The sequence below is a fragment of the Lolium perenne genome, chromosome 5 (assembly GCF_019359855.2).
Source record: "Lolium perenne isolate Kyuss_39 chromosome 5, Kyuss_2.0, whole genome shotgun sequence".
NCBI classification, from domain to species: Eukaryota; Viridiplantae; Streptophyta; class Magnoliopsida; order Poales; family Poaceae; genus Lolium; species Lolium perenne.
This window is the reverse complement of record NC_067248.2, coordinates 150,204,062-150,275,980: the sequence shown is the minus strand read 5'-3', so window position 1 is coordinate 150,275,980 and position 71,919 is coordinate 150,204,062. Positions and strand designations below refer to the sequence as shown.

At 42.9% G+C, this 71,919-nt stretch overlaps 4 protein-coding genes across 7 annotated transcripts; 3 read left to right on the top strand and 1 right to left on the bottom strand.

Moving 5' to 3' along the window:
* Positions 1-24,321: 24,321 nt before the first annotated feature.
* LOC127300243 (uncharacterized) lies at positions 24,322-30,087 on the bottom strand. The gene is made up of 6 exons (XM_051330337.2): positions 29,632-30,087; positions 29,405-29,526; positions 29,175-29,265; positions 28,689-28,818; positions 28,525-28,604; positions 24,322-24,952 (listed from the first exon to the last, which is right to left on the bottom strand). The coding sequence occupies exons 1-6, from the start codon at positions 29,919-29,921 to the stop codon at positions 24,490-24,492; spliced, it is 1,176 nt and encodes a 391-aa protein (XP_051186297.1). The 5' UTR covers positions 29,922-30,087; the 3' UTR covers positions 24,322-24,489.
* Positions 30,088-43,854: 13,767 nt separating this feature from the next.
* Positions 43,855-45,225, top strand: LOC127300241 (uncharacterized). The gene has a single exon (XM_051330333.2). It carries the CDS (start codon positions 43,941-43,943, stop codon positions 45,003-45,005), a length of 1,065 nt encoding a protein of 354 aa, XP_051186293.1. The 5' UTR covers positions 43,855-43,940; the 3' UTR covers positions 45,006-45,225.
* Positions 45,226-45,318: 93 nt separating this feature from the next.
* Positions 45,319-57,638, top strand: LOC127300242 (uncharacterized). Its single transcript, XM_071820934.1, has 8 exons — positions 45,319-45,874; positions 51,086-52,276; positions 52,380-52,729; positions 53,611-53,744; positions 55,235-55,336; positions 55,638-55,726; positions 56,358-57,107; positions 57,251-57,638. Exons 2-8 carry the CDS (start codon positions 51,480-51,482, stop codon positions 57,576-57,578), a joined length of 2,550 nt encoding a protein of 849 aa, XP_071677035.1. The 5' UTR covers positions 45,319-45,874; positions 51,086-51,479; the 3' UTR covers positions 57,579-57,638.
* An 8,921-nt stretch (positions 57,639-66,559) lies between these two features.
* LOC127300239 (peptidyl-prolyl cis-trans isomerase FKBP43) lies at positions 66,560-71,464 on the top strand. 4 transcript variants are annotated; one of them, XM_051330327.2, is made up of 12 exons: positions 66,560-66,736; positions 66,848-66,921; positions 67,368-67,603; positions 67,694-67,872; positions 68,275-68,454; positions 68,901-69,101; positions 69,727-70,054; positions 70,143-70,344; positions 70,598-70,682; positions 70,770-70,811; positions 70,905-70,953; positions 71,043-71,464. In XM_051330327.2, exons 1-12 carry the CDS (start codon positions 66,724-66,726, stop codon positions 71,122-71,124), a joined length of 1,671 nt encoding a protein of 556 aa, XP_051186287.1. In that variant the 5' UTR covers positions 66,560-66,723; the 3' UTR covers positions 71,125-71,464. The 4 variants fall into 4 exon arrangements, with proteins under 4 accessions (XP_051186287.1, XP_051186288.1, XP_051186289.1 ...); XM_051330328.2 differs by lacking the exon at positions 68,275-68,454; XM_051330329.2 differs by lacking the exon at positions 68,901-69,101.
* The last annotated feature ends 455 nt before the right edge of the window (positions 71,465-71,919 follow it).

Sequence of the window (71,919 nt, the reverse complement as noted above, 5' to 3'; positions counted from 1 at the left end):
GAATAAGAAGCCCTTCGGCAAGCTGAACTGTACCAGTCTGGAGGAGGTGGTCAATTCTGACCAGGCGGTGATAGGTACGCTCCAGATACTCACTCATCCTGGCAAAGTACTTTTTGATACTGGTGCAACTACATCATTCATTTCTCAACAATTCATCATCAAACATGGGATTAGTTGCACTAAGTTAGATACACCCATAACTATACTTTCTGCGGGGGGAACGATAGTAGTAACCCATGTCAAACAAAAACAAGTTATTATGATCAATAAGTGCGCGTTTGACGCGGACCTGTTCATTTTACCGATGAAGGACATTGATGTCATTCTTGGTATGAACTGGTTAGAAGCTAATGGAGCATTGATCGACTGTGTGAACAAAACGGTGTCTTTGAAGAGCCCCGATGGAAGCAGAATGATCTACCAAGGCGACAAACACACACAGATTGAAGTTGAGCTACAGCTGAATAGCATGAAGGAGGTGAAGTTAGAAGATATACCTGTAGTAAATGAATTCCAGGATGTGTTTCCAAGGAATTACAGTATGCCACCAGATAGGGAGATAGAATTCACTATCGACCTAATTCCAGGAACAGCTCCGATTGCCAAGGCACCATATAAAATGGGGCCTAAGGAGTTGAAAGAACTTAAGGAGCAACTGGATGACTTGGAACAAAAGGGATTCATTCAAGAGAGTGTTTCACCCTGGGGATCACCTGTGATCTTCGTGGATAAAAGAGATGGAGGAAGAAGGATGTGCGGAGACTACAGGAATCTGAACAACGTCACAATCAAGAACAAGTATCCACTTCCAAGAATACAAGATCTATTTGATCAAGTGAGAGGAGCGGGAGTCTTTTCCAAAATTGATCTAAGATCGGGTTATCACCAGATAAAGATCAAGAAGGAGGACGTTCCGAAAACTGCCTTTGTATCAAGGTATGGACACCATGAATACCTTGTAGTACCTTTTGGATTAACCAATGCCCCAGCAATATTCATGAATCTCATGAATAAGATCTTCATGCCATATCTAGACAAGTTTGTCATCGTATTTATTGATGATATCTTGATTTATTCCAAGAACAAGGCAGAACATGCCGAACATTTGAGGTTAGTGTTGCAAACACTAAGGGAACACCAACTTTACGCCAAATTCAGCAAGTGTGAATTTTGGCTGGATCAAGTGGAATTTCTTGGTCATGTCATTAGCAAAGATGGAATCGCTGTCAACCCGAGCAAGGTAGCAGCAGTTCTAGAATGGGAAGCACCCAAGACTGTCAAGGAAATCCGAGGATTCCTAGGAATGGCAGGATACTATCGGAGATTCATTGAAGGATTCTCTAAGATAGCAGGACCAATGACAAAGTTGCTAAGGAAGAACACACCATTCGTGTGGTCAGAGGAGTGTGAGAAGAGTTTTCAAACTCTGAAGGAGAAACTCACCACGGCACCGGTGTTAGCAGTTCCGGAAGTTGGCAAGGATTACACCGTGTACTGTGACGCATCCAAACATGGATTGGGTTGCGTACTCATGCAAGATCGGAAAGTTATATCATATGGATCGAGGCAACTCAGACCTCATGAAGTGAACTATCCAACACATGATTTGGAATTAGCAGCGGTCGTTTTTGCACTCAAAACTTGGAGACATTTTCTCTATGGAGCTAAGTGTGAGCTCTATACAGATCATAAAAGCCTCAAATATTTCTTCACTCAGAAGGAACTCAACATGAGGCAGAAAAGATGGCTAGAATTGATCAAGGATTATGATCTGACAATCAATTACACACCAGGGAAGGCTAATGTAGTAGCAGACGCCCTGAGTAGGAAGAGTACCGGAGGAGTGGAACAAGAAATATCACCGGAGTTGAGGAAGGAAATAAGCCAAGCCCAAATACAACTTTGGGAAAAAGAAGCCCATGAAGGATTATCGGCGTTGCAAGTAGCCGATGAGCTGAATGTCAACTTGAAGAATGAGATAATGATGGGTCAGTTAGACGATCCATTCATCATGGAGGAGATGAGGAGAATAGATGAGGGAAGACCATCAGAATTTCACCGTGGAGAATCTGGATCTTTGTGGTTCCAGAAGAGGATTTGCGTTCCGGATATTGCTGAAATCAAGGAAGTAATACTCCGGGAAGCTCATCAAACACCATATTCCATACATCCGGGATGTACAAAGATGTACATGGATCTAAAGGAACTATTCTGGTGGAATAACATGAAGAGGGAGATAGCACAATATGTGGCAGAATGCCATACCTGCCAGCGAGTGAAGGCTGAACATCAGAGTCCGGCAGGGAAGTTACAACCTCTACCTATTCCAGAGTGGAAATGGGAGGAAATAGGGATGGATTTCATCACCGGACTACCCATGACTAATAAAAAGAAGGACATGATATGGGTAATCGTGGACCGGTTGACGAAAAGTGCACACTTTTTAGCGGTAAACCAGCAGGATAAAGGAGAGAAACTTATCGATCTTTACATCAAAGAGATCGTGAGTAAGCATGGAGTGCCTAAGAAGATAGTATCGGATCGAGGATCCGTGTTCACATCAGCATTCTGGAAGCAGCTTCACGAAGCTTTAGGATCCAAGTTGGATTATAGTACCGCTTGTCATCCCCAAACCGGTGGACAAACCGAGAGAACTAATCAGATCTTAGAAGATATGCTTAGGGCTTGTGCCCTAGACTTCGGAGGATCATGGGAAGAACACCTACCACTAGCAGAGTTTTCATATAACAATAGTTATCAAAGCAGCATCAAGATGGCACCATTTGAAGCTCTGTATGGAAGGAAGTGTAGATCACCAATATGTTGGTATGAAGCCGGAGCAAGCAAAGAGTTCAACCCTGATTATGTCAAGGAAAAACAACAAATCATTGACATTATCAGAGACAGGCTCAAGATAGCTCAGAGTCGGCAAAAGAGTTATGCCGATCAGAAGAGAAGGACATGGGAACCACAAGTTGGAGACATGGTTTATCTTAAGGTAAGCCCGATGAAAGGACTCCAGAGGTTTGGAGTAAAAGGGAAACTCAGTCCTAGATATATAGGACCTTTCAAGATACTGAGTCAGAATCGAGGTTTAGCCTTTGAATTGGATCTACCGGGAAGGCTAGCTCAAGTTCACAATGTATTCCATGTTTCACAACTTCGGAAATGTTTGAAGACCCCAGATGAACCAATATCACATGACGAGCTCGAGTTACAACCAGACTTAACTTATATCGAGAAGCCAGCCAAGATTCTCGAGGAGAGCTGGAAACAACTCAGAAACAAGGCGATCAAGTATTGCAAGATACAATGGAAGCATCATCCCGAGAGGGAAGCCACCTGGGAAAAAGAGGAAGACCTAAGGAAAACATACCCCGAGCTGTTCAGGTATTACAACCACAACTTCGGGACGAAGTTTTCTTTAAGGGGGAAAGGCTGTAATGTCCCAGGTTTAGAGACGATCGAGGGGTAGATTTTAGAAAGGGATGTGCATTGCATAGTAAATTCTGGGGAAATTTCGCGCTTTTAAACAAAAACTGCATCGAAGGGGGACAAGTTTCTCTCTCGACACCTTACAGGGTTAGGGTTTCGAGAGTGCGACAAACTTGCATCTCACTTCACTAGTTTAGGGTTTTGAGAAGAGAGGGGAGAGTTTACTTGATTGAATTCTAAATGATATGACATGGTTGAATTCAAACCAAGGTTGAATTTGAATTTCAAATTCAAACATTAAATAATTACCTTAAATAATTCAATTGAGGAAATTCATTAAGTATATAATCAATAATAAACAAGATGAACAATTATAATAAAGTGGAGCTCATTAGGGAAAACCTTGAGCTTTATTGAATAACACACAAGATACATTGTCTTTACATTATTCATAATGGAAATAAATGAATTACAACACATTACATAAATGGGCAGAATAGAAGAAAGAAAAATAAAGAAAAATTACAAGTTAATGATCCTAGTCTAAATTCTACAAGATCATCTTCATTTGATCTTGAACTTGATGAATTCCAAGTCCATTTTGAGCCATTGTTGATCCCTGCACAAAAACACAACAAAGAGAAGTTAGGCCAAGTGGCAAAGCCACTTGGCAAGTTAGAAATCAAATGGAAAGGTGAAATGAGCAGATAAGCTCAATGTGGCCGAGCTGATCCAGGCCAAAGCCAAGTTCCGTGTTCAGGTGCACAAGACTTGACAGCACACACACACAGCCTGCTCACAGGGCTGTGTGCATGCTGCACACACACACAGTGAGTCACTAAGGTGACAAGCAGGAGCTGTCGACCAGGGATGCAAGAGAGCACCATATATAACCTTTTCAGAGCCAAACCCTAGCCATTTGTTCATCCATCGACAGCAGCAGTGGTAAGTTCATCAAGAACACCAAGAACACATAGAACAGGAAAAACCACAAGCCATCAGAAACCATCCAGGGACAGTTTCACCAAGAACTGTCAACTGTGAGCAAGTACCAGATGGAGTAAAGCACCACAAGCTTGTAAGGAGGAGAAGGGCAAGCAAACCAAGCATCACAGAAGCAATCCTCTACAACAACACTTACTTCTAGGAGCTGGAGTGAGGTATACCACACAAGAGCCTGAGCAAGATCATATCTTGCTCATAATTAAGCATGCTTGCATCACAGGAGCACAGAAGGGTAGAAAACCCTAGGTGTATCATCATTTGGTTACTAAACCAATTGGTGCCAGCAAGTACAACCAAGGCTAAAAGGAAAATAAACCAGGGAACACTGGTTATGACAACACAGTGTCAAAACCAGAGAAATCCAGCATGGATTTACTCCTTGCAGCCAATCAGAATCACAAAGCACCTATTGACCTAGCTAAACCATCAGACTTAGACAGAATACTGTCTGTTTGTTTTCAACATCAAGAGTTACTGGCAATCCAATAAATGGATCACCAGACAACATTTGGTAAGCAACAGCAAGCCAACAGATAGGGGAGCCATCCCAGGGCAGCACTTGTATACTGCCAGGATCACCTCAACCCTTAACCAATTCCAACAAAGAAACTATGCACAGATATCATCACCCAGTAGGGTTCAAAAGGAGGGTTAGGGTACACAACCAGGTGTTGGCATCCATCTAACCCTACCAAATTCATTGAGATGATCATCACTGAATCTCAGTTCACATCATTTATCCATCTAATCAAGCCAGGATAAACAGATAAATGAAACAGACAAGCAATTGATGCACCAGGGTCTTGCCAATGATCAAATGAATCATGACAGGCATCAATTGATACTTAAGCAAGCAACAGCACACATCAGGCCAGGCCTGTGTGATACACATGTGAGCAACAGTGAGGCACAGACACCAAGGAGCAGCTACTACAAGCAACTGGTGATCATATGATCACCAGAAGCTTGTTATAGCATGCTACTGCATGCTAGAACTCATTCTAAGCAATTAACACATGAACAGATAATTAAATAACTGTACAATTGCATCACAGATAAGGGCATCAGGCTTTATAATTGTATCCAGAAGCACATCCAAGGCTTGATGAACCAAAGGATCATAATACACAAGAAAAGCACATATCAATTCATCACTGGATCACACTGCTAAGCCAACAGTAATGCTCAATTGAGCAGAATCATGAATCTGAACTAAATGAACTAGCCCAGAGGCACTGGCACTTGCAAGTATGCAAGGATTAACCACCACAATCAAGCCAGGGACAAGATTAAGCACACACAGTATGCCCAAGTGACAGTAAAAAGAATAGGAGCATGCCAGTAGGCCATGAGCATCACTGGATGCTCATGAGCAATCACAGGAGGACCACAGCCAGAGATTACAATGAACAGAATAGCTAGGAAGCACAGTGAGCAATTGAGCAAGAACAGCACAGCACAGTAAGCTAGGATCTATGGCGACAGCAGTAAGCCAAGCACAGCAGAGCATCAACAAACAGCAGGCCAGCACCTCCACAAGGAGGGAAGCCATGGCCAGGGATACTAGAGGAGGAAGAAGAGAGGCACAGGAGAAAGAGGGTGGCGGAACATTTACCTGGAGCGAGCAGACGGCAGGCGTAGCCGTGGCGGCCACGGCGGCGCGCGCCGAAGACACGGCGGCACCTGGCCAGGCCATGCCAGGCCCGGCGAGCGCCGCAGCGCTCCGCATCTTGGCGGCGACAGCCGGCGGCGTCATCACACCTGAGGTGCCGGTGAGCACCGCACCACCGTGCGGGCAAACGAGAAGGGGATCGGCGTCGGGGCGGCTTAGAACCAGATCTATGCCGTGGATCTGGTGCGCCGTCGCGTGGCGGTGCAGATGCACCCCATGGCGAGGGCCATGGCGGCCGGTGATCGCCGGAATCGACCGGCGACGATGCGGGCGACGCGAGTCGCCAGAGCACGGGAGAGGATTAGGGTTAGGAGGAGCGGCGCGAGGTGCGGGAGTGAGCGACCGACCGCTCGGGTCGGTTGGACCCGAGCCGGTTTAGCCCAAACCGCTGGGCCACCCTGACAGGTGGGCCCAGGGGCATTTTGGGTATTTCCCAAATTCCAAATAAGGCAGAAACTTTGAAAATACATAACAAATTATTAACAACTCTAAAAAAATAATGAAAAATATGAAAACCACTCAGGATAAAATTCTCTATCATAATAAAATATGAAATGGAATCTTTGGAGATAAACTAGAATAAGTTCAAATTTGATGATTTAAAAAATGATTTAAATCACACATATTATTTTCAATAATGAAAATAAGTCCATTAATGCATTTGGACTTCAAAAACACCTTGACAACATTTCAAGGTAGTAATTTTACTCTTAAACAAGTATTCCCAAATTATTCTTAGTATTAACCTCTTACATGAAATAATAACGATATCGGAAGGGGGGAACAAACCCTAAAAATGGAATCATGCATAATTGCTCCTTTAACCATTGCCCTTATTGGACAATGATGTTATTTTTCAGAACAAGAGGACAAGGGTCAGTCCATACCTTCCAACTGCAGAACTTTGCAGTGTTCAGGCAAGTTCATCACTTGCTCATGTCATTTGAAGTATTTTTATCAAATTACTTGCAAAGTATTATGGTTATCACTATTGCACAAAAAATCAAAACCACTACTTTCATAACTATGAATATGACTATGTGGTGGGCAATGGAACCATGGATTGTGTTGATATGGTGGAGGTTCCATTGCACGGGTTTATATCCATCTAGGATTAAACAACAAATGTCGCCAGTGATTCTTGTGCCGTAATACCCGTGTTAACCATAAGATCCGAGTGGGACGGAGTAGTCAAAAGTGTTTCCACCTCTCGTTCATCAACGGATGCGCTTTACCGTAGACACTTGTATCTGTCAGGGCAAGCGGTTGGCTGGGGAAGCCTTAAGTCCCCACGGCATAGTCCGTAGACACTTGTCGCTTGAAGTGCAAGCGGTTGGTGGGAAGCCTTAAGTCCCCACGGTATTGCGGTCTATGAGGGATTGTAAGGTGTCCGGAACGGTCTATCCATGATGATAGGGGAAGGCATATGAATGCCCGGAACGGTCTCATCATGGATATAGGGGAGGACAATCTTACAAAAGGGTGGGTGTTCGAGGTAGCGGAGGAACATGATTGGCTAGACCTTATACCGGGCCTCACACCTAAGGAAGTGTGAACGGGAGAGCTGCCCGGTTGGCACCAAGGTTAAGATCTCTTATGGGTAAAGCAACACACCTCTGCAGAGTGTAAGAACTGTGACCTGTCACTCCCTGTTCCGGGATTGAGGAACTGCGAACGCGGCCGGAAAGGAGCTCCATGAAGTTCTAGTAAACCGGTGAAGGCTGACGGACATAGCTCTTTGAAATAAAAGCAATCTCTTGAAGAAACGTTTATTAAAACTTGCATTGGTGTTAGACTTTCTGGTCTAATATCGTAGCTAGTGCATTAAACACCTCTTATCTATAATGAACTTGTTGAGTACGCTCGTACTCATACCACTCTTAAATCCCATGCTTAGATTGTCTGAACCGTCTGGAGGAGGACTACGACAACAATGAAGGAGCCGAGGTTATCGGCTATGATGCACCTGACCTCTCAGGAGGAGTTGAAGGCGTAGACTACATCATCGTCTACGGATCAGGGGAGGCTTCCGGAGAAGAACAAGCCTAGAGATATCTGAGGAGCAGTAGTAACCGAGCAGCACAAACTCTTACCATGTAGCTGCTTGATTAAATAAATGTTTAGTTTAATGAGACAATGGTATTGTAAGTTAAGTTGGGTTCGCCTCGAACCCAGGAGTTATCCTCTTAGGACCCAAGAGGAGCTCCGAGACGACTTGTGTATGATGATTGTAATAATATGTGAATGAGTTATGGACCCTGCTATGTTCTGTTGTACTACTCTGAGGGATGTAATATTTGCGGAATGGTACTTCGCGAATGTTATATCACCGACTGGCATACTACAACATGCAGTGGTATGCAGGGTCACCACAAATCGGCGCTTTGTCGGTAATTTTGTCGATCCATTCTATTTTTCTTAGACTTGCATTCCTTTACTTACTGTCGACCAACATATATTTTCTGCGACAGGTAAAACAAACCAAGAATTTGAGCTTGAAGATCCCGACAACGATCCTCTTCTTGACGCGCTCTCTGTCCTTGAGTTTCATGGAACCGAAGCTCGCGAAGGCATTGAACAGGCTGACGCGGGATTGTCACGGCTGTTCCCCTACTTCTTCCCGAAGAAAGCGGAACCCAAAACTTTCCTTGCTCTTGCCAAGGACTTCAATCCACCAGAGGATCTTGGACTGAAGATGCGCCAAGAAAACATGAAGATTGCTGTCGAAAGCACTGTTGCCTTGGTCGCTGACGGCCAACAAACTATCGACTGGATGAAGGTTGGCGACACCGAACAGATGGAGACCACGAAGTGGCGGGCACTGATCAGGGCGGCAAAGCCCAATACTAAGAAAATTCTTGCCTATCTTGGAATCAAGCCAACTTCGACTCCTAGCTCATCGAAGCCGAAGGTCTAGTTGAATGCCCCTTCTTTTTCTTTCTTTGTTTTTTCGGTTTCTTTTGCTATTGTCCCATACTAGCTTTGGCGACAGTTACCTTAGCAGTCCCTTTGAAGAACTCCTTCTGTAATATCCATGTAAATTTCCTGAAGATCAATGGAATTCTGTCTTGTGCACTCATTTGATATTGAAATTTTCTTTTCCAGTTGATATTTGATAACTACTCTGCCAATCCTCATCCTGCCGATACTTCTCCTGCTTCCTCCTTCTCGAAGAAAACACTGGTCGATGATAACCTCATCGAAGGTTCTTCAAGCAAACATTTGTCGCAAGATTTGCAAGAACTTCAACAACAACTTCAATCCATGAAAAAACAAACTCTAGCAATGATGGAACAATATCGAAAAGCATCCGAGAGAGAGAACATTGCTCTCCAACAAGCCAAAGAGGCCATAGCTGCCAAGGATGCTGCTGTGTCGGAAGCTGAGAAAGCCACTACTCGAGAAAATAGCATGCTCGAGCTAATGTCTGAAGCTAGCGCGGATATGCTAGGTATGTTTTTCCAACCTCACACTGCTTCTTTTTTGTTTTGCTGTGCCTCCCCTTAGATTTCTTGTTTTGTCGCTTAATAGGCTCGGTTCTCGACGCTGCCGCTGAAGATGAAAGAGTGAATGTCAGAACGAATCTCCTCGTCAATCTTTCTCTTAACCATGGTTGTCTGTTCTGGGCCACCCCTGAGCGAACCCAGCAAATTGTCAGGTTCCAAGATCGCGCTTGTCAGGTGCGCGAATTTCTCAATTTCTGCACGAGAACCTTAACCCTTGTTTACAAGACTTTATTTCCTCGAGATGAGGCTCCCGAAACTCTTCTTGGACTGATGGAGAAATTTAGAGATGCCCCTCGCATTCATAACTTTGTGCGAGCTCAATTGACTGCTGGAGCAAGGTTCGCCATGATTATGATACACATTTGCCATCCCAAGTTGGACCTGATGAAGATTGTTGCTGATTGCTTGGCCAAGAAATCGCGGCGAAAAAATGATCTTGACACAATCAATGACATGGTGACCCCTGTGGCCGAGTCGATGATGGATGAACTTCTTCGTATGGATTCAGAATTCTTCGTCAAGGGGACCTATGCTGAACACAAAACAACCAGAGGTTTATCCATAGATAGTATTTTAGGCCTTAACTGAGCTGTACTATATTGCGAGAAATTGTGTCTATATCTTGTCGATCTCTTTTTGTTCCGAAGAACTTGTTTATATTGTAAAGTGGCATATATTGTTGGAGCCCCCGAGCCTCTGGCTGGAGTTTATACTGTTTTGCTCTCTCGAAGATTTTTCTCTTGTTGCAAGAAGATATATTTATTTTTCTGTCGATGGGTTACAAACCCCCGAGTGTCTTGGTGGCGAAGTTCTATATTTTTCTTGCGAGGTTTTCAGACCAAAGCAATAGGATTTTGACGAGTGTACTATATTTATAGTTGTTAGCTCCCGATGTTCTATTTAGCGAGGTATTCTTGTACCAAGGCGAAATATTTCGGTAAGTCTAGTTTATCTATATTGTGTATATTTTGTAACTTGAAGGCATTGAGCCCCCGAGCGTGTCGAAGAATAAGAAGTATATCTCCACTATCTTTATTATATTGCAGCACCGCGAGCCCGCCCCATTAAAAACCTTTCCGGCCCCACTCGGTGCCCCGAAAAGGAAAAGAGTGCGTCTGAAAACTCGCGGGTGTTTCAGTACATTGTATTTTTACAGAGGAGGACTATATTTCGACTCTATGCGTAGAACCGCCTGAGCTGCGCCACGTTCCAGGGGTTTTTCTCGGGAACCTCTGTCTTCTTGTCCTTGATCCTGTATGCTCCTCCGTCGATGACTTCCGTGACGACGTAAGGTCCCAACCATGGTGACTCGAGCTTTTTAGTACTTTGCTGGTTAAGCCGTAGGACCAAATCGCCGACCTGGAAAGATCTGGGCCGCAATCGTCGACTGTGGTAGTTTTTCAGGTCCTGCTGGTACTTGGTAACTCGTGATAGTACTTCATCTCGAGCTTCATCGAGTGCATCCATATCGTCCTCCCGAGCTTTTCGTGATATTTCCTCGTCATACTCTGTTACTCTTGGAGAATCATGCTCTATTTCGATTGGTAGTACTGCTTCGGCTCCGTGGACGAGAAAAAACGGAGTTTCCTGTGTCGCCGTATTTGGTGTTGTTCGGATGCTCCACAAAACACTTGGCAATTCTTCTGGCCAGGTATGTCGAGCCTTTTCGAGCGGTCCTAGCAGACGGTTTTTAATGCCATTGCAGATGATACCATTGGCTTTTTCGACTTGGCCATTGGTTTGTGGGTGTCCTACTGACGCAAAGTGCAATTTAATGCCTACTTCTACGCAGTATGCCTTGAACTCCTTAGGTGTAAAGTTAGTACCGTTGTCTGTGACGATGCTATGAGGCACTCCGAACCGAAAAACGAGGCCTTTTACAAACGTTATTGCCGACGCTGCATCTGGTGAGTTTATTGGCTTCGCTTCTACCCACTTGGTGAATTTGTCGACAGCAACCAGCAGGTACTCATATCCTCCTAGCGAAGGTTTGTGCAACTTGCCCACCATATCAAGTCCCCATTGGGCAAAGGGCCATGACAGTGGTATTGGCATCAGCTCTGCCGCCGGAGAGTGAGGTTTTGCGGCGAACCTTTGGCACGCGTCGCAGGTTCGTACTATCTCTTTTGCATCCTCGATTGCTGTCAACCAGTAAAATTCTGCCCGAAAAACCTTGGCTGCAATAGCTCGACTGCTCGCGTGGTGACCACATATTCCTTCGTGCACATCCTTTAGGATTATCCTTCCTTCTTCGGGTGTGACGCACCTTTGCAGGATGCCTGAAATATTTCGCTTGTATAACTCCCCTTTGACCACTGTGAAAGCTTTGGATCGTCGAATAATTCGCCTTGCCACAACTGGATCGTCAGGTATTTCTTTTCTAAGGATATACGATATGTACGCTTGCATCGAAGGAACTTCTACCATCATCACAAGCTCTTGGTCCTCTTCGTCCTCCACGGCTTCTTTGAGGGGCGTCGAAGTTTTTTCTTCCTTTGCTTTTTTCTGCGCCTTCTTCGGCTTTGTGGATCTCTCCGCTATCTCTTCCCAAAATACGCCTGGCGGGATTGGAAGGCACTGAGACCCGATGTTTGCGAGAACGTCGGCTTCATCATTGCTCAACCTACTGATGTGATTTACCTCGCATCCATCAAATAGATTCTCAAGCTCATTGTACACCTCCTTATATGCTATCATGCTATCATTGACTGCATCACATTGGTTCATAACTTGCTGAGCCACCAATTGTGAGTCGCCAAAGATTTTTAATCGAGTTGCGCCGCAAGCTTTCGCCATCTTCATCCCGTGTATGAGGGCTTCGTATTCTGCTTCATTGTTGGATGCGTTTGGGAACGTCATCCGTAGGACATACTTTAACTTGTCGCCTTCGGGTGATATAAGTATTACTCCTGCGCCAGCTCCTTCTACTCTCTTGGATCCATCAAAGTTCATAGTCCAAGTTCTCGACAAATCTGGGGGTCCCGTGTTTTGCAGCTCCATCCACTCTGCAATGAAATCTGGCAAAACTTGCGACTTGATTGCTTTTCTTTTTTCATACGTGATGTCCCGAGGGGAAAGTTCTATTCCCCAAAGGGAGACACGCCCTGTAGCTTCTGGATTGTTCAGTATATTTGAGAGAGGTGCTTCATTGACTACTATTATCGGGTGTGCCGAAAAATAGTGGCGCAACTTTCTTGCCGTTGTAATCACTCCATATGCTAGTTTCTGGTACTGCGGGTACCGCTGTTTGGAAGGCGATAAAACTTCACTGATGAAATATACCGGCCTTTGCACTCCATGGAGTTTTCCTTCTTCTTATCTTTCGACAACTAGCACCGTGCTAACCACCTGGGGTGTGGCTGCAATGTACAGCAGGAGAGGTTCCTTTTCCTTCGGCGCCACCAAGATTGGTGGTGTCGAGATTGTGCGTTTCAGGTCTTCGAAAGCTCTATCGGCTTCTTCGTTCCACTGGAATTTCTCCCCTTGCTTTATTAAAGCGTAGAATGGTAACGCTTTTTCTCCCAGCCTGGCGACGAATCTGCTTAAAGCTGCGACTCGCCCAGTTAATTGATGTATTTCTTTCAACTTTGTTGGCTTCCTCATTGTTACGATAGCTTGTATTTTGTCGGGATTTGCTTCAATCCCTCTTGCTGAAACTAAAAACCCAAGAAGTTCTCCTGCTGGGACGCCGAAGGAGCACTTCGTCGGGTTCAGCTTGAGGCAGAATTTGTCGAGGTTGTCAAAGGTTTCCTTGAGATCCTCGATCAGCGTCGCCCCCTTTTTTGACGTTATGACGACATCGTCGATGTACACTTGCACATTTTTTCCAATCTGTGTCGCCAAACACTTCTGCATCATCCTCTGATATGTTGCTCCCGCGTTTTTCAGACCAAAGGGCATTGTTCTGTAGCAAAACACGCTGTAAGGTGTGATGAACGTTGTTTTGACTTCATCTTCTTCCTTCAATCTAATCTGGTTATAACCAGAATATGCGTCCAGGAAGGAAAGACGTTCACATCCTGCCGTGGAGTCGATAATTTGGTCGATCCTTGGGAGGGGAAAGTGATCCTTTGGACAATGTTTATTGAGACACGTAAAGTCGACGCACATGCGAAGGACTTTAGTGTTTTTCTTTGGCACCAACACTGGATTTGCTACCCATGTGGCCTCTGTATGCAGCTCCTTGATAAAACCAGCTTCTCTCAGTCGATCAATTTCTGACAGCATAGCCTTGCGGTTTGGTTCCGAAAAACGTCGCAAAGGTTGTTTGATTGGTCTCGCTAATGGATCCAAGTTTAGGTGGTGCTCGGCAAGTTCCCTGGGTACTCCTGGCATGTCCGCTGGACACCATGCGAAGATTTTCCAGTTCTCATGGAGGAACTCGACGAGCACGCTTTCCTATGCGAGGTCCATGTCGTTTGCGATGGATGTCGTCTTTTTTGGATGCGTTGGGTGAATCTGCACCTCCTTAGAATTTTTCTCAGTATTGAAAGTTGATTCTGGCCTTCCAACGTATGGCAGCACGTCGTAGTCAGTCATGAGCCTTGACGCCAAATACTCAGCTTGCATCCCGAAAGTTTCTGATATTCGATGAAAATCCTTATCACATTTATCGGCTAGGGCGAAGCTTCCTTTGACTGTGATTGGTCCCTTAGGTCCAGGCATCCTCCACAACAGGTACGTGTAATGTGGCACCGCCATAAATCTAGCATATGCTGGTCGTCCCAACAGAGTGTGGTACTGTGACGGAAAATCTACGACTTCAAACTCCAAGTTCTCGATTCTGTAGTTTTCTCGAGTCCCAAACTGAACGTCGAGATTAATCTTCCCCAGCGGATAACTTGTCTTCTCCGGTGTGATACCGTGGAATCTCGTGTCTGTTGGCTTCAGGTTTGCTAGGGATATGTTCATCTTTCTTAGTGTATCTGCATACATAAGGTTTAAGCTGCTGCCGCCATCTATGAACACGCGAGAGACGTCGAACCCTGCGATGATTGCTGGTAGGATAAGTGCTGACTGCCCTGGTCGAGGAACTTGCTGTGGATGATCCGCTATGGTGAAGCCAATGTCTTGCCCTGACCAATTAAGATACTCGACTGTTGGTGGAGGCATTTTTTCTGCCATGAACACCTGTCGCGAGATTACTTTCTGAGCTCTGTTGGATGGCCTTCCCTTCTGAATCATCGAGACCGCTCCGTTAGAGTTAGGATCAACATAAGGCGGTGGTGCAGGTGCTGCCGCTATTCTGAGCTGATGTCGATTGTCGTCCGTAATCACGGGAGGCGGTGGCAAGTGAATCTCACTCCTGGGTTCTCGAGGATTTCTCTGTGCCGCCTGAGCATTAGCATGCCCTGCATACCTTAGCATTGCCTGGAAATTTCTACAATCCTTCTGCAGATGTCCTGACTGTCTTTTTCCGTTGCTGTCGAGGAAAAAATGCATCTGACACGGCCCGTTCATCATCTCTTCGGGAGACACGAAAGGTCTCTGAAACCTTGGCCCGCTATTTTGCCTATTGTTTCGAGAGTCATCTCTATTGTCGCCTCGTTGCTCATTGCTTCTCTGGTAATCATCTCTGTTGTTTCCTCCGGCGCTTGCCCGGAAGCCAGCCGAGATTTGACCTGGAGCGTCATAGCTCGAGTACTGCCGAGGAAATCGTCGCCTTGGTTGATAATTTCGACCGCGGTCTTCCTCTGGCGACCTATGCCGTTTGTTGTGAACAGCATCTTCTCCATCTGCCCATCTGTTTGCTATTTCCATTAACGCGGATACTGTCTTTGGATTGGTCCTCCCCAAATCCTCGACAAAATCTCCACGCCTGATCCCTGCGACAAACGCATCTATTGCTCTCTCGTCAGATATATTTTCTGCCGAGTTTTTGATGATATTCCACCTTTGGATATATTTTCTCATTGGCTCGTCTGGCTTTTGTCGGCACGCTCTCAGCTCCTCTAATGATGCAGGTTTTTTACATGTGGACCGGAAGTTCTTGACGAACACGTCCTCAAAGCTATCCCAGCTGTCGATAGATCCTGGAGGAAGTTTCTTTATCCAAGATCGTGCGGCTCCACTCAAATGCACCTGGATGCTTTGCATAGCTGTTGCTCTGGTTCCTCCTGTGAGCTTCACTGTCTCGAGATAATCAACTAGCCAATCCTCTGGATCTTGAAGGCCGTTGAATTTCTTGAAGTTATCAGGTAACTTGAATCCCGAAGGGACTCGAGTTTTTCGAACTCTCCTTGTGAAGCATGGCAAACCACACATATCCTCGTCGTTTAGCTCTGGGGACTGCCGATGTTCCCTTCTGCTTTGTCGCGCCCTGTCAACCCTTGCTTGTGCTGCCGTGTCCCTTGGTCCACTTGGTCCTTCGGGAACTGCTGCTGTTGCTGCCGCAGGTCGTGGACTATTTTGCCTTGCTGTTCCTTCGAGAGGTGTTGATACAAACGCCGTCCCCATGGCTCCAACTCCTGCCATTGCCATGGTATACAATGCCTCCCTTGGATCTCCTGGGGGTGGTCTGGATGCAAGGATGAAAGCTTGTGTCGCCATATACCCAGCTTCTGGTGGCTTGGGGATGATGTTTCCTCTCGTGTCTATCGACATAAAAGACATGTCGAGGTTTTGAACCAAGTGCTCTCTTTCTCCTTCAGGTACGTTTTGTAACCTTGATCTTGCTCTGTTCCGAGCTTCCCTGTGGCTATCACCCGAAGTTCTAGATTGTCGACTCAGCTCTGCCCTGCGCCTACTTGATGCAGAGGCTGCCTCCTTTCTTCTGTTTAATTCAGCTGTCTGTTTTTCCAATTCCCTTGCAGCTCGTGCGAGCCTATATTGATATGCTTGTAATTCTTCTGGCGTGGCTGTGGTGGCCATTGGTTCTGAGCCATCCATAGCCCTTGCGGCTCTATCCCATACTGCTTGCGGAAGTTGGACTCTGTCTCGCGGCTGTGGCCCGATATATTTATTGCCTAGGCCTCGTCGCAAATCAGAGGGATCGACGTATGGATTTCCCAAATCATCGAAAGCCTCAGATGTTTCCTCCTGATCACGACTTGGTTCTCCGATGACATAAATCTGATGATACTTTGTATTCAGATCTATGTTGGGTTTGGTGACACCATCATGAAGATTGGCGAAGACCTTGCCCACTGTAGTAGATTTGTCGATGAAGTCGTAGCTGTCGACACTGCTTGAGCCATCGCTTATATAGGAGTCCGCAGATGACTCAAACGACATGTCGCTGAAGATCTTGGCAAGTTTTTCTCTTGCCCTGGTGCTGATGAAGCGTGACGACGAAGTTTCTTCCTCTCCTGATTCGGTTGACGATGTATAGCTTGAAAAATCGGAATCGACCGCCGACGATCCCGACGAAATCGGAATTTCGACACGATACGATCCCTCTTTCTCGACGCGAAAGTGAAATCTTCCGAACGTCATCTCCATAGGCTCCTCCAGATACGCATATGCATCCAAACGGGAGGGTGGGTGAGGAACAAAATCGACAAGACCAGTTGCGATCTGTTTACCTCGATCCATCGCGTTGCTTGCGGTTGATGAAGTTGACGATCTTGAACGTGCCATCGAGATCGGATCCTTGACGCCTCTAGTTCCCACAGACGGCGCCAATTGACAATGTATTAACTTGTCAATGCCTACGGGTTGTAGATTAGGGTTTAGTTGGAAGTAGAGGGCAAGTAGATCTCGAAGGTTTCAGCCGAAAAGTACTCGACGATTATGAAACTAGGGTTTGAGAAACAATGATTCGATGCTTTCTTTGTCCCTCGACTCCCCCTTATATAGGAGACGGAGCCGAGGGATTCGTATTGTACAAGTTACAGAGTCCGGGAAGGTTTCTAACTCATCCCGCAAGATTACAAATAATGCTTCCTATTACAACTCTAGCTTTCCTTAACAATATCTTGGGCTTCCGAATCTTCTTATTCCTCGGGTAGTGGGCCTTCAATAAATCCCGGGTACTATCTTCGGCAGGCCCATTGGGGATGCCTATGTCACCGCGTCACTTCGGTTATTCCTATACCCGAGCTCTTTGATTATGCACTTTACTTTGTGATAGCCTTCGTGCTTGAAGTTATATATCTTGCTATCACATAGTTGCTTGAATTGTTTAGCATAAGTCGTTGGTGCACATAGGTGAACCCTAGTTATATAGGTTTTGTGCTTGACAAATTAAACGCTAGTTTTATTCCGCATTTGTTAAGCCATATTCGTAAAAGTTTTAAACCGCCTATTCACCTCCCCCCCCCCCTCTAGGCGGCATCCGTGTCCTTTCAGGCGCCTCACCTAAATCTCCGGTGACCCTCGTCACAAAGGCCTAGGTCACGGTTCCACTAAGGGATTTCCTTCGAGGTGGGAACCGGGCCTTACACAAAGATTGGGGCACACATCCACGACTTAATTGGAGGCTCCCAACAAACCGCCACAAAGGACTAGAATCCGTCTAGGGTTCCAAGAAACCAAGAGTAACAACCTTCTTGCTTTCACCACCACGAATCACCGTGCAGAACTCAAACCTATGCACCAAATGCAATGGCAAGAACACCACAAAGATGCTCAAATCCTTCTCTATCAAATTCCAACAAAGCTACAAAAGCTATTGGGGGAATAAAAGAGGAAGAACAAAGAGGAGAACACAAAATCCTCCAAGATCAACATCTAGTGGGTTCCCCTCACAAAGAGAGGGATTTGATTGGTGAAGATGTAGATCTAGATCTTATCTCTCTTTTTCCTCAAGAATATGCAAGAATCATGGGAGGAATCAAGAACTAGGGCTAGCTTTGAAGGACAACAATGGAGGGGAGAGAGAGAGAGAGAGAGAGTGAACCAACCAGCCCAAGGAGGAAGAAGGGGTGCTTAAATACCCCTCCCATCGAAATATGACCGTTTGGGTATGCTCAGGCCGGATTTTCCGGGCCGGATATTTGCAAAATATCCGGCCCCCGAAAAACGGCTAAGGACTTGAGAAAACTGCTCGCAGTAAGGGGGCCGGATATTTTGAATCCGGGCCGGAATATCCGCCCCCCGAAAACTGCAGAAACACCAAAACGAGAATGATCATAACTTGAGCATCCGGACTCCGATTTTGATGATCTTGGGCTTGTTTCAAAGCTAGTAACAAGCTCTACAAGATCATGTAGGGAACCATCATAGGCCAGCAAGGGAGGATAGAAACAAATGACGAAAGGTTTGACCTATCTAAAAAAGACATACCCGTAAAACCTTCAACCTTGAAAATGCAACAAGTTGCCCGTGCAAAAACCATTCTTGATGAACTAGAGCTTGTCATGATAATAAGTACAAGCTCTAAAACATCACATGGATAAGACCCAAATAATAACCAAGAAAGGTGATGCACCAAACTCGAAAACGCAACAAGTGATTTATGCGAAATCTGTTTTCGATGAACTAGAGCTTGTCATGTGAATAAGCACAAGCTCTAAAATATCACATGGATAAGATCCAAATAACCACCAAGAAAGATGATGCAAGGATGCAAAGGTTTGAGCTCTCTCCGGATGATACGTTCGAGTTACTCACTTGAGAGCCCTCTTGATAGTTCGGCAACAAAACTATAAACCGGTCTCCAACTATTCTATGATACCGGTGAGAAAGAAACCCTATCAAGAGCAAATCTTATACTTGCGCATTCCACTCGCTGATGACGATCTTGACTGCAACAAGATGGAACGCCTTTCTTGCTTGTGCTTGCTTGACGAAGTCTTGTGGATTGCTCCCCCATAATCCACCATGGGAGAGCTTCTTCTTTGGCGCATCTTCACATATCCATGAACACTATAAGCACAAGCTCTTAACCTTGCGCATTCCACTTGAGCTTGATGATGACGGTCTTGACCGCAACAAGATGGAACGTCTTTCTTGATTGTGCTTGCTTGACGAAGTCTTGTGGATTGCTCCCCCATAATCCACCATGGGAGAGCTTCTTCTTCGGGGCATCTTCACATATCCATGATCACCATATGGATGGCAAGAGTCAATCAAAGGATCTCTTCGAGATGGCTCATCTTGAACTAGCGCTTCATTTCTCCATGGCAAGCTTCAAGCTTATGAACTCTTCGAGTTGGCTCATCTTGAACTTGCACTTCATTTCTTCATTCTTCATCATGTTGATGTCTTGAAGTAACTTGAGGGCTCACTTCATCTTCATCTTCATCTTCAAGACATACTTGACACTCGATATCCTTCATCAATTTCTTCTTATTGCAACCTAATACAAACATGTTGATGTCTTGAAGTAACTTGAGGGCTCACTTCATCTTCATCTTCAAGACATACTTGACACTTGATATCCTTCATCAAATTCTTCTTATTGCAACCTTGAAGCCAACATATGGTTCAAGAATTGCCTATGGATAACTCCTACAAATATAACTCAATGCAAACATTAGTCCATAGGGATTGTCATTAATTACCAAAACCACACATGGGGGCTCCATGCACTTTCAGCCATCCACATAACTTTTCTCGTCAACGCACCAACCACTCTTTATGCCTAAAATGAAGTGGCAAGCGAATGGCTTAAACCCCTTCAATTCTTCTGACAAGTGTTTACATAGACGGACTCGGGAAACATAACAGAACCCTCAGGGATGCCTTAAACCGCAACATCTGAGCAGTCAATCGAACTGGGGAACTCAAAGAGCCCATCCTATACAAAAAGAAAAATAAGTATACATTTGCAGTTGCAAGTAAAGATGAAAATGATTATCTAAACAAGAAGTGAGTGTATTTGAGGGCGACAACTAGAAATATTTTGTGGGGTTCGTTTGCTCATTAGGGATTGGGGTACTGGGCTGAGTCCATGCACAGTAGAAAACAAGGCTTCGTCTAGCACCCTTGAGGATATTGGTCCCGGTTCAACCTAGAAAGCCTTTAGTTCCGATTTTTTTGGAACCGTTAGTTTTGGTTGGTATTACGAACCGGGATTAAAAAGATGGCAGCAAGCTGCCTCCGGGAAACTAAAGGGTAGACCTTTAGTCTTTGTTCGCTTTACCAACCGGGACATCCGAAATTCTAGATTTTTTTGGCTTCTCACACACTTCCACCCCCCCCCCCCCCCCCCCCCCCCTATCGCCTCTTTTAGCTTTGTAAAATACAAAAGAAAATGATAGAAAATTCTAAAAAAAAAATATTTTGAGGACAACCTAGTATTAGGGGAAATTAATACATTTTAATTTCAATTTTTTGCAAAAGAAATTTAGAAAATAGTAAAATAGCTTTTCTGGTTGCATACGAAGTCAGAAAAAAACGTATAATATATCAAAATGATCGTGGGAAAAAACTACATCTAAATTGGGTTAGTGCGAGGATAGTCCTGCACTTTCAGATGTGTGTGGAGTGCCGCGGGTGCTCTTGCGACGTCGATCACATGTGGTTTTCGGCGCAAAGCCCTAACATTCTTGTAACATAACTTAACTTCTTCTCATGCTTAATGGAATGACACGTGGAGTTCCCGCGAGTTCTAAAAAAGGTTGGATCAATTGGACCTGGGCGATCGAGAGCGCGCCATCACGCTTTTCCGCGAGCACGGCCGCCTCGCCTAGACCTCCTATATAAATTGACGCCTGCGAAGACGTACATACCTAGGGTAGAGATCGATCGAGTACCCATCGATGGGATCCTGGTTCTCTTCCCCTGCCCCTCCCGCCGGCCTCAGGAGGCACCTCCGCCTCCCCTGTCACAGTCACAGGATACCTCCTACGCTTCTTCATCTATTGTGGCTAGTGCCTGCGTCTCTTTGTTTTCTGTTTGGTCTTCTGTGCCAGACAGTCCTACGCCGACTGCATCTGCTGCCTCGTCCACGCCATCCTCAAACGCTACAACGCCAACAACCCGGTAAGTACCTACGACGCCAAGCACAAGCGGAGGGCTAATTCCTATAATCTCGTTTCTTGGTTTAGTTTCCTCTTCGATTTGATTAGACATGCATCGTTCATGATTCCACACCTAGTTTTACTTACGCTCAACAAACATGATGCAGGGCGTCGAGTATCCCACGGAGTCCTCTACAGAGGTGAAGGCCGCCTGTGTTATGAATAGTTACAGTTAGAATCAGCATAATTGTTAGCAGTTAGGATTTGTCCTGCCGCCTTAAGCCGAGAGACTTGCATTGTCCCAACCTTGTAAACCGGCTTTGATGGAGTCTGAGGTATATAAGCCCCTCAATTATCAATGAGATCAACAGTTTTTTTTTTATCTTTTATTGATACTTCTACATCAGGTTGATTTTTTTAATAGTTCCATTGAGTTAGAAACGCATGTTTCTAGATAACGAAAGCGATCACATCCGATTTGTATAATTGTTTCTCTGGCGAATTACGTCGATGCGAAGTCCGAGGACTGTATCCAGTATGTATCCAGCATGTAAGTTTGTGTCTTATTTCTTGAAATAATTAATAATTAATGGCTGATCGACTGAAGAAAATACTTATCTTTTTTAACATAATATGTATCTTTTCATTTTCCTTGATATCTACACCTTCTTGTTGTGCGTCAGTAACCAAAATTCATTGCTTCCAAGTCAATAAGCTATTATTGGCGTTGTGCGGCTTCCTCTTTGCAATCATACTTTTTTTTGTGCAAAGGTTAACTATGAGTCAATTGTTTATTATTCGTCCGGAGTTAAAGTAAAAGGAATTTACTTTTTTTGCATGTGTAAATCAGTAGATGCATGGAGGAAATCAACAGTTTACAGTCGATCCAACGCCACTTTGATCAATCAAGGTTAGCTTTGCTAAATCTTTCATTGAATACATGCAGGGGCGTGCTACTAATCATCATAACCAATACAAAGACGCCTAAAACAGATGTCTAAGGCCATATATAATGGAAGTGCTTAAAGAGGTGCTTACAAAAATAAACCATACTGTAATAGGCACCAATTAATGCTTATTTCTGTAGGATAGGTGTCTAGTTAAGTATCTTCCTTGGATACAAATAAGTACTAGGTGCTTAAGCAAAAAAAAAAACAGTTTAATTTTCTAAGCATCTCCCTAAGCACATTGCGTTATACATTCCCTAATCACCATATATACAGACAAGCCATTGATCCCATAAGCAAGTGCCTTTAATTGCTTATAGGATTTGTCCCGACTGTTTCGAATGACTGCCCTTGCTTCGCTGCACATGAAACAGACAGGTCGGTTTATGTTAAATCCTGGAACAGAATATTATATAAGCCTCATGAATATATATATCTGGAGATATACAGCTACTTACTTATAAACTTTCTCTTCGTTGGCACGCGTTTGGTCTAGCTTCTCAAATAGCTTGTTCAGCCTCGGAGAAGGATCCTGTCCATGAAATTAAGAGCAACATTAGAAACGCTAGAATCTTATTAATTACCAGCGGAAGAGTATATTTTAATGAAAGTTGTACAAACGAAAAACCAGAGTTCCTAAGTTATCATGCATGCTAATGTGTTCCTAAGTTGTCATGCACTCATGCATGCCTATACCATAGAGTAATTAGGATTCATGAGAGGAGAACGAGCGCAGTTCTGAATCAGTGGGATTTAATCCGGAGTAAAATAACCAAAGTGATTAAATCATGCATGATACTATGATAGTACTGTTACGGTCGAGATGAAGATCCATTCGATTCCGAAATTGGTAATAGTAGACTGATAGATCTCGGATCTACTAGGGTTCACATCTAAGTGACTCCGTAGGTCAATTGACAGACACTTATAAAGACTTCCTCCGTCTGGCCCGAATCCGATACTAGTATAGTGGAGTACCATATGGTATGTTTATTGCAATAATGAATGCACGAAAAAATATTATTCTTTTTTTTGATTTCCTCCTCTCCGGTCTGCAAGTACCTCTGGTCCTTCATATACCTAAGTAAAACGAACCAAATCAGAACAATTATGTGTGCAGTAGTAGAGAGGTACTTACGGGACGAGCGTGGGGCAGGATACGGCGAGAAGCAGCCGCCGGCGAGGGCGCGTGGACGGGCGGGCCTGCCGGCGACCTGAGACCTAGGGCCGGCATCTTTCTCACAAGAGAGCGCAGCGCCATCAGGTTACTCGTTTGAGCCGGCGGCAGCGATCTAAGGTTTCGTTAGCTAGCTCGCTCGCTGGCTGGCTGGCCTTATTTGGCTTTCTTGTGGTGCTTTGTTCCAAAGCGCGCGAGGAGGGCGCATTATGATAGCGGCCGCCCTCCGACTGCTATTCCATCTCCAATTTGGTTCCGCCACCGATTCAACTCGGCCCATACTCGTCCAGGGCACGGGAGAAACAGATATAAGTGCTAAATCAGAATAATAATTCTCTATCTCTACTGTCTATCTACTACCTAAAATATTCTCCAAAAAAATATCTATCTACTACCTATAAAATCTTTGTACCATTGTTTGATGTAACGGAAGAGGGTGGTCATCCGTCCCAAAAACTATACGTTTGTTGCGTCACGAGCTAGCTAGCTCATATTGAGGAGCCAGGGTAGATTCTCTCTTGGCGTCGTGGATCTGTGATTGATTTCAGGGTGATTTTGTTGCGGCTAATGTGCGCTCAAGTTGAATGCATAGTAGACAGGGCGAGCACAAAGAATGGTGTAACAACGGCTAGAGAGCATGCGTCGCAAACATGGAAATCTTAACACGCTTTCGTTTCACCGGATTTTGTTGTCTTGGTTTCACGAAAAAAACAAGCAATATCCAGAAAGGCAGTAAACAGAAAAGTAGATCAAAGTAATAATTAGACAACATGCACTTACATACACAGTGTATTCTGACAAGCTTTGCGGTGCAAGAGAAAAAAAAATGCTAGCTATTCCTTGTTGATTCTAAGCAACATGGGGACCTGAAGTTTCAAAATACATTACATCAAACTTAACACTACTTTAGTGGTCCCATCCCCATCGACGCTCGCAGCTTGTTCATCGCTATAATCTCTGGATCGTTAGGATCAGGACCATTCCCGCCGCCCTTCTTCTCTTTCTTTTCCTTTCGCTTCTTAGGGTCCTCCCTCGGGCCATCATCCTCAGCAGGCCCTCGAGGACTGCCGCTACCATGGCCACGTCTTCTACGGTGCTCTCCGTCTTCACGGTCTCTGTCTCGCCGATCCCGGCTCCTTGAACGGCTCCGGTGCCTGCCACGGTCTCTGTCCCGGCGCTCCCTTTCCCTCCCATCCCTCTCTCTGTCTCTATCTCGGCTATAGTCATCATCTCGGATGCGGTGACGGTCTCGATCCCTATCCCTCTCTCTCTCTCTTTCACGGCCTCTGTCACGGTCTCGGTCTCTGTCCCGTCCCCTCCCATGGTCCCTGTCATAATCCCGATCTCTGTCATGATCTCGGTCCCTGCAAAAACAGAGAAGAAAAGCGCAGGGAGTCATTATCTAAACAAGACTAAATCAAATAGCTAGTGCATGCATTACAGAGCAGTATCACACCGTGTTTAAGAATGTCAGTAACCTCAAACCACAGACAACATGCTGAGAAACAAGGGAACAATTCGTCATTCAGCAATTGCCCCTTTCTCCATAACTCGGTAGAAGGTCTAGCTAAATAATCAAATCGGAGCCTTGAGATATGTACTCCCTCTGTTTCAAAAATAAGTGCCGCAGCTTTTTTTAGATACGAATGTATCTACACTACAATGTGTCTAGATACATTCATATCTAGACAAAGCTGCGACACTTATTTTGGAACGGAGGGTATCCCAACAAAACAGGTACTCCTACAATTTTCAGCTCACATCACATTTAAACATCTATTAGACTACCATTTCTAAACAATAGTCCAACCCTGATGAAATATGTTGGCATACATAACTACTCCCTCCATCCTGAAGTATGTGTACGCTTGGACATGTTTTAAGTTAAACTTTATTAACTTTGGCCAACTCCCTAGAACAAAGTAGCAGCATTTATGACATTAAATTAATATCACTAGATTCATATTGAATTCAATAATATAGTAATTTGATGTCACATATGTTGCTATTTTTGAGTAAAAAATTGGTCAAATTTTTCCAAAAAAAGAAAACGTACACTTATTGGTGGACCGAGGGAGTAGCTATATAGTCAGGTACCTACAGTTGTGTCTACTGTATGAACTGATCTGTATTTCATTTGCTCAAACAATAAGATTCCCCAAAGTTGTAAGCCATATAATGGGTGACAGTTCACTTAAATGGTCGACGGAAAACTACAAATGTAACCATTGTTCGTTAACTTAAAAAGCGGCTGGGTTATGAACATCGGTACACTTTTGCACAGCTAAGCAAGTATTGATTTGTTAATTGACAATGCATATAACCAGCAGTGACAATTTTTTACCACAGGTGTGCTTTTCAGGATGTAACACGAAGTTAAGCCCTTAAGAGTGCGCAAACATATCAACTTTAAAGAATACGAGGGCAATTTCTGCCAATAATAATGATGAAATAGGTAAAGAGATTTACACATATATGCAATCCTAAATACTCCCTCCGATCCATGATAAGTGTCTGGACTATAGTTTAAATTTGGACTAAGTTGATCTAAAGTCCCGACACTTACTATGGATCGGAGGGAGTAGCATTTTGATGACTGGTTATGGTTATTCATCATAAAGCTGACTTATCACTGAGGAACTCAGGAAACAGAATCCAACATCAATTTGACAACACAACCCTAAGATTGTTTACAAACATAAACCATTGTTTTTGAGGTTGAAGCCATATTTGCTTCGTGTTACATCTACTGAAGCCAATACCAAAGGCAGTATGTCAAACAGTCAATACATCTTTTATACTCCCTCCGATCCAAATTACTTGATGCTAAAATGAGTGTATCTACAACTAAAATGTGTCTAGATACATCTATATTAGCATCAAGTAATATGAATCGGAGGGAGTACAAAGATTAAGTTATAATTACCAGAAATAAACAAAAAAAAAATCCCAGAATCCCAGAATTATCAGACATAATGGTGGCCCTAAGATCTTAAAAGTTTTCACAAAAGCAGGCACAAAAACAAGTAAAGAGCTTATCATGTAAAACTCAAAGGTTATATGCCAGCACAGGGTGAAAGTGGATGTTTGTGAAATCTGATACAACATGAGCTAAAGCAAGAGCAAGAGCAAGAAAAATCAACAAGAAATATTTTCAAAATTGAACCATTTTGTGAAACCCTAAGATTGTTTACAAACATAAATCATTGTTTGGCGCATCATACTTCTCACTGCATACTATCAGTGCAGAGAAACCTGGCAGAGCCACGATTATTCACTGTAGGAAGCAACTCATCTACCAATGGCTCTTGACATTAACATGCCATGGCAGTAACTCTAGTATGCAAAACTGCAAATGCAACACTGCAATGCTACAGGCATCAGCTTCCAATAAGATCTACAGGATTAAAAATATATAATATAATTATAAATACTCCGTAACTAAAGTAAATGTCACTGTTTCAGTCTTGCAGCGATACAAGACAACAAGTGGACCTGCAAACGAATGGTTGGCATGAATGCTCCTGCACTGCTCGTTGGTCTTGTGTTATTAAAGTCAGATCCGCATTTGAAAAAACATAATTCACATTTTACACAGATTAAAGAATAGGGAATTATGTACTCACTACCCAGTTGATCCAGCTGCCAAGGCAAACTTGGTTTTAAGAGATAAACTATATTAAACCTAGCCCAATCAAGCAAGAAACCATGTTTGGCAAAAGTACACTTTCGCACGATGCTTAACCAATAAGTAAATAAAACACCATTGCCCTGAACCCAAAGAGCACGTGGACCAACAGTGACTAAAAACTTGCCATGAAATGATATTACCCCTCTCAACTATTAGCTGATTCTTACATTCACGCAAGAGGAATACAAATGCTTGACATGTTAAACATTTCAAGAAACACTAACAATAACTCACAGGCAAACATTCGCCTGGCACAGTTACAAAATTTTACCAGGTTCTATACATTTCAGAAAAGATAAAACAGGCTTCTTAAAAGTTTTCATGAAAGCAGACAAGAAAACAAGTAACCTGCCTCAACCTTAAACCTGCCTATCATTTCAAAAGCTCAAAGATCAACAGCAGAAAAAGAGGGATGTGAAACTTGATACAAGAAAGTTTAAGATGAACACAAACAAGAGCAACAAAATTCAATAAGAAAACTGGTCAAACAAACCGCTTTATGAGTTTTATTCTGTTTGGCACATCATACTTCTCAACTGCACACTATCAGTACAGAGAAACCTGGCAGGGCCACAAGCATTCACTATAGGAAGCAGCTCATCTACCAATGACTCTTGATATTAACACGTCATGGCAGTAAGTACTAGGTATGCAAATATGCAATGCCACAGCAACAGCTTCCAGTATGACAGAGCATTAGTACAAATAATATAATAAGCCCCGCAAAAAAATATAATAACCAAAAGAAACTAGAGTAAAATTCACTGTTTTAGTATGGCAGCGATACGAGGCAACAAGTGAGCTGCCACAAAAGCTCTTGCACTGGTCTTATATTTATTATTAAGTCAGATCCGCATATGAAAAGGGCAAGTCACATTTTACACACATGTGGTACTTATCTACATAATCTACAGCTACAAAAACCAAGATAAATTTTATTACTTCCAAATTAGTTTATATTTTCGAAGTTAATATGGCTTTAGTACGACGTTACTTTCATGTAACGACATAAGATCAATGAAACAGAAATTACTTACGGGCCCTCAAACAATAAGAAAATAGAACATCCTTAGCTCCGAACTTGCAAAGAATCATCAGAGTACTATAAGGGTCAAATGAGTATTAGCCCTCTCAATTCTCACCTGATTCTCATTTCCACACAAGCAATATCATTTTAGATTCATTAAGCATTTCAGGAGCAAGTGAAACCATCTACGCGGAAAACAATTCATATGAAGCAGATACCTGTGATGTCTTTCATGCTTCCTGTCCCTATCCCTCTCCCTGTCCCGCTCTTTAGCTGGGCTCCTTCCACGGTGATGTTCCTGTTGAACAGGAGAAAACAAAGTCAGCACTTCTGGTTAACAAACTTGGTGGATTAGTGAAGACCATTTACCAAGTATGCTCACCTTTTCGCGAGTGTTAGGCTCATCTACATCCATAGGCTCCCCTTCCTCTTTATCTTCCTCCTCTTCCTCAAAATCATCTTCAAGTGCACTCCTTCTAGGCTCTAGAGTTCCAGAAGCTTCAAGGACCCATCTGTTGAGAAGATCCATGAAAATGAATTTGTTTAGCATCTGGAGTAGATCAAAAAGCAAATGTGCATTTTAGATTGTTGACCAATAGCCAAGAGGAAAATATCTCCTACTAAATCCATATTACTCAAACATACATGAAAAGAAAACTATTAGAGTTGAACAGATAGAGAACAAATATAAGGCAACTCTAGTCTCAAAAGTTATACCCATATTTTTAAGATACAGCATAGCAGTCTCAAAATATCAGAGAGAAATTGAGCAGCGGCAGAGGGCAGTGCCAATGCAAATGTGTCAAACAAGATAAATTTTAAGTGCACATCAGAGGCTCGCTCCACAATTGGACAATAGAAAACAGACCTTTTCTGAATGCGGGGGAGGGCAGTGTCGCAGCAGTAGTCCTTGGTCAGGAGCTCATCAATGAACTCGTCGACGTGCGTCAGCGTGAACTCTGAAACGAACACAGAACAAATGAGTAAAACAACCGCATACCACCCAAAAAAATCTGACATCGCATACACCTGTCTAGCTAGCTAGCAGCATAAGTGCAAATCTGAGATCAAGAGAAATGTAAAATTGGGGGTGCATACTTCCATCGTTGAGCTTCTGCCTAATCTTGCGGTAGTCGTTGTAGAGTGGCTCGAGGTACTGGTAGACGTCGGCGATGGTGCCGGTGAGGCGCAGGTAGAACGCCCCAAGAACACGGACATACCTAGAGCAGAACCAAGAAGGATAGCAGCAATTTGTCAGCTCAATTCCCGCAAGAAGCAGCTAGAAGCAGTGAAAGGAACTGGAGATTGCTCGAAAAGGAAATTACTTGTAATCCTCGTTCTTGATGAACTCGACGACGATGTCCTTGTCGGGCTGGATCTGGAGCATCTTGAGGGCGAGGCAGAGGAAGGGGGTCGGCCTGCGGTTGCCGCCGTGGGTGCCGCCGGTGTGGTCGAGCTCCATGGCCTTGTCGACGAGGGTCTCCGCCGTGAGGCCGAAGCACTCCCCCTTCCAGTAGGTGGTCTGGTAGATCTTGGACCGCACGATCTTCTCGATCAGGTTCTGCGGGTTCGTGCCGTGGACGCTCCGGGCCAGGGGGTCCGTGCGGTTCGCCATCGCTGCGGGCTCTCTGGCGGCCGGCGCCGGAGGCGGCCGAGGCGGCGGCGGCGGCGGCTACGCCACTCTGCTGACGGGAGCGGGGTCAGGATTGGGATTGTGGGGGATTGGGGTTTGCGGGCAGAACCCTAGATTAGACGAGCCACCGCCGCGAGAGCTTTCGAACCGACCTTGGCACCGGCAAAAGTACGATTTTCAATTTCTTTTTGTGAGTAATGAAACCAATTGTAAATACAGTATCAGCAACTCAAATAGAGTAGTTCTTCATTTTTCTTATTTTTTTTCAAGAAATCAACCGATCTATTAATAACTAGTACAAATAGCTTTAAAAATAAAAAAAATAACAAATTGGTACTCGGACCATCTAGCGACGACTACAAACACGCACGAGCCGAAAGCGCGTCGCTGTCCCCGTCCCTCCATCGCTGAAGTCAGGCAAAGCTTGTCGTAATAGAGTTTATTGTAGTAAACAGACTGGAAGTTACTATGCTAAGGTCCCAAATGACCAGCGCACCAGAGCAGCAACCATCGCCAATGGTGACAACCGTAGATCAGAACATACTGACATGAAACCACACCAACAAACACGAAAACCGACCAGATCCCATGAGATCCGATGGGCACACAATTCCACTCGTCCTCCGTCAGCGCTAGATGCACCACCGGAGCTACGATAGGACGGAGAGGACCTTATTCTGACTTTAGGATGTAACCACCGCCTCACCATAAAAAAAAGACTGAAAAACAAAATAAATTAAGAACATAAACTCCCCGCCGGCGAGGGACCGTAGTCCACCACACCCCCAAAAGACCAACGACGGTATCGCCACGAGGAGGACGGAACCCTAGATGGCTTTTTCAGCCGCCTCCTGTTGTCTCTTACACGTAATGGTTCGTTTAGTTCTAGACACAAGCAACAGCTAAACATGTACTGATACGTCCATTTTGCATCACTATTTTATATCATAATTTACTGTTATTCATTGATATATTTCATATTTAGAGATGATACTTATGTTATTTCATCTATTTTGCATGTTTCATGATTATTGAAGAATCATTCACCGGAGCCAGGATTCTGCTGGAAAAAGCACCGTCAGAATGCAATATTTCTGGAGATCAACAATTGACAGAAATTACACCGAAGATCTTATTTTTCCCGAAGACGAAGTCAGCCAAAAGGAGGGACCAAGGAGGACCGCCATGGGCCCCCCCATAGGCCGGCGCGGGCCCAGGCCTGGCCGCGCCGCCTTGTGGGGAGGGGGCCCACAGCCCCCTTCGGACGCCTCTCCTTCGCGTACTTCTTCGCCCCGAAAACCTAAGCTCCAGGGGAATAATCGCGAGGAGACACAGCCGCCTCTGCGGGACGGAAAATACCAGAGAGAAAAAGAGCTCTCCGGCGGGCAGGAATCCGCCGGGGAAATTCCCTCCCGTAGGGGGAAATCGACGCCATCGTCATCGTCATCGAGCTGGACTTCATTGGGACAATCATCACCATCATCTCCACCATCGACACCGCCATCTTCATCGCTGCACCTCGTCACCGCTGTAACATCTAGGGTTGAATCTTGATTGTTTGATAGGGAAAACTCTCCCGGTATTGATTACTCCTTGTTATTGATGCTATTGAGTGAAACCATTGAACCAAGGTTTATGTTCAGATTGTTATTCATCATCATATCACCTCTGATCATGTTCCATATGATGTCTCGTGAGTAGTTCGTTTAGTTCTTGAGTACATGGGTGAAGTCTAAATGTTAGTAGTGAACTATGTTGATTGATATTCAATGTTATGATATTTAAGTTGTAGTGTTATTCTTCTAGTGGTGTCATGTGAACGTCGACTACATGATACTTCACATTTATGGGCCTAGGGGAATACATCTTGTATTCGTTTGCTAATTGTGGGGTTGCCGGAGTGACAAAGAACTCGAACCCCGTTGGTATATCGATGCAGGAGGGATAGCAGGATCTCAGAGTTTAAGGTTGTGGTTAGATTTATCTTAATTACTTTCTTATATTTGCGGATGCTTGCAAGGGGTATAATCACAAGTATGTATTAGTCCTAGGAAGGGCGGTGCATTAGCATAGGTTCACCCACACAACACTTATCAAAACAATGAAGATTAATCAGCTATATAAAGCGAAAGCACTAGACTAAATTCCCGTGTGTCCTCAAGAACGTTTGGTCATTATAAGTAAACAAACCGGCTTGTCCTTTGTGCTAAAAAGGATTGGACCACTTGCTGCAACTATTACTCTCGCATTTTATTTACTTGTACTTTATTTATCTGCTATATCAAAACCCCCTGGATACTTGTCTGTGAGCATTTACAGTGAATCCTTCATCGAAACTGCTTGTCAACACCTTCTGCTCCTCGTTGGGTTCGACACTCTTATTTATCGAAAGTACTACGATACACCCCCTATACTTGTGGGTCATCAAGACTATTTTCTGGCGCCGTTGCCGGGGAGTGAAGCGCTATTGGTAAGTGGAATTAATTGGTAAGGAAAACATTTACTGTACGTGCTGATTTTATTTCTGCCTGCTGCTATAATTCATTGTGGAGAGATCTTCTCTTGAATTCCTATTTGGAAAATCTACTACTACTGCAAAGGTAGTGGATGAGGCGCCAGGTGAGAAAGAGGTTCCATACAAAATACCTATGAAAATTATTGAACGTGTTGTGGATAACCGCTATGAAGGAGATGGAACAATCCATCCTGGAGACCATTTACTGTTTTTACATGAATTATGCGGGTTATTCAAGTGTGGAGGTATTGCTATGGATGAAGTTAGGAAGAAACTATTCTCTATATCGCTGTCTGGTAAAGCGGCGCATTGGTATAAATTGTTGAAGAATGGTGATTCTCTTGATTGGAAGGATATTGTGCCTCTATTTTATTCTAAATTCTATCCTCCAAGTGAAATTCACAAAGACCGGAACCGCATATATAATTTCTGGCCTCATGATGGAGAGAGTATTGCCCAAGCATGGGGGAGATTGAAGTCTTTAATGCTCAAATGTCCCATTCATGAGCTTCCTGGTAATATTATCATTGATATTTCTATGCAAGACTTTCTTTTCAAGATAAAACCTTGCTGGATACTACTTGTTCTGGATCATTGACACGCAACAAAGAAGAGTTTAAAAGGGACCTTCTTGATCGGATCCAAGAGAATACTGAAGGATGGGAGAACGACAAAGGTAGAGAGTCAGGTATAAATTATGATTATGAATGCATTGAAACTTTTATGGATACTGATAAATTTCATAATATGAGTGCTGCTTATGAACTTGACTCTCAAGTTGTTGCAATTTTTTATAAAGCTTTCGCCTCTCATTTTGAATTGCCTGGGAAGAATTTTGATAAGTATCATGAACCTTACAAAGATAAAACTGTTCACCTATAAATAAATGTGTTGAAATTAAAACTGTTGATCATATCCTTCCTGAAGCTTATATTGAAAAACTCCTTTCCCTGCTAAAATGAAGGAGTATTCTGTTATAACTAGTGCGGTTAATAAAAGTGCAAAGAAACCTATAGAACCTGAAGAACAAATAAAGGTTGAACCTGCTATTGCAATAGTTAAGGATCTTGTGACTGAAAATGTAGAAGATGGTCATATTATTTTTTTGAAGATGCTTCTAATATTGTTTTGCATCCTAATAAGTCTAGGAAAGCCAGTGTTCCTATGCTCTCTGTTAGAATTGGTGATCATTGTTATTATGGTTTATGCGACATTGGTGCAAGTATTAGTGCCATACCTTATGAGCTCTATACGGAAATCATGCAAGAAATTGGTTCTTGTGAACTTGAAGATATTGATGTGGTTATTTGGCTAGCTAATAGAGAAACTATCTCTCCTATTGGTATCGTTCGAGATGTGGAAGTTCTATGTGGTAAGATTAAATATCCTGCTGACTTTTTGGTACTTGGTTCTGCTGCTAGTAAGTCTTGTCCTATTATTTTTGGTAGACCTTTTCTAAATACTTGTGGAGCTGTTATAGATTGCAAGAAGGAAAAAATTGTGACTAAATTTGCTGGTGAATCTTATGAGTTTAATTTCTCTAAATTTGCCAAAACTACTTATAAAGCTGATTTGCCTAATAATGATTTTAGAGTTGAACAGTGTGCGTCTATTGCTCTTGCTCCTAATAATCCTTTGCAGCAACATTTGGAGGATAGTGAGAGTGAAGTCTTTAGGGAAGAAAGGAATGAGCTTGATGAAATTTTCCTTCGTCAACCTATTCTTAAACATGACTTGCCGGTTGAAGATTTAGGTACAACACCACCACCAAAGGAAGATCCTGTTTTTGATTTAAAACCACTACCTGATAATCTTAAGTATGCTCATATTGATGATAAGAAAATATATCCTATTATTATTAGTTCTAAGCTTTCAGAATTTGAGGAAGAAAGGTTATTGGAAATATTGAAGAAACACCGAGGAGCTATTGGCTACACTCTTGATGACTTGAAGGGGATTTCTCCCACTATTTGCCAACATGCTATCAACATGGAAGATGATGCAAAGCCTGTTGTTGAACATCAGCGTCGTCTAATTCCTAAGATGAAGGATGTGGTAAGGAATGAGGTATTAAAACTTCTTGAAGCAGGTATTATATATCCTATTGCTGATAGTAGATGGGTTAGTCCTGTGCATTGTGTTCCTAAGAAAGGAGGAATGACTGTTGTGCCTAATGATAATGATGAGCTCATCCCTCAAAGAGTGGTTGTAGGGTATAGAATGTGCATTGATTATCGAAAAGTTAATAAGGTTACTAAGAAAGATCATTACCCTTTACCCTTTATTGATCAAATGTTAGAAAGGTTGTCTAAAAATACTCATTTTTGCTTTCTTGATGGTTATTCTGGGTTCTCACAAATTGCTGTTAAAACTAAAGATCAAGAGAAAACCACTTTCACTTATCCCTATGTAACTTATGCTTATAGACGTATGCCTTTTGGTTTATGTAATGCTCCTGCTACTTTTCAAAGATGCATGTCTGCTATTTTTCATGGCTTTTGTGAGAATATTGTAGAGGTATTCATGGATGATTTTTCTGTCTATGGGAATTCTTTTGATAATTGCTTGGGAAACCTTGATAAAGTTTCGCAGAGATGTGAAGAAACTAACCTTGTTCTTAATTGGGAGAAATGCCACTTTATGGTTAATGAAGGAATTGTATTGGGACATAAAATTTCTGAGAGAGGTATTGAAGTTGATAGAGCTAAAGTTGAGGCAATCGAGAAGATGCCCTATCCGAGGGATGTTAAAGGTATTCGTAGTGTTCTTGGTCATGCTGGGTTTTATAGGAGATTTATTAAAGATTTCTCCAAGATTTCAAAGCCTCTTACTAATCTTCTTCAAAAAGATGTACCTTTTGTTTTTTATGATAATTGTAAGGAAGCTTTTGAAACTCTAAAGAAAGCCTTAACAACTGCTCCTGTAGTTGAACCTCCTGATTGGAATTTACCTTTTGAAATTATGTGTGATGCTAGTGATTTTGCTGTAGGCGCTGTTCTTGGACAGCGAGTAGATAAAAAATTAAATGTTATTCATTATGCTAGCAAAACTCTTGATGCTGCTCAAAGAAATTATGCTACAACTGAAAAAGAATTATTAGCTGTAGTGTTTGCTTGTGACAAGTTTAGATCCTATATTGTTGATTCAAAAGTCACAATTCATACTGATCATGCTGCAATTAGGTACCTTATGGAAAAGAAAGATGTTAAGCCTAGGCTTATTAGATGGGTACTTCTTTTGCAAGAATTTGATTTACATATTATAGATAGGAAAGGTGCTGATAATCCTGTTGCTGATAACTTATCTAGATTGGAAAATATTGGTTATGATCCTGTTCCTGTTAATGATAGTTTTCCAAATGAACAATTGGTTGTAATAAAGGTGAGTTCGCGAGATAGTCCTTGGTATGCTGATTATGCTAACTTTATTGTTTCCAAGTACTTGCCTCCAACCTTTTCAGCTCAGCAAAGGAGGAAATTCTTTTATGACTTGAGGCATTATTTTTGGGATGACCCACACTTATATAAAGAAGGAGTAGATGGTATTATGCGAAGATGTGTTCCCGAATATGAACAACAAGAGATATTGAGTAAGTGTCATGGTAGTGCTTATGGAGGACATCACGCGGGAGATAGAACTGCGCAAAAAGTTCTACAATCAGGTTTCTATTGGCCAACTCTCTTCAAAGATGCAAGAAAGTTTATTTTATCTTGTGATGAATGTTAAAGGGTTGGTAATATCTCCAGACGCAATGAAATGCCTATGAATTATACTCTTGTTATTGAACCATTCGATTGTTGGGGATTTGACTTCATGGGTCCTTTCCCTTCTTCAGAAGTATGTTACTAAATGGGTGGAAGCTGTACCCACAAAAAGTGCTGATGGTGAGACCTCTTTAAGAATGCTTTTAGATATTGTTTTTCCTAGGTTTGGAGTACCTAGATATATTATGACTGATGGAGGTTCTCATTTTATTCATGGTGGTTTTAGAAAAACTCTTGCTAAATATGGTATTAATCATAGGATTGCTTCCGCTTATCATCCTCAAACTAGCGGGCAAGTAGAATTATCAAATAGAGAGATTAAATCTATTTTGGGAAAGACTGTTAATAAATCTAGAAAGAACTGGGCTAGTAAATTAAAGGAAGCACTATGGGCTTATAGAACTGCTTATAAAAATCCTATGGGTATGTCACCTTATAAAATGGTTTATGGGAAAGCTTGTCATTTACCTTTAGAACTAGAGCACAAAGCTTATTGGGCTGTAAGAGAACTAAATAAAGATCCTAAACTTGCCGGTAAGAAGAGATTGCTACAATTGAGTTCTTTAGATGAATGGAGAAATGAAGCTTATGAAAATGCTAAACTCTTTAAAGAGAAAGTTAAGAAATGGCATGATAGAAGAATTATCAAAAGAGAATTTAATGTTGGAGATAAAGTCATATTGTATCGGTCTCGTCTCAGATTTTTTGCAGGGAAATTGCTCTCAAAATGGGAAGGACCATATGTCATTGTGGAGGTGTATCGTTCAGGGGCAATTAAAATTAGTTCTCTGCAAGGTGATGCCACACAAGTAGTGAATGGACAAAGGCTCAAGCACTATATTTCTGGAGATTCTTATAATGAAGATGTTGATGTTATCCAAGTGGTGACTCCGGAAGCTTTCATCAAAGGTCAAATTGACAGTTCTGCAGAGTTCGACTTTGAATAGGTAACAGTACTGGTAATAAAAAGTTCGCGTTTAACTTTACGAACAATGTTTTTGCTATTTTCGGAAAATATGAAAAATTACGAGATCGAAACGGAAAGGAGGAGACACACGAGGGCGTGCCCCCATAGGCCGGCGCGGGCCCCAGCCTGGCCGCGCCACCCTATGAGGACGGCGCCTCGTTGTTCCTCTCCAACTCTGGTTCGACCTGGTACTTTCCTTCTGTCGTGAAAATTTCTGCTATATAATCCCCCGGACCCCTGGAGGTCCGTATATCATTTTCTCGTCGTATTTTGTTTCAAGATGTTTCTGCCAGGATCTGCTTCGGATCTAGAGCCAGCATGTCTTCGTCGGGAACTCCGAAGGACAACTTCTTAAAGGACGTCGTCAACCCGTACATGAATGAGCTGAAGATGCACCCCAAGGAGTTGCTGCTCGTAGATGGAGAGTTGCAGATTGAAGATGTCCGGGGTCCTAAAGGAGAAGGAAGTTTGGAGGACAGGATGGAGAAATTAGAACAAGAGGTCTTCAACTACAAGAAGATGGCTGAGCGTGAAGTGGACATCTTCCACAAAATTGTGTCTGAACTTATTGATGGACACAAGAAGGAGACTGCAAAGCTGTGGGACGATATCCTCTCACTTCACGACACTACCAACAAACTCCAAGCTCAACTCTATGATGTTCAGAATCAAAACTGTGAGTATGAAAACAGGTTCAAACACATAAGCTATGCTGCTAGTTTCAGGATTCCTGAGACCAAGATGTCGTTTGTTGATGGGGAGCCTCTTCCTTGGAAGTCTGATGATGGGAAGGATTCACCATCATCACCGAAGGAGTAATTCATCATCGGTATTGGCATCCCCTTGGTTTGTTCCAAGCTTGGGGGAGTGCCGCGGTATCACATCATCACTATCTTTTACCTTTTTACTATCAAGTAGTGGCATATCATGAGTAGGAAAGTTATCATATAAGATGGTTTGCAGTGTGGAAGTATCTCTCTTTTTAGTTGGTTATCTATGTATCCCTTGGTGTGAGTTATCGTTATGGAATATCAATGAGAAGTTTTATCATTTACATATTGCACATCTTATTTTAGTTTGCAATCCCTGTTATGTGATTGATCTTGTTGTTAGTATTGGTATCACTTTGGGAGCATTGATTAAATCTATTTGGTTTTGGCAAACTTAGCATTGGTCAATAGTAACAACACTTTGAGTTTAAGTAGAAAAGAGGAAATACATGTAGATATGTGGTTTCATTATCTTTCTTTCTTGTTAGTTATGAGCTTAGTATTCTGAAGTTAAAATTATTTGAGCTTACAAGAAAGATGCATGATTGTTTCTATCACATGTATATTTGTTTGTTTCCCTCAACTCTTATGCTTGCTAACCAACCTTGCTAGCCAAAGACCTGTACTGAGAGGGAATGCTTCTCGTGCATCCAAACCCTTAAACCAAACCTATGCCATCAGTGTCCACCATAACTACCTACTATGTGGTATTTTGCACCACTCCAAGTAAATACTTCATGTGCTACCTTTAAACAATTCAAAAGTTATCATCCCTTATTTGTGTCAATGTTTTATAGCTCATGAGGAAGTATGTGGTGTTTATCTTTCGATCTTGTCATTTACTTCTGACAGACTTTCACAATGGACTAGTGACTTCATCCGCTTATCCAATAACTTTGCAAAAAGAGCTGGCAAAGGGGTTCCCAGCCCCAATTAATTAACTTGCATTAATAATTCTCTTCACATGCTTTGCCCTGATCTATCAGTAAGCAACTTAATCTTGCAAATAGACACTCCTCCATGGTATGTGAAATGTTGGAAGGCACCCGAGGATTCGGTTAGCCATGTCTTGAGAAAGCAAAGGTTGGGAGGAGTGTCATCAATAATGAAACTAAATACATGTGTAAACAAAAGAGAAGAGGGATGATCTACCTTGCTAGTAGAGATAACGTCCTTCATGAGAGCCGCTCTTGAAAGTCTGGTTGATAAGGTAGTTAGAGTACCCGCTACCATTCGTTGACAATAACAAACACCTCTCAAAACTTTACTTTTATGCTCTCTATATGATTTCAAAACTTGAAAAGCTCTAGCACATGATTTAAATCCCTGCTTCTCTCTGCGAATGGCCTATCTTTTATTTTCATGTTGAGTCAGTAAACCTATTTCCCTCCATCTTAAGCAAGCAATTGAGTTGTTGTGATCCAACCATCTATATTGTGATATATTTAATCATGCCTTTTATTCTTCCTTGTTTAGTACAAGTTTTATCTGAATGAATATAGCTTTGAAGGTTATCAATGATCATGAGGAGATTATTATGATTGAGTATGCAAGTTTTGCTATAAGCTTTAATATAAGAGCGTTGCTCGATAAATAAGTACAATCTGTTAAATGTTCTCTGACCAAGAACGAAGTTTGCCATCACCAATTATGATTTCCTATGCACCTTTATTTGTGATTTCCTTTTACTTGTTTCAAGTTCAATCAAATTGGGAAGTTGTTCACTAGAATGTCTTGTGTGAATTAATATGATGCTTCTTGTCCGTATTTTATTTATCGACTCTTCACTCCATAAACATGTGGTCTTGTTTACCGAGTTCAGTTTCGCTTGGGGACAAGCGAAATCTAAGCTTGGGGGGAGTTGATACGTCCATTTTGCATCACTATTTTATATCATAATTTACTGTTATTCATTGATATATTTCATATTTAGAGATGATACTTATGTTATTTCATCTATTTTGCATGTTTCATGATTATTGGAGAATCATTCACCAGAGCCAGGATTCTGCTGGAAAAAGCACCGTCAGAATGCAATATTTCTGGAGATCAACAATTGATGGAAATTACACCGAAGATCTTATTTTTCCCGAAGACGAAGCCAGCCAAAAGGAGGGACCGAGGAGGGCCGCCATGGGCCCCCCATAGGCCGGCGCAGGCCCAGGCCTGGCCGCGCCGCCTTGTGGGGAGGGGGCCCACAGCCCCCTTCGGCCGCCTCTCCTTCGCCCGAAAACCTAAGCTCCAGGGGAATAATCGCGAGGAGACACAGCCGCCTCTACGGGACGGAAAACACCAGAGAGAAAAGAGCTCTCCGGCGGGCAGGAATCCGCCGGGGAAATTCCCTCCTGGAGGGGGAAATCGACGCCATCGTCATCGTCATCGAGCTGGACTTCATTGGGACCATCATCACCATCATCTCCACCATCGACACCGCCATCTTCACCGCTGCACCTCGTCACCGCTGTAACATCTAGGGTTGAATCTTGATTGTTTGATAGGGGAAACTCTCCCGGTATTGATTACTCCTTGTTATTGATGCTATTGAGTGAAACCATTGAACCAAGGTTTATGTTCAGATTGTTATACATCATCATATCACCTCTGATCATGTTCCATATGATGTCTCGTGAGTAGTTCGTTTAGTTCTTGAGGACATGGGTGAAGTCTAAATGTTAGTAGTGAACTATGTTGATTGATATTCAATGTTATGATATTTAAGTTGTGGTGTTATTCTTCTAGTGGTGTCATGTGAACGTCGACTACATGATACTTCACCTTTATGGGCCTAGGGGAATACATCTTGTATTCGTTTGCTAATTGTGGGGTTGCCGGAGTGACAAAGAACCCGAACCCCGTTGGTATATCGATGTAGGAGGGATAGCAGGATCTCAGAGTTTAAGGCTGTGGTTAGATTTATCTTAATTACTTTCTTGTATTTGCGGATGCTTGCAAGGGGTATAATCACAAATATGTATTAGTCCTAGGAAGGGCGGTGCATTAGCATAGGTTCACCCACACAACACTTATCAAAACAATGAAGATTAATCAGCTATATGAAGCGAAAGCACTAGACTAAATTTCCATGTGTCCTCAAGAATGTTTGGTCATTATAAGTAAACAAACCGGCTTGTCCTTTGTGCTAAAAAGGACTGGGCCACTTGCTGCAACTATTACTCTCGCATTTTATTTACTTGTACTTTATTTATCTTCTATATCAAAACCCCCTGAATACTTGTCTGTGAGCATTTACAGTGAATCCTTCATCGAAACTGCTTGTCAACACCTTCTGCTCCTCGTTGGGTTCGACACTCTTATTTATCGAAAGTACTACGATACACCCACTATACTTGTGGGTCATCAGGTACCTTGTTATTTTTCTTATTTTCTAAAGAGTTACAGTTTTCCAAACGGGTTCAAACGGATCAGGTGCCTTCATCATAGCTATGGAACTTCCTCGAATTTGGAATTTAAATGGACAATATATAGCATACAGTTGGAAAGCGATGAAACCGTGTCTAGAACCATGTTTTCTTCGGATTTAGAGTATAAGTGAACAATATATAAGTGGATACATATATGTAATTGGACCTATAGTCATGAATATGAAGCAACTACAATGTGAATATGCCTCAGTCACAAACATTTTGCCGACCGTACTAGCAATCTAACATATGTTTATAAACTGATTCACCTTTATTCTTTTCTTAAGGGGGTACAACTGTCCAAAATGGGTTAGAACGGATATGGTCACATAGTTGTGAAATCAAACATGTGTTAGTCCGAGTGGACAAGAAGAGAAATAGATCGGATACAGTTGGAGAGCGGTGAAACCTCATATACAACCATGCTTTCATCGGATTCATGTGAGTATAAGTGGACAATGACTCGATACAAATATGTAATTAGCTCTATTAGTCACGAATATGTAGCAAATACAAGGTGGATACATCTAAATTACTAACCATTTGTCCATTGTCCTAGTGAACCAACATATGCGGGGATAAAATGTTTCACCTAAAACTAAGGTTGATAAGATCCCGAGGAGCACAAGTAGAAATGATTACAAGAGAGAGCGACTAAGGTTGTTGGTTTTTGTTGCAGTATTGAACTATGTTTTTTGCATTGAGCTAGTACAAGTTAGGTTAGTAGGCATTTGCGTCGACGTGGTAGTTGATAAATAGTTGATTGATCCTTGTCGAATACCTGCGAAACATGATATAGTATAAACATCACTGATGTTTTTGTATCCATGAGTTATTGTAAGTATCAGTGATCAAAAGTGACCAAAAACAAAACCTATATGTCTATCTGGATACAAATTTATCATCCATGAGCTTCTAGTTAAATCATCCATTGAAAATAATCCATAACACTTTTACCTATAGCTTGTTAGCTCACGTCTTACCAGTTGTCCGCTCGTTTTCTTTCACAACACATATCCTAATCTTCACTTCCAACTTATATTAATTTTTCTTCTTCGTTTTCTCCTACTATGGATACTCCACGAGTATCTAGGGGTGCCTCCATACAAGTCAATACCGTGTTTTCTTATCTGCCAATACTGTTAGTTGGGCACCGACTAGTAGCAATTTCTCTAATCCAATGACACACCAAACTTTCTCGCAAATTATTGAAGTCTATTTATTGACTCGTTAGCCTCCTTTCTCGTTCTTTTCTTGTACGCTTCAATTTGACAACACATATATCATATCATATTCTTTCTCTTTCTCCTCTCTAGCTTTTCTCATAATACCATATCAATTTACCACTCATGTATCATGCCATAATAAAAATATAAAATAGTTAGAGATCAGAATGGTTTTCATATCTTTTTTTTGAGGTAAAAACATAATATATTAAGCTAGCAAGCCACCTCATTAAAAACCTTCCAGCCCCCTTAGGTACCCTGGTAAGGAAAAGAGTGCGTCTGAAACTTACTGCCAGAATCAAACAATCATTACATCGTTCAGGAGAGTTTGCAGAATGAAACTAGGGGGTTCAGCAACCCAACTACAGCTAGTGGAACTAGAGAGACAGTTCTTAGCTATTTCATGAGCTACTTTGTTTGCATCTCTCCTACAATGCCTAAATTCAACATTCCCAATCCCTCCAGCTTGTACCAGAATGTCTGCATATATGGCCACTGCATCGCTCCAGATTCGGTCCGTTCCAGAGCATAAATTGATCACTTCAAGGGAGTCAGATTCTGCCTCAATATGAGTGTACCCAAGACGATTGGCCAAGGAGAGGCCATGCAACATCGCCGTTGCTTTCGCCATATTGGCTGAAGCCACATGCGGTATAAACGTCGACGCCGCCGTGATGAAATCCCCTCTACAGTTTCTCAAAACTGCTCCCGATGCACCTGTACCGGTTTCCAAGCTGTATGCCGCATCGACATTCAGTTTAACTATAGACGATCTTGGTCTTTGCCATGTCTCCTTAGTTTCCAACGAGCATGACTTTACCTTTGCGGAATTAGCAGTAATCCCTTTAATAGAGTTTATGCATTGTGATATCAGCGGTACTTCTTCCCCATGCGATAATTTCGTTCGGATCCACCAAATATACCAAGCAGCCACTGCAACAACATTAGGTATCATGATCGAGTCATAACCTGGGAGGGGTAGAATGGTTTTCATATCTAGTTCAGAGAGTTCAGGGCAGCGACCGGGGTGAAATTTGGAAAAATAAAACAGCGGTTAAGAGGTGTAAACATTTTTTTTTTTTTTTTTGAGCTTAGTGTAAACATTTTTTTGAGATGGTAAGCACAACTGGACGTAAAAGCCCAAAATGAATTCGGCCTAAAACTCAAGGTCGGCCCATCAGCATATGGTGTATATACATCTGTCCAGTGAGAAGTCTTCCACGGCTCTCTGCTGACCTCAATTCGATCTCGAGAAATCCCCAATCGACCCCGATCCCCAATCCCCCCAACCACCCACCAAGCCCTAACCCTAACCCTAGCAACCCCGGCGAGCGAAGATGCCGGCGACGGCGGGGCGCGTGCGCATGCCGGCGAACAACCGCGTGCACAGCAGCGCGGCGCTGCAGACGCACGGCATCTGGCAGAGCGCCATCGGGTACGACCCCTACGCGCCCGAGAACAACAAGCACCAGGCCCAGGCCCCCTCCTCCTCCGTGTCCGCCAACGCCGCGGCCGCCGCCGCCAACGCCGCCGCCGAGGCCGCCGCGCCGCCCTCCTCGGACCCCTCCTCCGAGAACGCCTACAGCAGCTTCCAGGGCCTCCTCGCGCTCGCCCGCGCCACCAGCGTCCCCACCGACGAGACCCGCGGCGCCTGCAAGAAGTGCGGCCGCGTCGGCCACCTCACCTTCCAGTGCCGCAACTTCCTCTCCGCCAAGGCCGCCGACATCGAGGAGGACATCCTCGCCGAGGCCGACGCGCAGGCCAAGCTGGCTGCTCTCAGGAAGAAGACCGCCGGTGACGAGGAAGGTTCTGATGAGGAGGATGAGGACGACGTTGACAGCGATTCCTCGGACTCGGATATCGATCCCGTGCTCGAGAAGCTGATTGCTGAGCGGGAGCGCGCCAAGAGTCGGCGGGGGAAGCATTCCGAGGAGAAGGATAAGAAACCGAGCCGCCATCGGAGCAGCAGCAGGAGCAAGTCGAAGCACCGGAGGAGCAGAAAGAGTGACAGCGAACAAGACTCGGAGGAGGAGGAGAGAACCAAGGATAGGAAGAAGGATAGGCGGAAGAAAGACCAGGATAGCGAGAGTGACTCTGACAGGAAGAGTCACAGGAAGAGTAGGAAGGATAGGAAGAGGCGAAGGACCCACCGCAAGAAGGATGAATCATCTGATGATGACGATGAGTCTGGAGGGGAAGGGAAGAGACATCGCCGCCACCACAAGAGACGTCATCACCGCAGGGATGCATCCGATGGTGACAGTGCTGGCAGTGAGTCCCCATATGAGAGGAAGCGATCCAGCAAGAAGAAGAGCCACCGTGGACTGGATGAGGATGAGGGGCATGGTCCAGAGGAGGCAAAGCGGACCGGGGAGAAGACCAGGGAGCATAAGAGGAGCTAAAAAGGGAGTGTTGAAGTGGTAAATTGCACTGAACGGTGATTTGTCAACAGTGCTGGTCTTTTGTTATTTGTTTCTTTCAAATGGCTGTTGCATTTGAAACATGATTCTTAATATGTGTAATTTACTGGTGTATTGCTTTGTGTCAGTGACTAAACTATGAGTCGATTAATACGCATAAATGTTGTTTACCTTGAAATTAATAATTGAGTATATTTAACAAGAGATGTTTCAAAGAATACCGGCCTTTTTTCGTCACGATATAATACTGCATGAGAGGTTTAGCATACCATTTTATTAACCATAATAATGTAGTAATGGAGCCAGTAAAGCAGCCAGATATATCAGGATCGGCCTAGTAATCAAGGGAATAAGCTCTTTTGTAACCAGGGGTAATAAGCTAGTGGGTATGATGAATTGCACAGGTTTATGCATAACTCAGATCATGTGTATTTCAGTTATCCTGCAAATTCATGTGCCACAGTAAAATTGGTACCCACATAATGACATTTTTTTGTTATCATTTCTGAACTATTCCAGTAGTCCGATTTGATATCTGCTAATTTTTTGTACTAGATTGGTAGCTCTCTATATAGTTGATTTTGTATTGACAGTGTGCAAGTATGATCTGACTTGGCTGATTCTGCACCAATATTGTTTAATTAAGCAGGATGGCTTTTTTAGTTAGTCTGTAATATTGCATCAATCTGGTATTGGGTGACGAATAAGTCTTTTTTATGCCTTCGTGCCTATATTACAGCAAGTGGATAAGATCAGGGTGAACTGGAGGACCTGTTACAACTTTCAACACACTCATAACAAGAATCTGAGCTCCTGTAGAGTTGATATGCTAAGGCTATCAAAGTATCAAGGTGAGTGATCTTCTACTATTTAATGCACTATCAGAAACAATTGATGTTTAACTGCGTTTGTAGCAGAATCCATTCTTCTAAGTCTGTTGAGTTTTTTTTCTGCAACTTTGTTTTTGTGGTAGTTATTAAAAATATTCTTTAGGTAGTGAATATCTCCTTTGGGCAAGGGTACCCCATCTCTTACTGACTTTCCCCCTACAGTTTAACTTTCATTGCAAGTAGATTGGACTTTGGTTCATTCTAGAGCATAGTCTTCTTTCGCACCCCACAGGTCCCACTACCTATATAAGAAAAATAAAACTTTCCTAGGATGTTCTAACAAGTCACTTTTAGAAGAAAGGGTATTAACAACTGACGAGATGATAAATCTCTTATGATAACCAGTGCTAGTAAAAAAATATACATATATGTTAACTTTTGTTCTTGTTAATTTTGAGGGAAAACTAAATTATTGCTAAATACTATAAGATAATGGCTCGTAGTTTCCCCAATAATCACGTACTCTCTGGGACAGAATGATGGCAGATAGGCATGGCTTATTAAGAAATTACTGAAAGGCTGTTATTACGAAATTGCTGGGAACTAAATGCGTTCCTCCATTATCTGAAGTGCTTCAGTTGCTAGGATATGAGGTCTTGACCTCTTTATAGCTTATTTTCTCTGGCGTTGAGCTTTTGAGCATGTTAACTGAAGCACTTAACCTTGTATCAGTGTTCAGTTGCTCAGATATGTCCTTCGTTGTTAAAATTTATGTGGACTCTCTGAGTGACTAATTGATGTTCCAATTTATTAAGTGTTTCTTCTGTATAATTTTGTTCTATGTAAGTTTTTAGTAAGGGTCTAAGTAATATTGACCAGATCAATGGTTATGGGCATTTTAAGCTATATTGTCCAAGCCAGTAGAATTGTCAATGCCTTGTTTGCGATTAAAAACAGTTGCGGATTCTGCGCCATTATAATACACTTTGTTGCTTATGACGTTTCATTGCATGTTCTAGAACACAGTACAATACACACATCCAGTAACATAGATCTATAAAATACAAGCGTGAAGAATCTCTTAATAATTCACACTGATACTGAACAGAAGCATGCTTCGACACGGTACGATTAAGGGGGGTTTTATGTACAGAGTGAAGGTGCAAAATGGAACATAAAAAACTACCCAACATTGATTTTGTTTAGAAGATCTCATGTTCATGAACGAAATGCTTCTCATTCAGTGTGTACTAACTACTGAAGTGCTTTCCCCTAGCCCATCGGAAGGTTCTCTCAAGTTTCAGCAGTTTTTCATAAGTCCCCAACCAATCTATGTACCACCTTGCGCCCCTTATGATAAACCTTGGGACATCTGAAAAGCTGGTGAGTGGTGAAACTTGAGACTGTTCAAGGATTGGCTCGACATCCATGATCTTAGGCATGTGGAATGGACGGGATTGACTTAAATGAAAGAGTGGTGGACCTTCTTGATCATGTTAAACAACACTAAATGAAAGACCTTGACCTCGACCGTGAGGCTAATTACATGAGAAGTTTGGAAGGAAAGAAATGCATCTGTAACAGAGTTCCATGCCTTTAGTGATCATGACCAAGATCAAAGACGAGGCCGAGAATTGGATCATCGCCGGGACAAAACATTTGGGTAGTTTTATGCAGCAGATTAGTCCCTTTGTTGCATTGGCCTTTGTTGGCCCTAAAAAACTGTTTCCAAAATGCCAATCCTTGTGAACTTTCCTCTTTAATTAATGAGATGACTACTGTATTGTGTTCCAAAACATGTGATGAACATCTATTCAATTGTCCAACATTCGTGACATGTAATCTTTTTTTAAGTCAAAATTAGACATTGAAAGCACCAGCATCACCTAAATGAGGATCGAGGGAGTAGCTAACATACGGCTGTTGCATGGGATTAGACTGCTCATAGTGGGAGTAACATAGCTAGTAACATCACACATCTCAAGGCATATGGTGACATGGCATGCTAATAAATGAAGAAAGAGAGTGAGGTGATAACTAAGACTAGTCATAGTGGGGAGTAACATAGAGTAGTAACATGGTGCATGTTACTACTCTATGTTACTACCTTCATAGTGGGTAGTTACATATATGTGATATCATGCATGTTATATTTATTAGATTGTAGACTCATCTTGTCTTGAGAAGTGTGATGTTATGGTAACATAGCTAGTTACGACACCACTCTCTTTCTTCATTTATTGTCATGCCATGTCACTAAAATATTTTGGGATGTGTGATGTTACTACCTATGTTACTCCCACTATGAGCAGTCTAACTATGTTACCATAACATCACACAACTCAAGGCAAGATGAGTCTACAACATAATAAATGATACTCCCTCCGTTTCAATCTTTAATGCCTATAGATTTTCTGCATTTGTTTCATAATATAATAGTAGATCTGCGTTTATTTGTAAAGAACCCCTTCAACCGATCAGCTGAATAGCAGAAAATAAGGAAACCGATCTGATCCCGTGCATAAAATCTGGGAACCGATTTACGGTACAACCTGCTATAGGCATTATAGACTGAAAATAAGGGAGTTTTGTGTTAAAAAATGACTTGCGCTAATTACCGTGCAGAAAATCTATAGGCATTATAGATTGAAACGGAGGGAGTACAATGCATGACACCACATATAAGTTATTACTCACTATGAATATAGTAACCTAGACTAGTAACATGGCATATGTTTGTAGTCTAAGTTACTCCCCACTATGACCAGCCTTATAGGCAAAAATATTGGTAGCTCAATCTCATACATACATGACCCTGATATCATTAAATGCAAGTTTATTTAGATAGTACTACAAGTCTACAACTAAGACTAGTAACATTATATTGCACACTACTTGAAATTTGGCTACTACTTACACATTATATTGCACATTACAAGTCTAGACTATGTACTGAGTGGTTGTACCATAAGATACATCAATGTTTAGGAGTATTATTAGGGAAGGCATGAGGTATCGTAAATTAATGGGATAGTGGAGGTAATATTTGTTAGGTAGGTTCATCTTCAAATTAGTAGTTATTTTAAGGCACATCAGGTGAATTCAGGTCATCTGTTTTTGGTGATCCAGCAGATAAGATTCGATGATCACACCATACTTGGTGTAGTATATTTCAGTGCAAAAGGGTACATTATATTGCACACTACTTGAAATTTGGCAGTTCACCTAAGTTCACGTCATGTATTGGGCTGCTGGTAACTAGGAACCGATGGCCACCCGTGCTCGCCGGGGCGATGAGGGAGACCCGGGTGGCAGTCACACACTTGCCGACTCCAAGCTCCAGGATTGGCCACTGCGTAACCTTTATGAACATATGAACAACTGCCTTAACGCAAGCATTCTTCTTTGATTAAATTGATTGGACGACCTTGGCTGATTTGAATTTTCAATCTCACAACTCTGTTGACCGTGTTACTCCCTCCATCCCAATGAAACTTGTCTGAGATTGGATGTATCTAGACACTAAATAGTATCTACATACATCCGAATTTTGATGAACCTATGATATATTTCATGGGACGGAGGGAGTACATCATCTCTTAACAGATCCTAAATAACACCTCAGCCTGGAAAATCCTAGTCAAGTTTCGGTTTTGATCACTTTTTGTGACCTGACCAGCCCGGATAAACTTTGTTCCTTCAGCCATAGATCCAAATCAGAAATAGAGCAATCGACCGGCCTCGATATTGGCCCACTGAGACTATACTTAGGCTCGAAGTACATTTTAATAGGGATCCTGGTGCCCAGTTTTTGTGTATCCAAGTCTGATAGAGATGATCTTACTTGGACTTCCTGATTTTGATAGGGATTCAGACTCGAGTTACTGCGATGAGAAATCTTAAGAATTGTAGAGCTTCTTACTGATCTTGTTAGCATCTTTAACCGAAAACCTATAATTTAGAGGACCAAAACCCTCCCTATCCTCTAGAGGAGCTAGTCTGCTCATCTAAAAAAATGCACGTTAGCCGAACTCTCATTCTTAGGCCCCTATGGCTAAAATTTGGCCCAAACATTGTATCAAACATGTGTGATGCAGTTCAAATATGGACAAACATTGATTAAAACAACACATAGTCCAGAGACGAAGTTCTGATGCGATATGCTTTTAGTTGACAGACAAACTTAGTTTGGTCATACATTAAACCTAGACTGAAACATAGCTGAAATTAGATTTTAAAGTAGATTTAAACTAGTCGGTGTCCGGGAAGTTCTCACTCAGCCATTCCTCCAGTGATGAGTTGGTATCCTCGCCGGTAAGGTCCATGAGGGCGGACGATGACGGAGCGGTGGACGAAGACAAAGCGGCGGCCGATGACGATGCATAGAGGACGGCACCGGCGTGTGGTGCGATGGGGAGCAGGGATTTGGCGGTGCCAGTGCGTACGGTGGGGAGAATTTTATCTCATCGCATCGCGTGCGGCCGGGTATATTTTGGTCCTCTAAACACTTTAGGGTGTCAGCCACGTGCGGCATACAGGACTAAAACGAATTTTTTGGTCCACTAAAGGATTTTGGTCTTTCGGTTAGAGGTGCTCTTAGGATACGTATTTGGCCCAAAATAAAATCTGAGAGAGGTTTGGAAGGGATCAGTTAAGCACAAAAATAAAACACGTTTGTGGCGCTGATTCATGCTTAGTAGTAATCTTTTTTGGGAGAAAATGCGGATGAGTAATAGCTGGCCGGCTGTGAAGCTCCGTGTGCGTGGAAGAAGTAGCAGAGAGAGAGAGAGAGGAAGAAGGAAGATGCATGCGCGTGGAAGAAGATGGTTCTTTGTTAGAATTAACTGGCAAATTTATTAGTATTATTAGTAAATCGATCATAAAATAAATATTTTAAAAGAATATTTTCTTTGAGGAAAACAGCAGAACTCTACTGTGAGATTTTATTGATTGCCAACAATAATTACATCGCTTATGAGTTTACGAGAATAAAACTAGAGGTTCATCGATCTAATTACATGACTCTTTGAAAAATAAACTCTACCTAGTTCATGAGCAACTTCATTGGTCTTCTTCCTAAGACGGTGTTTAAAAGTAACGAATCCAATAAGCAACGATAAATCCACACAATCATTGAATATAGCTGATGATTTTAACTATTGGATCTGCTTAATACTACACTCTTAACATCTATTCCAACTCGAGCCTTAACAACATCTTTCTTTGTAACAGATCGAGGCCAGCTGGACGGCTCCTCACTTGTACTCCATTTTGAATAACAGCAATGCATGCATCTCTTTGTAAACAAGCCTACTGACAAACAGTAGAGCACATTTAATTCGTGGGTGATAGGCTTCATCCTAAACAGTACCAGCGTCATTCAGTCGCCCCTCATCCTCGGCAGATCTTGCCGCTCCTTGGTCGTTTTGTTCCTCACCAATCGCTCCCGTTGATCATCTGCATCTTACCTATCATGTAAGCCACCATTTACTTGTTATTTTTCTGAGCTTTTGGTTGCACATTTAGGTGATGATACTTGTGGAGGGTAGATGAATTTACTGACCATGGGAAACCAGCTTCAGATCCAGTTTTTTTCTCATATGTATCTGATCTATCAGAGCAAGAAATGGTTGGAGGCGGAGTATTGCTGCACCTGTGGAACGAATGGGCAGTCCAGATACTGGTCCTCTTCAGCTTCACGTCGCAAGCGTTCCTCTTTGCCGTCGCCGGCAACGGTCGGCGCAATGGCTCTACCAAGCTGAAGGTCCTGCTGTGGCTAGCGTACCTGCTAGCCGACTCCACTGCAACCTACACCCTCGGCCACCTGTCCATCGCCAGCGCCCCACACGTGCACCAGCTGGTGGCATTCTGGGCGCCCTTCCTCCTGCTGCACCTCGGTGGCCAGGACACCATTACCGCCTATGCCCTCGAGGACAACCGGCTCTGGCTACGGCACCTGCAGACCCTTGTGGTTCAGGTCCTAGGAGCTGCTTATGTCCTCTACATGCACTTATCTGGCAGCGGGGCATTGGTCGCTGCCGCCATACTGATGTTCGCCGTTGGAGCTCTCAAGTATGGGGAGAGGATATGGGCGCTCAAGTGTGCTGACAACGATGGCTTGAACAGCTACTTGAAAAAATACTGCGACGACAGGAAGTTTCCGCCACGCATCGGAAGAGGAGTCAGGACCTCTAAACTTTCATTTGATGATGCCAAGGACGACCTGGAGAGCTTTGGCACGGAGGAGGAGATGGCCCTTCACGGAGCTCACACGCTGCTCGGTCTATGTGTGCGTGCATTCATCAACCACCCGCAGAGTGCAACAGACTACATCTGTGGATCCGTATTCTATTTCGTTCGTCACAGCAAGGATAACATTTTGTTGCCTCGGGAGGAGCACATGCCAGATCAAGTGCTGCCTCGGTGAAAGTTGCCAATGACCACCCTTTGTGTGGCATTGTAACTGGAGCCAGGAACAGGAGACAAAACAAGAAATATCTATGATAGGAGCAACTTTGAATTGTAGAGGTGTTGGTAAGAAAGGTATGAGTGTTTTCCTGTCAGATTTGTTGAGAGAGCAAGAGATTGATTTTGTGGGGCTTCAGGAAACAATCAAGAAAGATTACTCAACTAGTTTCTTCAGGAAAATTGATCCATACAGTCTGTTTGATTGGAGGTGGTTACCATCTGTTGGTAGAAGTGGTGGGATTTTGGGTGGCTTTAGGCTATCCAGGTTTGATATCTGTGAAACTAGTTTGGGTAGGTTCCATATCAAGGTTAAACTGTTGGATTTGAAGTTACAGGTGAAATGGAATCTAGTAATTGTTTATGGAGCAGCACAGTTGGAGGACAAGGAGGATTTCCTAGCTGAACTGGGTAATGTCTGTAGTGACCAAAGCCTTCCTCTCCTAGTAGGTGGTGACTTTAATATAATCAGATTTTCTTCTGAAAAAAAATAAGATCTTGAGGAAAAATAGATGGACTGATATTTTCAACTCCATCATCAACATCCATGCCTTAAGAGAGATTTATATGTCTGGGGGTCATTTTACTTGGACAAATAACCAGCAGGATCCAACTTTGGAAAAATTGGACAGATTCCTTATGAATGATGCCTGGGAAAATTTATTCCCTCTTACTACTGTGCACAAGCTTGTCAGAGAGGTCTCTGATCATAACCCACTCATTCTTGATACTATGGAGCAGAAGGACAGGCCAGCTAGAGATTTTAAATTTGAAAAATCATGGATACAACAAGATGATTTCCTTGATAGAGTAAACAGAGCCTGGCACTGACAGCTTGGGTATTATCCAAATGAAATTGAAAAATGTTAAGAATGATCTGAAAGGGTGGGGTGCAAATCTGAGGGGGAGAGATATCAAAAGAAAGAAGGAAATTGGTTGTGAACTTGAGGCCTTGGAACTACAGGAGGAACTTTATCCCCTTGATGCTGATCAGATAAGAATGAGAGCCCAGATCCAAAAAGAACTGTTGACTATAATTGACAGAGAGGAGAGTTACTGGCACCAAAGATCAAGGGAAAAATGGCTGCTACAGGGGGATAGTAATACTGCTTTCTTTCATAAAATGTCCAATGGCTGCAAAAGAAAAAGAACTATTTTTTCCTTGAAAGATGGAGATAACATTATCCAAGGGACTCATGATTTGTTAGAACATGCTAGTGCTTTCTATAAGAACCTTTTTGGCCCTGCAAATGATTCTGGAATCAGACTTGCTGATGAAACCTGGTCTTTAGAGGAAAAAATTGATGACCTTGATAGAGAATCAATGGACAGACCTTTTAGTGAAGATGAGATTAAGAATACAATAGATCAGATGGAAAATAATAAGGCAGCTGGCCCTGATGGCATCCCTGCTGAATTCTACAAGGTTTGTTGGGATATTATTAAATTGCATATTATGGCAGCTTTCAATGATTTTCATAGTCACAAAATTGACTTGAAGAGAATAAACTATGGTATTATTACTTTAATACCAAAAGGGCCTGAGGCTGATAAGATACAAAAATATAGACCAATTTGTTTGCTGCAAGTCCTTTTCAAGATTTTCACTAAAGCTTTGACAAACAGAACTGTTCCTGTAATGAACAAGATCATTCACCTGAGTCAAACTGCCTTTATTAAAGAGAGATTTATCACTGATGGGGTTGCTTTGCTGCAAGAGGTTTTAAGGGAATCCAAATTCAGAAAACAGCAAGGAGTGGTACTGAAAATCGATTTTGAAAAAGCCTATGATAAGGTCAATTGGAATTTCCTGTTTGATTGCTGCAGACAAAAAGGCTTCAGTGACAGCTGGATGATTTGGATTAGAAAAGTTGTTGCTGATGGGACACTTAGTGTCAAGGTTAATGACAGGAAGGGTGCATATTTTGGCAGCCACAAAGGAGTGAGACAGGGGGACCCTTTTGCACCTTTTCTCTTCAATATGGCAGCCAACAGTCTTGCAAAAATGATTTCAGTTGCCCAGTAGAATGGGTTGTTGATAGGTCTTGCAGACAATATTGTCCAGCATGGTGTTGCCATGCTTCAGTATGCAGATGGCACTATTCTTTTGATACAAGATGATGTGGAACAGGCCAGAAATCTGAAACTTCTACTATACCTCTTTGAAGCAATGTCTGGTTTAAAAATTAATTTCGACAAGAGTGAGATTATGCTGATTATGCCAGATGACAGTAAAATGTAGTGCTACTCTGAACTTTTTAATTGTCAGAGTGGAAACTGGCCTATAAAGTATCTGGGTACCCCCATTTCAGCTAGAAGGCCTTCTGTTGCTGAAATGAATTTCCTAGGTGAAGCAACTAAAAAAAGATGTGTGGCTGGGTTGGAAACAACATGTCCATTGGAGGGAGATTGATTAAAATATCTGCTTGTCTTTCTAGCATTGGAGTATATCAGATGTCTATGAGACTTCTCCACAAAACTACCATTGAAGAGATGGATAAGCCAATCAGAACTTTCTTCTGGGCAGGCAGTGCTGATAAGAAAAAATATCACTTTGTAAAGTGGAGATGGATTTGTAAGCCAAGGAAAAAAGGTGGCCTGGGTCTGAAGGATCTAACTAAATTCAATATCAGCCTTATGTGTAAGTGGTGGTGGAAGCTGGAATCAGGAACTGGTCCTTGGCAGGATTTTATGAATAGAAAGTATGTGAAAGATACAAGTGTTTTCTATTCAAAAAGATGTATAGGAGATTCACCCCTGTGGGCTGATATGATGAAGATCAAATCCACTTATCTTAGTGGGAGAAGAATGATGGTGGAGAATGGAAAGTTAACAAGCTTTTGGCATGATGCATGGTGCAGCTCCCAACCTTTGAGAGATATGTTCCCAGACATTTTTAGTATCTGCAATGAACAGAATGTGACAGTTGCAGAATCATCTGCTCTTGGGTGGAATCTATCCTTTAGAAGATTTTTAACACCTGATCTAGGTCATCAGGTGCATGGTCTGCTGCACATTGTGAGACAGACTGTTTTATCTCATGAAAAAGACAAACCATGCTGGAAATGGACAAAGAGTGGAAAATTTACTGTTAAGTCCATGTACAATCATCTCTGCAGGAATTCAATGGACAGATCCTTCAAACACCTTTGGAAAAGTAGAATTCCACTGAAGACAAAAATTTGGCTCTGGTTGATTTGGCACAATGCTATTGCAACAAAGGATAATCTGTTGAAGAGGAATTGGGTGGGAAGTGCCTCCTGTCAGTTCTGTCAGGAAAATGAAACTATTTCTCATCTGTTCTTTGAATGTGTCGCAGCAAAATTCGTTTGGAGCTCTGTTGCAACAGCTTTGGGAGCTTCTGATAGACCTGGGAGCTTTACTCAATTCTTTTGGTGGCTTCCCAGAGTAATCCCAGCTAGTAGAAACGTGCAAATTGTTGGTCTTGCTGCCATTTGCTGGGCCATATGGAAATTAAGAAATAGATCTTGCTTTGATCATAAGCTCATCAAAAACCCAAGTGAATTGATTAGCTTTGCTACTGTGTTCATGAATTACTGGGCAGGTCTTCACAGCTCTCCGGACGCCGAAAACATCAGGGCGGGCGCTGCCAGTCTACTTCAGCTTGCCACGAGTGTGCCTGCTACATCGACGGATGGACGCCCAGGAAGAATTCTTCGCATTGCAGACACCACGATGGAGGACCTTGCTGAGGATCAGATGGAGATGGATGAATGATGATGCTTCTCCCTGCTGATGTTTTGCTGTTTAAGTTGCTACTTCCCTGCCTGGGTGCTTTTTGGGCAAGTTTTTGCTGGTCCCTGGTGGATGGCCTGCTTCACAAACTGCTGGTGCTTTTATTTTGCCTTTCTGTAATATAAGTCTGTAGCTTCTAAAACGTTAGCATTATGCGGCGTCCTCCCTCCCCCCTTTCTGCCGTGCGCGGTATAACACTAAGTTGTATGCCTGTGTGCTGCTTTTCGTTATCTGCGAAAAGGTAATGAAAATCGACCCCATGTTGGGTCGCTTGGAAAAAAAGCAAGGATAACATTTATGCGGTGATTGAGATGGAGCTCTCCTTGATGTACGACATCATGTACACCAAGGCGAGGGTGGTTCACACCTGGTATGGGCTCTGCATTCGCTTCGTCTCGCTTCTCGCCATAGCCACTACAACGGTCAACCTGAAGGATGGTTACAAGAGAGTTGATGTGGCTATCACTTGCATCTTGTTGGTCGGGGCCTTACTTCTGGAGGTAACATCAGGGTTCATCACAATTGGGTCGACATGGACAGGTTATTTCCTGTACTCGCGGAGATGGAACCTGCTGCATCCTATAACGGCCTCTCTTCGCCGGCTTGTAGTCAGGGCAGGAATCGGGCAAAGATGGTCGGAGACAGTACGCACGGTTGGACAGTTTAACATGCTGGATTTCTGCACGGGGGACAGCTATAACCTCAAAAAGGTCCCAATGCGTCGCGCCAAGATTTCACCTCAACTCAAGGACTTGCTGCTAAACGAGTTGCTGAGGATAGCGGACAGGCATGATGGTGCAGAGGAAGGTATGTACTCCTTGAACCAGAACACAGACCTCCCCCTGTTCGAAGCTGAATTCGACACCAGAATTGTTCGTTGGCAAATCGCCACCGATGTCATCCTCTGCTCGATCAACGAGGATGGCGAAGAAGACTACCAGGTGGCAATCAAGAACCTCTCGGATTACATGATGTTTCTCCTCGTAAAGCATCCCGAAATGCTTCCTGGCCATAGCCGTGTGGCCACATGTACGTAGATGCCTTGCAATGGATCGCACTCTGTAATAAGAACGTCGAGCGTCTGGACAAGGAGGCTTCAATAATGCGGAACTATAAGAAGCCTTTAATCACACGTGGAGCTCAAGTTGCCCAGTACATGACTGAGAAACGCCATTGACCGGACGATGACTCTGGGGAGAACGCTACCTGTAATCATGGGGTTGATATCGCCAAAACTCTGCTCCAGAAGGGATGGGGCACGCGCCGTCTGTTGGAGGCGATATTCGGGATTTGGGTGGAGATGCTGTGCTACGCAGGCAGGCACTGCAGCAGGGATTGCCATGCTAGGAAACTCAGCAGCGGCGGCGAATTTCTGACCGTCGTGTGGCTGCTGACAGCACACCTTGGCATATATGAGTATGCCAAGTTCAGGGAGCCACCTAGGGTCTATCATAATACCCATGATTTACTAAGGATTGACCCTGTAACTGTGAATCTATCTTGATTATCTTCATCCTTTCTTGTCTAATTTGTGTACGAACAATTCTGGTTTGTCTCCAGACTCGTATTTTCCTTGTTTGAGCTTGCTCGGCACGTCTTTTGCAAAGGAAACCTCACATTTGTTGTTAAATTTTTGTCTCGCACAATTTGCTGCTCGGTTCTGAGTTGGGCAGGACTACCTCAGATAGATCCGGGCACCGACTCTTTTGCAAGTTCCTGCTGGCTTCTACTGTGTATACATGATCGTCGTCAATGCGATTTGGTGCGAGAGAAATAGAAGGATTTTTTACGAAGAGTACACGACCCAACAAGTTATTTATTAAGACTAGTAAAATGCCCGTGCGTTGCCACGGGATCGCAAATTCTATTATAGATATACTAATTAAAATATCCTCGTAATTTATATGTGTGCTGCCATGTGGCTTCAGCTTGATTTGATTCCCTATAATGCAATCACTACATGCCCTCAAGCTCATAATTTTCCAACTTTTCATACTTGTCTACATGTCAAAATGTAATATTTACATAAAAAGGTAATGCTAAACATATTATGACTTCTAAACGACTAAACCATAGTAATAAATACATATCTCTTAGTACAAATAGCAGCGCCCACATGCCAACCACAACAATAGGAACCAGACTAATTTGCGAAAAACGAAAATAGAACATGTATTCATCAGGTAAATAAAAACACAAGAATATCATACAAAATAGAATACAAAAATAATTGATAATGTCTACAACACTCACCATCACCATCACTCGAGTCACACAAGTAGAACCGAAACTCTCTAAAATAAGTGCAGCCCCAAAAAGTTCACGCCACATTTGCCAAGAAAGTACACCAACACAGAAAATCATCCCCTGATAGGCTCTCTCACTATCTTCCTGTCTCGTCTCACCACAGAGTGACCAGCCAACACTCCAAATCTCCACCCATCGGATCGTGGCTGATGGCCCAACCACGGCACAAGCCCTGGCGCCCTAGCCCATCGAGCACAACACAATTGAGCTCGTGGCGCTCCAGTCTAGTCTCCATGTCTTGAGGATCTAGCCGGGCAACCTCGGCGAGAGTGTTAGAAGGTGAGCAACCTAATCGGTGCCATCAGTTGTGTGTGAGGTGTGGTGCAGACAAGCTCGCCGCCCTCGGATCTTGCCACCATGCCATGTAATCGGTATTATATGCAGACATATTGTGAAATACTTAATGGCCATGAAAGCAGTTGTCTCTCGGTGGAGTAGAAAAGGAATTATTATATGAGTATTGACATATCTTAAGGCATATAATTATAGTACAATTTTCTCTTCTCTGGGATAACTGAAATATAGCATGGTGATAGTGGTTCAATTGAGATGCTTCAGAAATAAAGAAAAATGCTTAAGTTATCAAACAGAAAGGAGAAATCTAATGCTAAAGACTGAAGTATAGTGCACTTTCTTCTTAGGACACAATAGTGTACAGCTAGCTCAAATGTGCACTATTTGCACCTGCGTCTAAGAGGGCCCTGTAAATATATCATTCTTGTTTGCAAGGTAAAAGCAGAAAAAAGACAATAGTCATAATTTTTTATTGATGCAATTGTACAATACTTTCTTCAGCGTTCTATCCGTCAAACAGATGTGTAATATGGAGCTCCTATAACTCATGTATAATTATTATATGCATGCAGATGCAGAATAATACTTAGGATTTTTTCGCCTAAATACTATAAAATGCACTATTTCTGATGTGTATTTCGGTATTTCTTAACCGCAGGAGTTAATGCTCCCTCCGTCCAACAAAAGATGTCCCAACTTTGTCTAAATTTAGATGTATCTAGACGTGATATAGTGTATAGATACATTAAAATTAACATAAAACTGAGACATCTTTTACTATACAAAGGGAGTATTTTGAATTAAATTAAAATTGTCTGACATTGTTGCACACTTCAGGAGTTGATGTTGCTATTCCTTTTGCTTGATAGAGATGTCCTTAATAATGTACTGAACGGGTTCTGCTTATTGTTATTTAATCCATTTTCAGGTGGGGTTATGTAACACGATGGTTCAGCAAAGCAAATAATAGATGAGAGTGGACTATGCAAGCAATACTATGAAGTAGCATGTTTTAAACAATCTTATGGTTTGCTGCTAGGAACATAACACGGAGACAAAGATAAAACTGAGGCTGAGTGCATTCTCTTGTGGCAACCAAATCTTCTGGTATGCTATGATTCTACCATGAATGATGTAAACTGAAATGTTCATCTACATATCATGTTCCACTCAAGGCCTAAGAATAACTATTGTGTAAAAAAAAGCTTAATTCAAGTATGAATGGAGAACTCCTATGGCTTTCTCTTCCTCTGGATGTGGTCAAAGATAATCAACAAAGCTCGCTGAACATGCTTGTCCTAGATGACTGCCTCTTGAACATTTGCACTTAGCATGTTCAATGGTCATTACAAAATGATATTCTACAAAACGACATCAACAAAACAACTGGAGTGAACATGCTAAGTTTATATAAAATCGTAAGTGAGAAACCGTCTGTTTTTTTTTTACCTTGCTCTGCAAGATGCTTTGGTTCCTCGATAGTGACATGGGTTTTGGTGCTCTTATCTACCCAAGATTGCAATTGTATCCTGCGGAAATCTGCTACCAGAAAATCAAATGTATCATCTAAGATGAATTTCTCCTCGTATGGTCCATTAATGATGAGAAATTCCGCTTATTTCACTACTCATTCTATAAAAAAATGCAGTCTTGTAACGTTACTGGAGCCTTGGCTTATGTTGCTTTCCAAACCATCAAGAATCTTCGGCTTTGCCGAGTCTAGCCTAACTCATGTTGAAGGTTGTGCATGGAGCCTTGAATTTTTATCAGTACCCAACAATATGACAACCAGAGATTTCAATTAAATCTGCACCTTATCATCAAAGCATTCCACACATTTACATCTTTGAAAATACACAACTCACTACTAATATAGTTGACCACAACCAATGCAAAATACAGTATAATTATAGTTCCCGATTCCACCATACAACTGTTTTCAACTTAAATGGATAGAGAACTCATGCTAACATTCGTTTGGCTGATGCTTTCCAGATAATGCATACAAAGGTCTAAATATAATGACCATAGTGACCCAACATTTATTACCTGATATTTATTTGGAGCCATTTTGAGTTCTTTGGACAGATAGGACTATCCCACCGTCGCGAGTACTTGCACATCGGATTGTTCGGCGACTTCCTTGCCATAGAAGGCGTCAAAGAGAACAGAACACAATAGCACTCCCTGGATTCTACATGGAAGATCTGTTGCAGGCGAACTACTTGCAGCACATCAGGAACGGAAAAAAATTAGCATCTTATATATGCAGAATGTAGGCTAGCATGGTTTTTTTCTCCTAGCATTCATGTGTAGGCCAAAATGCTGCCTGGCATGAGCCTGGGATTCAACATTTCTTGTGTGGTCACGCAGCCACTGTTTGGATTATGACCTGAGTCTGGGAAATTATAGAAGGTCTAAGAAAATATAATGCTAGGTACCATCCCACAGCCCATCTATAGATTACAGCATATGGAAATGCTTGTTGATTTAAGTTTATTGCATGTAGTAAGATGTAAAGGCTGAAATACTCTGAACATGCAATTAAGAGTACCAAATGTTATAGCATGCTATCCAGTACTTGCCAGTTTCTGAACTTAAAAGATAGTATCAATAAACACATGGTACCAACATCAATAAAAACACCACTTATTCTGCTCAAGAAGGCATGAATGATAACATAGTTGCATTCTGTTTTAACCAGGATCTTTTTGCCTTCATACCAGGTTGTAGGTTATCTTGCCCTCCATATAGCATTTGTATCGGTTGCCTCCAGTATGTGTCATTTCTACTTGACCACAATTTCCTTGGTCCATGGTCACATGGTAAAATTTAAGGCTTAGATGATTTAGTTATATTATAAAGATGGAATCAGCAGAATAATTAGTACTCATCCGAATCTAAGAGGCAGAATAACTCAATAACCATCATTTTACCACAATTGTGCCCATGACACTTTTACTTCGATAGGGAACAAGATTAACATACTGGATCTGCAGCGTCATCCTGCTTGCACATCACCCACGAACACACCTATGTCCAATCTCATGGCAATGTTTGCTGCCTAGTTACTATATGACTTGCCAGCGGCCCCAAACTCTTTCTCTTCTGGCCCATACTCAATCTCAATCTGCACTGCAAACAACAATAGGCAACAACACCATGAGCAACCAGAAAAGACATGCAAATTGAGGTGAACCAAGTGACAAACTTATACCATTTATGTTGTAACCAACCAAATACTGAACTTCTAATTTTAATTTTGCACCTAGAATGAAAAGACAAAAATAAGCACACACTTTGCAACAAATAAATGGACAATTTTACATGTCATGATAGAACAATATCTTGAAGTATTTTAGTGGTGATGTACAGGGCACTTAACAATATATGCAGTAAACAAGCGTACATTACAAAACTTTCAAATTAAGCTCGAAGAAAACATTTACACTTGCCTGTGAAAGGATAAACTTCTCTAAGAATAACCATGGAATGAACAGGCGAAAGGAACTTCAGAATATCATATATTAAATCATAAGAATAAATTGTATTTCAAGTAATTAATAAGTAGAGATGTTGGACAAGATAGATGCAAAGGCGCAGATGGTACATCATGGATATTAAGTTCAGTATAACACCCTTTTTTCTTCAGAAGGACTTGTGCTGCAACTCCACCCATCTGGTACCACCACTAAAAGTTTTCAACCTAACTGACTGTAGTTTCACCATTTTAAGCGAAGCGCACAATAATTCAAACTCTGATGATAGACATGATAGCAAGAATTTACAGTTCATGACTTCATGTCTTCCCAGCCAAATATTGTTTCAAGGAGAAAACTACTGCATGCACTGTGATGCTCAAGCAAAGAGTACATAAACATCAGTTTTAAAAGTGATCATATCCTATCATTGTCTACTTATTGCCTTCGAACTACGAGCAATTGCAACAGATAGTCCCTAGCTGAAGTGTGATTGCAAGCATCGCTCCAATTAGTATGATTGAACTGATATATCTGAAATTTATAGTTTGCGATAATCCAAGAATATAAACACTCGGTCAATGGACATGTTTTTATCATGTAATCACCAGGCATGTCAAATAGCAACTACACATATTTATACAATAATTCAAAAGCAAATAATCCAAATCCCAGAATAATGATAACAGATCCTATATTCGCAGCGATACCGAGAAGCACCAAAACTTGACCCAATCTTCTAAAACTAATGGGAGCACAATACCATGTCTTCTCCATCTGACCAAAAAAGGAAATCAGTGTAATTAAATTTATGATTACTCTTTTCAAGTGAGAACCACCAGATAATACGAAAAATGGAGTATTTTACCTTTGACAGGGACACCTGTTGTTTCTGCATCCAGTATGCACTCGAGACATGCTCAATAAGTTATCTATGTAAAAAAAGAGCATCAGGACACAGTAGCAGCACAACAACCAGGTTGGGAAGATAGTGCCTACAAGGGGATGGGGACGCAGCGTCTGCACATGGACAAATGGATCCTGCGCCTTCCCGGCGGCCGCAACTTTCGCCGAGCGTCATTGTCGTCCAGTCTTGGTCCCCCACGTCGGCCACCAGGGCCAGGCCTGGAGCTTCGATCCCCCTGCCCCTGGCTGCTCGTCGTGGCGGGCGTGGCCACGGGCGCGAGCATGGCGGTCGGACGGGAAACCCCTCAGAGGATTCAGAGGCCCTACCGGCGGCGGGATGGGCTGGGGTGTCCAGGGCGAGGTGGTTGGCAGAGGCGGCGGCCGCTTGATTGGATCGAAAGTGAGAGAAGGGGATAAGGTTTCCTCGGCGACCAAGCAAGAATGACAACTGAATGAGCAATACGTGGGTTTCGTTGGGCTTTGGCTCATGCGTGCTCGCGAGTCGGACGACCAAAACGTTTGACGTATTGGCAGAATAAGGAACACATTACTCCTTTTTAAGTAGTGTAGATAGATGTAGAAGTATCTCCAACAGAAGCAATATAATAGCGCAAAGGCATTTACAATGTCATTTTAGCCTTTGATGTGCACGCTAAAATCCGGCGCTACACCAGATGCTCTATTTTGCGGCGCGGTAAAAACATCGCTCCACTGGCCACTTCATTTATAGCAGCGTGTGCCGCCATGGCAAACACAAAATACACACTACTCGGCGGCGCATATTCCACCATAAAAATCTTCTCCTCCAATGCCAACATCCTCTCCTCGGCGGCGGCCCTCCTCTCCTCGGAGGCAGCCCTCCTCTCCTCGGCCGCCGACACCATGGCCTTCTCCAACCTCCTCTCCTCTGTGTATTCCTTGCGTGCACTCACCATAGCCTTCATAGCTTTCTTTATGTCATCATATCCAGACTTCCTCCCCTTCAATTATTTTGGTTTATTCACTCCCATTGGTCTTTTATTAGGCCTTGCCGCCGAGCTTGGCGTAGGACTTCTCTTGACACCATCACTTGATGCTTCATCATCATCATCACCCACAAGGTGTGGCTCCATCTTGGCTCTCATAGGCACCTTCATGTCTCGGGTCCTCCACTTCTCTTCCTTCTCAAGTACCTTGTAGCAATGTGACAAAGTGAATGATCTCCTTTTCAACACTTTTCCTTTCTTGTTCTTCTTCACATTACCTTAAAAAGATTTTGGGCAATGGTGAGCTACATACACGAAGAAGGGAACATATTAGCCACAAAGAAATTTCACATTAACATACGAAAAAACACAACTCACCCTATCAACCTCGGCGTAACCACTAGGATTGAGTTCATCCACGTTCTTTTGAACCGCCGCCCATTTTTGGCAATCGGCATTGATCACCCACCAACGAGAACGGAGTGACCTCTCGGAGCGCTCGATGCCACTTGTATTCTCCTCATCGAAGTACTCCTTGATACGTACCCAATAGGTCTCTTGATTTTGATCGGCGCCGACCGTTGGATCCATGCCAATGTTGCACCATGCCTTGCATAGAACTTGGTCCTCTTCCAATGTGTAATTCACCGCTCTTCCTATAGGTCCATCCATCAAACCTTCACCATCCTCGTCTAACTCATCTTCTTGTTGAGTTTGAGGTGCACCATATTGAGAATTTGAGACCAATATTCTTGTGAATGAGATGAATTCACATTCATATTGGCCATAAAAGTATCGTCATCCATGCTACATATGTACGAACACAATTACACGCCAATTGAAACTCATCTACATGGAAAAAAACTAGTTTTGGGGCAATGCCATACCTTTGCGGCATTTCGTCGAACACCTCATGCGCACGCGATATCAACAAACATTGGCGGCACGATGGCGCGGAGGCGGCGTTGCCTGGAACTGGGGAGGCGGTGGCGGCAGCGTAAGCTTTTCCCACCGCACGGCATCGGCTTTGGACAAGCCCGGCCTGCCCGTGCCCGCTTTCACAGAGGACATCTTGCCCTTTTTTAGAGCAACGCCAGCGGCCGTTGTGCTGGTCTGCCGTTTGCTAGCCTTGCGGGTGGGCGGGTGGGCGGGTGCAGCGGGGCGACGCCCGATGCGGCCGACAGTCGTGGGGCGGTGAAGACTCCATGGATAGGAACTTCGCTAGGGTTTGGGGCGGTGGCAGAGGCGGCGACGACTACGGGAATGGAGTACGGAGGGGTCAAGGGAGCAGTGCCACCGGTGTCCATGGCCGGCGATAGCGAGAGGTGGAGGTGGGCGCGCGGGGAATTTTCAGCCAGCGATTTCCCTTCGCGTGCTCGCTGTGGCTTTTTCCGCGCGCTGGAGCAAGGGCGGAATATTTGGTGCGCGCGATTGTGCAAAATGACGCGCGCTGAAAATTATTTGCAGCGCACGATTTTAGCGCGTCTGCTAAAGCGGGCAAAACGTGCCTTGGCGTGGTAAATTGGCGGGTTTTTGGACGTGGCGCTATTATAGCGCTTCTGTTGGAGATGCTCTAAATACAACAGAGCACGGCTCTCTCTGCAAACCATATGAATGACAGTTTCCAATTGTCGTCTTGGCACCACGAGGGGGAGAGGAGGTCTAGTCTTCGTCTGTGTGTTTTAGTCCTACGTTTTCTAGGTTGCCGTGGTTCCTCTGTCGGCGTCATGGTGGGGCATATTCTGATGGTGCTTCTAGGAATAAATGGTCTCTCAATCCATGCCCCTGCTAGTCGGAGGTGTTGCTGACGACGACGACGAGAGGCTTGTGGTCTTGTGGAGTCCAAGCTGTTTGAGTGGCTTCACTCTAGCGTTGCGTCAAGGCATGCTGGCAGATAGTGCGACGGTCTTGACTATTGGTTTTTTACGAAAGACGACAAGGAGTCCGCTCGCCTGAAGGGAGGGGTTACGTTGACCCCTATTGAAGAGGCTCAGAGGGCTCCTCCGACCAATGTTTCTTATCGAACTAGATCCAGCCTTATGGGGCGAGTATCTATTGCGAGTTTGCGACCTGTTATCGCCTCCTGGCTAGGGCTTTCTTCACCTCCAAAGAGTGGAGTGAACGCTAGTGCTCTTCCTCTCCAGTGACCGCGAAGGACGTGTGTGCTTAGTAGTTGCGGCGATAGCACTGTGTAGCACTACTATCGCTTGTATCTTTTGTGTGTTTCGTTGCTTGTATGTGTACCAACTCTGTATTATTATGTTTATGAGTACAAGTAATGTATGTCTACGGGCTTACATCATCAAAAAAGTCATTGATTAAAATAAAACAGGTCCAACTGAAATAAAATCGCCCCCAAACCCTAGATATATCAACCGGGCGGGCTGATATACGGTGGGCTTTATATCTTTTAAAGGTCAGGCCCATTATAGGGGATCTGTTCGGGCCAAGAAAATGTAAACCGTAAAACTGACGGATTTTTAAAGGCCGGCCCAGAGGAGATGAAAAGCCCGGAAATCCGTGGAGCGCCGAGCGGTAACCCAGCGCCTCTCCCCACTTTTTAAGCCCCAGCCAAGGACGGCGGAGCCGCCGCCCACCACCATCCCCGACCACGCCTCTCCGTCCCTGCGCCGCTCCGCAGACGGCGGTCGTCGTCGTGTCGCAGGCCGCCTCCTCCTGATTCCGGCAGCCCCTCCTCATGGCGTTCTGGGGTAAGCCAGGCCTCTCTCATACATCAATACCCATTTCTGGGCTGTACTGTTCCTGTCAAACGTACATACTTGTATACATCTGCTGATAATATGCTATGATGGTCTGCTCAGGCGTGGAGGTGAAGCCCGGGAAGCCCTACACCCACCGCTACCAGTCGTCCCATGGCCGTCTCAGGATTTCCCAGGTTGCTCCCGCTCTGCTTCTTACCTCTTTATATCAAGGTCATGTCGCTAATTCTGAAGGGGGTGCTAAAAATGATACTGTGATTTGAATAGATTTGTCCGTCATATCCATTTCTTCTTAATCCAAAACATATACTATTACAGTGCTTTCTGAAATAGTAGTGTTAGGTTTTTGAGAGCTATCTTCGTGTATGATATGATAATTCCACTAGATTACTGATTACATTGTGCAGACTTTGAACATTACTGTGATTCTTCTACAGTACACCGCTGTGCCATCTGTGCAGCTATTTTAGCGAGTAAAGAAGGGCCATACATAAAATACAAGAGCCTATCTTTGTCATTCGAGCAACTAATTACTTTTCTTTGCTTCCAAGTTCCAAGCATTAGAATCCTATCTTTGTCATTCGAGCAACTAATGGCATTGACTTTTGTGATGTTATTTTAGGCTACACTGGGCAGTTGCGATGCCGCTAAAAGGTCGGTGCTGCAGTGCGTTGTTGGTAACAAGGCACCCATCATAGTCTGTAGCCTGAATCCTCGGTTGGCTGAGATGTGCCATCTCGAGATTGAGTTGGAGGAGGTCGATGAGGTCCTGTTCTCAGTGCTTGGTCCGAGTTCCGTGCATCTCTCAGGATATTACCTCCGGCCAAGCAGCAGGAGCGGTGCAGGAGACGATGAATCGTATCCTTTTTGAAAGTTGCATTGCGCCATAATGTTTCTCTTTTGTGTAGCGTTTCAGACTTAGTGTTCATTCTTAACCCTTGTAACTAGAGAATCTTATGGAGAGGACGTTGGAGAGTCTGATACAGATCGAGACTATGATGAGAGTGAGGACAGTTACGAATCTGACTTCATTGATGATGGTGACGATGAAGTACCTGCGGACAATGATGTTTCTGAATCTATGGATGATGGTGATGTATGCTCCTCCCCTGATAGCCACAAGACAGGTTTGTTGTTGAACTAGGAAAAGTATGATGCTCTTTAAATTGAACTTCATGGTGTTAGTGGAACCTGGATTTCGATCGTAGACACCTCTGTAGTTCAGTAGAATGGAAATTTTATCACGTTGCATGACACATTGCCACCACTAAAGATGACACCGTGTAGAGCGTGATTGTTTGAACGCTTCTAGTTCTCTTTTGTAAAAGTTCAACTAACATGCCTGTTCAACCATTTGTAGCAAGTCTCTCTACAGTTAGAGTATTGATATTTTTATTTTCTTATTCTGTTTGCATTGTCTGCTTTTTGTGTTAACAAAATGCTATTTGATGCTGTGGCTGTCTAATACATGTATCACCTCACATTTCCATCCTATTGACTGCTAGTACATTCTTATGTTTATTACATAGCCTCTGAAAAACATGCTGGTAAGGTTAAACGACTGCGACGCTCAAAGAAGAAGCACCAAGTTGATAGCACCGACGACGAGATTGAAGATTCTTCATGCAAGCCAACCGCCAGGCACAATTTCCGTTCAATATTTGATAGTGGCAGTGAAGATGAAGACTTGCCAGCTAACAAAACTAATGGTAAAGTCTCTAAGAAAACTAAACCCGAAAATGTTGCGTCAAACGATTATACCTAAATTACCAAAGAAACTAAAACCTAAACTTAATGATGTTTGTGAAGTCTGGACTTTGATCTTATCACCTTTTGAGTTCATAACTAAGAACCAGAATTGAGATTTTATTACATTTCACAGCACATTGGCACCATAATCTATAGACGACACAGTGTAGTGCACGATTGTTTGAACGCTTCTAATTTTGTTTTGTAAAAGTTCAGTTGACATGCCTTATTCAACCATTTATAACAAGTCTTTCTACAGCTAGATTAATGCTCTCATCCTGTTTGCATTTCCTGCTGTCGTGTTAACACAATACCATTTGATGTTGTGGCTGTCTGATATGTGCATCGCCTTAAAACAAATTTCCATCCTATTGACCGCTAGCACATTCTAATATTTATTACGTAGCATCTGAAGAGCATGCTAGTAAGGTTAAACGACTGCAACGCTTAAAGAAGAAGCACCAAGTTGACAGCACCGAGGACGAGATTGAAGATTCTTCATGCAAGCCAACCACCAGGCACAATTTCCGTTCAATATTTGATAGTTGCAGTGAAGATGAAGACTTTTTGGCCAAAGAGGAAGACTTGCCAGCTAACAAAACTAATGGTAAAGTTTCTAAGGAAACTAAACCCAGAAATGTTGCGTCAAACGATGATACCTAAATTACCAAAGTAACTAAAACCTGAACTTAATGATGTTTGTGAAGTCTGGACTTTGATCTTAGCACCTTTTGAGTTCATAACTAAGAATCAGAATTTAGATTTTATTACGTTTTATGGCACATTGGGCGGGCCTGGTGCAGCGGTAGAGCCTCACCGCCTGTGACCGAGAGGTCCCAGGTTCGAGTCGCGGTCTCCTCACATTGCACTTCGTGAGGGTAAGGCTTGCCACTAACACCTTCCCCAGACCCCGCACAGTGCGGGAGCTCTCAGCACTGGGTACGTCCTTTATTACGTTTTATGGCACATTTGCCCCATAATACTATAGAAAACACAGTGTAGTGCATGATTGTTTGAACGCTTCTAATTTTGTTTTGTAAAAGTTCAGTTAACATGCCTTTTCAACCATTTATAACAAGTCTTTCTACAGCTAGATTAATGCTCTCATCCTGTTTGCATTTCCTGCTGTTGTGTTAACACAATACCATTTGATGCTGTGGTTGTCTAATACGTGCATCGCCTCAAATTTCCATCCTATTGACCACTTGCACATTCTAATATTTATTACATAGCATCTGAAGAGCATGCTGATAAGGTTAAAAGAGGGCGGCGCTTAAACAAGAAGCACCAAGTTGACAGCATCGACGAGAAGATTGAAGATTCTTCATGCAAGCCAGCTTTCAGGCGCAAACCTTGTTCAATATTTGATAGTGGCAGCGAAGATGAAGATTTTTTGGCCAAAGAGAAAGTTTTGCCTTCTCTGTCTGAGAAAACTAATGGTAAAGTTTCCAAGGAAAACAAACCTGAAAATGTTGCGTCAAAGGAGGAGACCAAAAAGAAGAGCAGAAATGACAGGAAAAGAAAAAGTGATACCATCGATCAGGATCCTGCATCCCCAATGTATATCTCTGCTTCATATTTTAGTTGTATATCTATTTCTGTTGTGTTGGTAAATACTGATCTGTACCTTGTTGCATGAACTGAGCAGGGACGAAACAGAGGTCAATGGGTCATCAGTTCCAAAACAAGAAGCTGAATTGAAAAAGAAGTCCAAGAAAAAGAAGAGAACTGCATCAGAGGCAGATGATGGAAAGCATTCCAACAACATTAGAACACTTGAAAATGGGCTGGTCATAGAAGATCTGTCAGCAGGGAACCAAGATGCAAAAGTGGCTTCAAATGGCAGCAAGGTATCCCCAAGATTCCTTTTCTGATCTTTCCAGTTTCCACCCAGCATGCTTGTAGTTCATGAATGGAATTTGTATGTTTCATATCTATGTGCTTGGCCAAGCTCTTCTCGCAATTAGCTATAGGATTAGAAAAAGAGAAACAGTAACCGATGCTGACTGGGTAGTATGCTTTCAGTACTTTCTAATTTATTATATGCCTACTAAGGCACATTGCCCTAAAGAATATATGTAAATAACCCACTTTACTCTGCAGGTTTATATCAATTATGTTGGCAAGCTGCAGAATGGGAAAACCGTTCATCCTAATGCTAAGGAAAAGCCCTACAAGTTTAAGCTCGGTAAATATTGACAAACAACTTCAGTGCTTTGTACCATATTATGGTTGAAGTTAAAATTGCTTAAAACGCATATTCTGCTGACTACAGGTTCTGAGAAAGTGATCCCTGGATGGAATCTTGGTATTGATGGTAATCAATCATCTCGGAGCTCATTGTTTTTTTAATACGTTTGAGTGAGATATTTTTCTGAGCATGATTAACATTTTTTGATATTCACTGCAGGTATGCACGTCGGCGACAAAAGGAGGCTAACTGTCCCTCCAGCCCTGTGGTAAGCATTTCCACACTTTTCATCTTCCGCTGGTATATATAGTCTATGAAATACGAATGACGGTTTTGTGCTGCTTGTGCATTCTTCAGTGAGAACGGCGGTAAATTATTTGAACAAGTTCCCAAGAACAAAACAATCTTCTACGAAGTCGAGCTGGTGAAAGTCAAGTGAAAAGCGAGCTTTTTGTTCCTGTTTTGTGCGGAAGGCAGGCTGGATCATGTGGATTTTTTGTCAGAGCTAGGGATGGTGGTTGCATAGTATGTTGTTCACAGGCTATGTGTTTTTGGTCGACGGAATCATTCTGCAGCGCATGATGCATAAGTGGAGAGTTTGTTAAGGTTGTCGTGAAGCATTCGAGGTAGCAAATACTAGATCAGTTTGCGTGATGCTGCTACTGCAATCTCCAAATGTGAGGATCTTGTTCCTGTCAATGTGACATTTCTGTGTTGACTGGGTATGATTCTATTGGCTAATGTTGTTAATGCAACATAATGAAATGGCAACCATAGTAGTTTCATCAGTAGTTAACAATGTAGTCGCAGAGGTATGGGTGCAGCGGAATTGCGGCTGGAGGCTCACAAGTGCTGGACCATGAATACCTTCTTTTGTTACTAGCGACTAACTAAAGCCGAGTTTGTAGGAGTATAAATGTATAATCATTAGCGTTTGCTGTGTGCTTTCAACCAGTACCCTTGTGTTCGCAAACATATGGCGGTAGAATTTACTAGGAGTAGCTGTCTTCTTGTGGGCAGCTACCTGTCAGGATCAGGTAGTTAGCTTGAGCAATCGTCACACAACTGATTAAGCAAGCATGGACTGCCGTCAGAATCAGAACCTATTTGGCAGAATATGAGTCATGAGCGTGCGTACCTGTCAGAATCAGAATCGGGCGCTGTTTCGGTTGTAGCCGCATGAGTAGAATTCAGAACAGAGACGTATTTGCAAGCTAGAGAAATTCAATGCCGT

Excerpts from the sequence above, each read along its gene's own strand:
- LOC127300243 (XM_051330337.2), bottom strand. The coding sequence starts at position 29,921 with ATGGCGAACCGCACGGACCCCCTGGCCCGGAGCGTCCACGGCACGAAC. Across the intron at positions 28,819-29,174 it reads CTCCCCCGCATTCAGAAAAG|ATGGGTCCTTGAAGCTTCTG; the intron begins GTCTGTTTTCTA and ends TCTTCTCAACAG. Across the intron at positions 28,605-28,688 it reads AGCCTAACACTCGCGAAAAG|GAACATCACCGTGGAAGGAG; the intron begins GTGAGCATACTT and ends CCTGTTCAACAG.
- LOC127300242 (XM_071820934.1), top strand. The coding sequence starts at position 51,480 with ATGGTTGGAGGCGGAGTATTGCTGCACCTGTGGAACGAATGGGCAGTC. Across the intron at positions 55,727-56,357 it reads TCTTTTGGTGGCTTCCCAGA|CAAGGATAACATTTATGCGG; the intron begins GTAATCCCAGCT and ends TTGGAAAAAAAG. Across the intron at positions 57,108-57,250 it reads AGCCGTGTGGCCACATGTAC|ACCGGACGATGACTCTGGGG; the intron begins GTAGATGCCTTG and ends GAAACGCCATTG.
- LOC127300239 (XM_051330327.2), top strand. Across the intron at positions 67,604-67,693 it reads GGTGCAGGAGACGATGAATC|AGAATCTTATGGAGAGGACG; the intron begins GTATCCTTTTTG and ends CCTTGTAACTAG. Across the intron at positions 70,683-70,769 it reads GCCCTACAAGTTTAAGCTCG|GTTCTGAGAAAGTGATCCCT; the intron begins GTAAATATTGAC and ends TGCTGACTACAG.
- LOC127300241 (XM_051330333.2), top strand. The coding sequence starts at position 43,941 with ATGCCGGCGACGGCGGGGCGCGTGCGCATGCCGGCGAACAACCGCGTG.